Source organism: Peromyscus leucopus, chromosome 7 (genome assembly GCF_004664715.2).
Source record: "Peromyscus leucopus breed LL Stock chromosome 7, UCI_PerLeu_2.1, whole genome shotgun sequence".
NCBI lineage: Eukaryota > Metazoa > Chordata > Mammalia > Rodentia > Cricetidae > Peromyscus > Peromyscus leucopus.
In genome coordinates, this window is record NC_051069.1 from 51,522,998 (window position 1) to 51,595,086 (window position 72,089).

A 72,089-nucleotide genomic window follows, 5' to 3' on the forward strand; every position below is an offset into this window, starting at 1 on the left:
AAGTTGCTCTTTAAAAGTAGGTTCAACAATTCATCCTTTATTCCTATCCCCATTTTTTCTTTTAGAAAGATAATGAATAACCATTTGTAACCAACAACCTAAACAAAAACAAACACCCATAATCCAGTTTTTGGGAATGTGGGTGTAGTTTTCTAGGCTACTTCCTGCTGATAGTGGGTGCTGTATTCTTATGGAGATCCTGAGAAAATGAAGAATTATGGTCAAGTCCTGACTGGAGTAGTCTGTGAGGCTGCATTATCGGAGCCAGTTGCCTCGAAATCATTCTGGATGTTGGATCATCTGGGCTACGGTGTCATTGGAGACCTTTCAGGGGGTCTTAGCTGGTCAAACCTGATGTATCTTAATCTGGAACAAATCCATAGCATCTTGCTTGCTGTGGAAACAAATGCAGAGCCTCCTTTCCAAAGCAACATATACTTAGATCCAAATTTTGAAGTCAAGATACTTTTTAAAAAAACCCATATATATATGGTTTTTTTTTTTTAAAAAAAAATATATATATATATGGCTTAATTTAGCAGCCTTTACACTCAAATGTCTTTCTGCAGTTAAAAATATCAAGGACAACACAATCCAGATTCTCAGTGTAATATCCATCTTTATGTGGCTTATTTTTTTTATAATACCTTTACTGTCTCTTTAAAGACTTTGTTTTTTAAAACTATTTCTTTATATAATTCTGCATCTGCTTCCATAAGTCCCTGGATGTAGGTTCTATGATGACAATTAGGGTAGACACCAATCTGAGTGCAGGGAAGGATAGTTCAAGAACCCTTTCCACCATTGCTATGAGTCTTAGCTTGTAAGTTCCTGGGGATTTCTCTAGCTGCAGATTTCTCCCCATCCCCTTAACAGTACACTCTGTCAAGATATCTCTTTCATTGCTTTCCCTCTCCGTCTCTCCTCCATGTTCCCACCTCCCATTCCATTCCCTCTATCCCCCCCTCTCAGTTTGCCCAGGAGATCTTAACCCTTTTCCCTTCTTGGGGTGATCCATGTGTGTCCCTCTTAGTGTCCTTCTCTTTACCTAGCTTCTCTGGGGTTGTGGATTATAGCCCAGTTATCCTTTGATTTGCTTTTGCTTCTAACATTCACTTATGAGTGAGTACATACCATGACTGTCTTTCTGGGTTTGGGTTACCTCACTCAGGATGATTTTTTCTAGTTCCATCCATTTGCCTACAAAATTCATGATGACATTGTTTTTTTTTTTTACTGCTGCATAATACTCCATTGTGTATATGTACATTTGCTTTATCCATTCTTCTGTTTAAGGGCATCTAGGTTGTTTCCAGGTTCTGGCTATTACAAATAATGCTGCTATGAACATGGTTGAGCAAATGTCCTAGTGGTATGGTTGAGTAACTTTCGTGTATATGCCCAGGAGTGGTATTGCTGGGTCTTGAGGTAGGTGGATTCCTAATTTTCTGAAATACTGCCATACTGAGTTCTAGAGTGGCTATAAAAGATTGCATTTCCACCAGCAGTGGAGGAGTGTTCCCCTTTCTCTACATCCTCTCCAACATAAGCTGTCATCTGTATTTTTTATCTTAGAGATTCTGGTAGGTATAAGATAGAATCTCAGAGTCATTTTGATTTCCATTTCCCTGATGGCTAAGGATGTTAAACATTTCCTTAAATGTCTTTTGACCATTTGAGATTCTTCTGTTGCGAATTCTCTGTTTAGCTCTGTAGCCCATTTTTCAATTGGATTATTTGATATTTTGCTAACTAGTTTCTTGAGTTCTTTATATATTTTAGAGATCAGTCCTCTATCTGATGTGGGGTTGGTAAAGATCTTTTCCCATTCTTAGGCTGCCTTTTTGTGTTATTGACAGTGTCCTTTGCCTTACAGAAGCTTCTCAGTTTCAAGAGGTCCCATTTATTAATTGTTGCTCTCAGTGTCTGTGCTACTGATGTTATATTTAGGAAATTAGCTCCTGTGCCAATGCAGTCAAGGATATTTCCCACTTCCTCTTCTATGAGATTCAGTATAACTGGATTTATGTTGAGGTCTTTGATCCATTTGGTCCGGAGTTTTGTTCATGGCGATAGATATTGATCTATTTGTAATCTTCTACATGTAGATATCCAGTTATGCCAGCACCATTTGTTGAAGATACTTTTTTTTTCCATTGCATAATTTTGGTTTCTTTGCCAAAATCAGCTGTTCATAGGTATGCGGATCAATGTCAGGGTCTTCAATTCTATTTCATTGATCAATGTGTCTGTTTTTATGCCAGTACCAAGCTCTTTTTATTATTATATCTCTATAGTAGACCTTGAAGTCAGGGATGGTGATGCCTCTGAAAGTTCCTTTATTGTGCAGGATTGTTTTGGCTATCCTGTGTTTTTTTGTTTTTCCATATGAAGTTGACTGTTGTTCTTTCAAGATGTGAAGAATTGCATTTGGATTTTGATTGGGATTGCATTGACTCTGTAGACTGCTTTTGGTAAGATTGCCATTTTTACTATGTTGATCCCACTTATCCATGAACATGGGAGATCTTTCCATTTTCTGATCTTTTTCAATTTCTTTCTTCAAAGATTTAAAGTTCTTATCATGCAGGCCTTCACTTGTTTGGCTAGAGTTTCCCCACAGTATTTTATGTTATTTGTAGCTCTCATTCCAGCTTCCTATTGTTAATCCCATGGGCGAGAATAAGACACTGCCACAATTGTTTCATTTTTATGAGGGTGCGACCAAGAGCTGGCCAGCAACTGCCTCCTAAGTCGAGTTAAAGAGATCAGCCCCGAATCCTCCTCTTGGGCCCATTTTAAGGAGAAAAAATCACTAGTATTTTTACCGAAGGGAGACAAAAATCCCTTTAGAAACATCATGTGATCACCCACCGTGTGATTAGGAGGTGTCAGGGAGAGTCAGGGAGGGTCAGGACATTCTCAAAGACACATCAAGGTCATGAGTTGGGAGCATCAGGTTCCAGGACACAGAGCTACTCAACCCTCACAGTAAATAGAAACTTATTTTTAAAAAAATGGCTTCTGCATTTAAAAATGGAGTCAGGCAGGTTCCTTACTATTCTGCCTTAATAGGGTTCTAGGAACACAGGCAGTCACTAGAAGAGTGTTATGACAGGACAGACTGCAAGATGCTACGCTGCAGGGGACCATGGGAATGTACAGCAGTGACAACTAGTGTTTAACAGGTTGACCCATCAGGCCCACCTGATGGGGAGCCCTACCCGGCAAGGCCATGGGGTCACTGGCTGTGGAAACCAGTTGTTTTCTGTCTGTAATTTCTCTCATGTGCCAACACATTTCTTCCCTAAGAACTGCTATAGGTGTTTCCCACTGCTTGTGTGTTTATCTCGAGAATATATTCCATCTTTGGGCACACTTACAGCTGTGGATGTTCAGGAAGATGATTTCTGTTTAAGGTGTATAATTTTGATGTATAGAAATAATACTAGAATATTTTACATTACTCAGACTGACATAGGATTCTCAGGCACAAAGACAACCTTTTACAGACAGCTAATTTTAGGCTGATCAGAACAAATCAAAACAGACAAAGCTGTCCCTACAGAACAGACGCCAACACTAATCCCCGGGTGTTGTTTATTGCTCAATCAAGGCCAGGCTGTTTACACTGAGTTAGGGCTCCCTGCAGCAGCTCTCTGTCCGCACGTACCCTGACTGCTCAAGGTTCAGCCAGTTGTTTACTGTTGGGGACCCCTCACCAACTTAGAGCTACGTGCATGGGTCAATGTGACATCACTAGCCCAAGAGAAACTATATGGCTTATCTTGTTCTGAGAATGGGTATGGCCTTGAAAAATGTAACTTATAATTGTCCAGAGTTTGGCTGTGGGGCAGCAGCTGTGGTGTGGAGAGAGACGGCTGTGTAGAGCTGGGTGAAAGAGCCGCTGCCATGAAGGAAGAGCTATGTGAGGGAACTGTGGAAAGACCTGGGCAGTGAGTGTGTGTGTGTGTGAAGGAGCTGAGGGGAGAATACGAATAGGTAGGCAGGAGAGACAGCAAGAGAGATTTTCAGAGAGAAGAAAAGGCTGTGTAAGTGTGTGTGGAAATTGTAGCTGTATGTAGAGAGATGTAACTGTGTGGAGACAGATATTTTCAGAGAGATATGTGGTGGTATTGTGTTCCCCAAAATATTGTGCACCCTAATAAGCTTATCTGGGGTCAGAGACAGAACAGCCACTAAATACAAAGGCTAGAAAATGGTGACACTCACACCTTTAATCCTAGCACTCCAGAGGTAGAAATCCCTCTGGATCTCTGTGAGTTCAAGGCCACATTGGAAATGGCCAGGCATGGTGACACATGCCTTTAATCCTAGAAAACAAGCCTTTAATCCCAGGGAGTGGTGGTAGAAAGCAGAAAGGTATATAAGGCATGAGGACCAGAAACTAGAAGCATTGGGCTGGTTAAGCATTTGACTGGTTAAGCTTTCAGGCTTCTAGCAGCACAGTTCAGCTGAGAGACATTCGGATATGAGGACACAGAAGCATCCAGTCTGAGGAAACAAGACCAGCTGAGAAATTGGCCAGGTGAGGTTAGCTGTGGCTTGTTCTGTCTCTCTGATCTTCCAGGATTCACCCCAATACCTGGTCTGGGTTTGATCTTATTAATATGAACTTTTTAATATTCATGCTACAGAGATATTTTAAGAGAGAGGATTTTTTCTTTATTAGGAATTTTTTAAAAATTTATTTTACATACCAACCATAGATCCCTCTCTCATCTTTCCTTCAAAAAGGTAAAGCCTCTCATGGGGAGTCAGCAAAGCCTGGTACATTCAGTTGAGTCAGGTCCAAGCCCCTCCCCCTGTATCAAGACTGTGCAAGGTGTCCCACCATAGGTAATGGGCTCCAAAAAGCCTGCTCATGCACCAGGGATGGATCCTGATCCTACTGCCAGGGGCCCCTTAAGCAAATCAAACTATACAACTGTCTCACTTATGCAGAGGGCCTAGTCTAGTCCCATGCAGGGTCTACAGCTGTTGGTCTAAAGTTCATGAGTTCCCACTAGCTTGGTTTGGTTGTTTCTGTAGATTTCCCCATCATGATCTTGACCCCTCTTGCTCATATAATCCCTCTTTCCTCTCTTCAACTGGATTCCTGGAGCTTGGCTGTGGATCTCCACATCTCTGAGAGAGGATTTCTTAAGTTGAAGTAAGAGAAAGTTATCAGAAAGCATGTGTTTCCTTATTATTTACCCCTCAGATAGAAGAAGTCTAGCCCTCAGATATATGAGTTTTCCTAAGCCCTTGCTGCAGGCGTGGGTTTTCTTGCATTACATTGGTGGTAGCTGGGGGCTGCTCCCCCCAAGTTACCAATACTACACCGATATTTTTTGTTGTTGAATATTATTAAGAAATTTTCTACTCATTTTACATGCCAGCCACAGATCTCCCCTCCTTCCTCTTCCCACCCCTCAGCCTTCCCCCCAACCCACCTCCCATTCCCACCTCCTCCAAGGCAAGGTATCCCATGGGGAGTCACACTCAGTTGAGGCAGGTCCAAGCCCCTCCCCCTACACCAAGGCTGCAAAGTGTCACACCTTAGGCACTGGGCTCCAAAAAGCCCGCTCATGCTCTAGGGACAGATCCGGATCCTCGCCCCCCGCCCCCCACCAAACAGTTCAAGCTAAACTACTGTTTCGTGTATCCAGACACACCAATCAATATTAAACTTATCAAAGAAGCCAGTTGGCAGAAAAAGACTTCCTCACTGGGCTTTATATAACAAATGGAGCACGCTCAAGAGAAGCCCTCACATACTTAGGAGAGGCAGGTACTATAATAAATGTCATATTAAAGGTCATAAGGCTCTTGGCCCAGTGCACTTGGAACAGATTCCTCGGGAGTGCTCCCCTCTCCTTTAAATTAGTTTTTCTTTTCTTTTCTTTTCGACCAGCTGGACTCAACTCAGGCAGCTTCTGCCTCCCACAAGCGCTGGAATTAAAGGTGCGGGGCTCTACGCCCCCCCTGTCTTTTAGTTATTATTTTGTATGATGTGTGTGAGAGTGTGAAGGGCAGAGGACTTCTTGCGGGAGTCAGTTCTCCAGGGGCTCAACTCAGGTCGTCAGACTTGAAGGCAAGCGCCTTTACCCTCTGAGCCATCTCATCCGCACTGCTTTCCGTTTTTTAATAAACCGTCTTTACTTCTAACCGCGTGTTCCTCGTCTAATTCTGTGGCTAGAGACACAAGCACCGGAATACTGAAGTGGGTGCACCGGGCCCGGGACTCAAACCGGGAAGAAGAGCAAGGGCGTGTGACATGCGCTGACAGGCCTGTCCTGTGTCCTGGTCCTGTGTCCTGGTCTGCCTGTCGCCTAACAAGGCTAGTGAGCCGGCTCCGGTCAGGTCTGCCCAGACTCTAAAGACTCTTGATCGACTTGGGGCAAGAAACTCATTTCCCTGCCCGAAGGGTCTCCGGGTCAACGGAAGCACCGGAAGCCGGAGGAGACGGGAGCGGAAAGCGGAAGTGACATTAGCCACCCTCCGCGGTCTCTTCGCCCGTCGACCTGGGTGAGACATCGGTGATGCCAAGAAACGAATTTCTGTCCCTGAAGGTCTTCCAAACCGCCTGAGCGGGAGCCGGAAGCCGTCCTGTAGCCTCAAGGCGGAAGCGGAAGCGCTGTCGGCGTTGCCTTCCGTCTCTCCCGGCGGGGGATTTGGAGTCCGGTTGCTCGGCAGAGGCGGCGCCCGGCAGGCGGCCTGGGGGAGGCGGGCTTGGACCTCGGCCTTGCGGACCCGCGAGCGCCCCCAGGATCTCCGCTGCGCGGTTAGTTCTCTGGCGTCCTCAGGAGCTGGCGGGTCCGGCGCCTTCAGGTGAGTGAGTGCGAGCTGACAGCCGCCGAGAGAGCGTTGCCACCCTGTATTCACAGACAAATGTGTCATCAGAATTCGGCGTCCTCATCGTTCCCTGTTTCCAAAACTCAGTAACATTAGGGTAGGAAGCCGCTTTCTTAGTTGTCAGCGTTCATGTAAACGCGTGTGTACTGAATGAGAAACAGGGTTCAGTCATTCTGTCCATCTGAACTTCTTAGGTCCTGCCCACAGGGGTTCAGAGCAGGGCCTGCAGGATGAAACGGTGGAGACTATTAAAGTCTTAGGATTGGTTTGTTTTTGCAATAAATAAATAAATAAATAAATAAACAAACAAATAAATAAAATAAAAAATAGTGTTTGGGTGAGGTGTGTTGATGAAAAAAAAATCGCTCTCACCTCAAAGATAATAAGAGTTTATTCTGAACCAAATAATGACCATGATCCGAGAACATTTGTTGCCCAAGTAACATGTTCCAGTGTGGAAGTGGTTACATGATTTCTTTTTCTTTTTCTTTATTTTTCTGCGAGCCAGGCTACACAGTGAGAGTGACACTGTCTAGCCCTGGCTGGCCTGGAACTCCCAGAGTAGATCAGGTTGGCCTGGAACAGAATTTGGCCTGGCTCTGTCTTCGGAGTGGTAGGATTAAAGGCATAGGTGACTACGCTTGGCAATGTGAACGTTTTATAATTCTAGACCAAAAGTCATATATCAAGGCAACTTCAAAACCTTGGCGGAAACACCAGGTAAAGTTGGGTTACAGCCAGGCCATAACAGGTTGTTACCCATTGGGCTGGTGGAGGCTAGTGTCCTGCTAAGAATACTGAACAAAGTTTTTACCTGTGTATAGGAGGGCTACTGATATTTTTTGAGTTGATCTTGTATCCAGAAACTTTACTGAAGGAGTTTATCAGCTGTAGAAGTTCCCTGGTAGAGTTTTTGGGGTCACTTATATATACTATCATATCATCTGCAAATAGTGAAAGTTTGACTTCTTCCTTTCCAATTTGTATCCCTTTGATCTCCTTTTGTTGTTTTATTGCTCTAGCTAGAACTTCTAGTACTATATTGAATAAATATGGGGAGAGTGGACAGCCTTGTCTTGTTCCTGAATTTAGTGGTATCGCTTTGAGTTTCTCTCCGTTTAATTTGATGTTTGCTGTTGGCTTGCTATAAATTGCCTTTATTATGTTTAGAAATGTTCTTTGTATTCCTGATCTTTCTAAGACCTTTATCATGAAGGGGTGTTGGATTTTGTCAAAGGCTTTTTCAGCATCTAATGAGATAGATAATTGTTTTGATGTATTCTTGGATTTGGTTTGCCATTATTTTGTTGAGTATTTTTGCATCAATGTTCATGAGGGAGATTGGTCTGTAGTTCTCTTTGTTGCATCTTTGTGTGGTTTGGGTATCAGGGTAATTGTAGCATCATAAAAAGAGTTTGGTAGTGTTCCTTCTGTTTCTATTGTGTGGAACACTTTGAAGAGTATTGGTATTAGTTCTTCTTTGAAAGTCTGGTAGAATTCTGCACTGAAACCATCTGGTCCTGGGCTTTTTTTAGTTGGGAGACTTGTGATGACTGTTTCTATTTCTTTAGGGGTTATTGGTCTATTTAAATGGTTTATCTGGTCTTGATTTAATTTTGGTATGTGGTATTTATCGAGAAAATTGTCCATTTCTTCCTCGTTTTCCATTTTTGTGGAGTACAGGTTTTTGAAGTATGATCTGATGATTCTCTGGATTTCCTCGTTGTCTGTTGTTACGTCTCCCTTTTCATTTCTGATTTTGTTAATTTGGGTACTCTCTCTTTGCCTTTTGGTTAATTTGGCTAGGGGTTTGTCTATCTTGTTGATTTTTTCAAAGAACCAACTCTTTGTTTCATTGATTTTTTTGTATTGTTCTCTTGTTTTCTATTTCATTGATTTCAGCCCTCAATTTGATCATTTCCTGGCATCTATTTCTCCTGGGTGAGTTTGTTTCTTTTTGTTCTAGAGCTTTCAGTTGGGCTGTTAATTCATTGGTATGGGATTGCTCCATCTTCTTATTTGTGCATTTAGAGCTATGAATTTTCCTCTTAGCACTGCTTTCATAGTGTCCCATAAGTTTGGGTATGTTGTACTGTCATTTTCATTGAATTCTAGGAAATCTTTAATTTCTTTCTTTATTTCTTCTTGACCCATTGATGTTTCAGGTGGGCATTATTCAGTTTCCATGAGGTTGTGGGTTTTCTATAATTTTTGTTGTTGTTGAGGTCTAACTTTAAGGCATAGTGGTCTGATATGATACAGGAGGTTATTCCAATTTTTTTTTTGTATCTGTTGAGATTTGTTTTGTGGCCAAGCATGTGGTCAATTTTTGAGAAGGTTCCATGGGGTGCTGAGAAGAAGGTATATTCTTTTGTGTTAGGATGGAATGTTCTTTAGATATCTATTAAGTCCATTTGAGTCATAACATCTGTTAGGTCCTTTATTTCTTTGTTAAGTTTCAGTCTGGTAGATCTGTCTTTTAGTGAGAGTGGTGTGTTAAAATCTCCCACTACTAATGTGTGGGGTTTGATGTGTGTTTTCAACTTTAGTAGTGTTTCTTTTATGAATGTGGGTGCTTTTGTATTTGGAGCATAAATGTTTAGAATCAAGACTTCATCTTGGTGGATTTTTCCTGTGATAAATATGTAATGTCCATCCTGATCTCTTTTGATTGATTTTAGTTTGAAGTCTATTTTATTAGATATTAGGATAGCTACACCAGCTTGTTTCTTAGGTCCATTTGCTTGGAAAGCCTTTTCCTAGCCCTTTACTCGGAGGTAGTGTCTGTCTTTGAAGTTAAGGTGTGTTTCTTGTATGCAGCAGATGGATGGGTCCTGTTTTCTTATTCATTCTGTTAGCCTATGTCTTTTTATAGGCGAGATGAGATCATTGATATTGATGGATATTAATGACCAGTGATTGTTAATTCCTGTTATTTTTTGTGGTTGTGTTGTGTTGTCCTTCTTTGGTGTATGTTGGTGTGGGATTATCTATTGCTTGATTTTTCATGGATGTGTTTAGCTTCTTTGGGTTGGATTTTCCCTTCTAGTGCTTTCTGTAGGGCTGGGTTTGTGGACAGGTATTGATTAAATCTGGTTTTATCCTGGAATATTTTATTTACTCCACCTATGGTGATTGAGAGTTTTGCTGGGTATAATAGTGTGGGTTGGCATCTGTGGTCTCTTAGTGTTTGCATAAGATTTGTCAATGACTTTCTAGCTTTCATAGTCTCTATTGAGAAGTCTGTTGTTATTCTGATAGGTTTGCCTTTATATGTTACTTGGTCTTTTTCCTTTGCGGCTCTTGATATTCTTTCTTTGTTCTGTGTGTCTAGTGTTTTGATTATTATGTGGCGAGGGGACTTTTTTTTTTGGATCCAGCCTATTTGGTGTTCTGCAAGCTTCTTGTACCTTCATAGGTATTTCTTTCTTTAGGTTAGGAAAGTTTTCTTCTATGATTTTGTTGAATATATTTTCTGTGCCTTTGGCTTGGTATTCTTCTCCTTTTTCTATCCCTAATATTCTTAGGTTTGGTCTTTTCATGGTGTCCCAAATTTCTTGGATGTTTTGTGTTACGACTTTTTTTGTCTTTAGTGTTTTCTTTGACTGACGAATCTATTTTCTCTATTGTGTCTTCAGTGTCAGAGATTCTCTGTTCCATCTCTTGCAATCGGTTGGTTATGCTTGTTTCTGTAGTTCCTGTTCGTTTAGTCAGGATTTCTATTTCCAGCATTCCCTCAGCATGTGTTTTCTTTATTGTCTCAAATTCATTTTTCAGATCTTGGAATGTTTCTTTCATCTGTTTAATTGCTTTTTCTTGGCTTGATTTGATTTCTTCCCATTTTTTGTTCGTTTTTTCTTCCATTTCTTTAAGGGAGTTTTTTATTTCCTCTTTAATGGAGTTTTTCATTTCCATTTAAGGGAAGTTTTCATTTCCCCTTTAAGGGATCTTTTTATTTCTTCTTTAAGGGCCTCTATCATCTTCTTAAAGTCATATTTAGGGTTAATTTCTTCTGTTTCTTCTGTCTTGGTATGTTCAGGTCTTGCAGGTGTAGAATCACTAGGTTCTGATGTTGCCATATAGGTCTTTATGTTGTTGCCTATAGTTTTGCACTGGCGTCTACTCATCTCTTCCTCTGCTCGGTGCAGGTGGTGTTTGTGTCTGAGAGTGCCTCTTTTATTCTAATTTTTAGTCTTGGTTCACTAGGAGTTCTTGGTTAAATTGGTGCTATTGGGCTGTTTCTTCAGGAGCAGCTGATCTCAGTCGGTGAATTATATACTTATGATTCTGGTGATCTGGTTTGGTGACTGGGTAGCGCCTTCTTCTGTGTTCCCAGGTCACATTTTGTTCATTCATCAACTCCTCAGCAGATCTTGTTTCTTCAGACTTCAGACTGTAGGGATCTGAATCCTCTCCTGGATGGATTTCAGCTGAGCGGGGTAGTCTCACCAACACCTCCAAGTTGTTGGGTTTCACAGGATCAGCAGCTGAGCCCTGGGTCGGCCTCAGACAGAGTGTTCAAATTCGTTCTGGTTCCTTCCCACGGAGATAGCTTCTTCCCCAGGTGTTGGGGTTAAAGGTGTCCCTGTTCCAAGCTCTTGATTAAGAGCTTGTTTTCACTAGCTCTTCAGCGGGTAATAGCTCAGTTTCTGGTCTTTATTGTAACTGCGTTTCGGCCGCCGCCTGCTTGGCCTGCCTGCCTCCACTCCGGGCCTGCCTTCCTCTGCTGGGCCTGTCAACCTTTGCCGGGCCTGTCTACTTTTGTGGGCTGCTGCCGGGCCTGTGTACCTCTGTGTGCCACCGCCGCCGGGCCTACCTGCCTCTGCTGGCCGCTGCTGGGCCTGGCTGTCTCTGCCTGCTGCTGCCGCTGGGCCTGTCTACCTCTGTGGGCCACTGCCGGGCTTGTCTGTTTGTGCTGTTCGCCGCCGCCAGGCCTGTCTGTCTCTGCGGGCCGCTGCCAGGCCTGTATGTTTCTGCCGGCTGCTGCCGGGCCTACCTGCCTCTCCTATTTTAATTCTTAACCAACTGCTCCCTCCACGCCCTCCCCCCACCCATATCTGGAGAGAATGTAGGGCAAAAGGTCAGGTAATTTATTTAAAGCAGCTATCAGCTCCAATACCTCTAGAATATGTATATAGGCTATATAAATAGGCATACGATTTTTCATATTCCTGGGCTCTTCAATACAACTAATTTTATTTATTTTATTACTTATTTATAATACTTATTAACTGATTTTATTCGCTAGTTTTTTTCTCGATACATAGGAATTCTGTATTTTGGTGTATGGTGTAGTATTTTTACTACCATTTGTACAATGTGTAATGACCAGAAGAAGGTAATTGTCTTGTCTACAATCTCAATCATGTTTCTTTGTGTTAGGAACATTGAAAAATCTTGTTTATATTATTTGTCTTGATTTTTAAGGATTTTATTTATTTTTATTTTTGTATGTGAATATTTTGCTGGCATATATGTATGTGAACCATGTATATACAGGTGCCCAAGTCAGAAGAGTAGTCGTGTGCCACCATGTGAATCCTGAGACCCACACCTCAGTCCTCTGCAAGAATAGCAAGCACTTTTAACAGCTGAGTCATTTCTCCAACCCGTTAGTTGTTTTGGAATCTTCAATTAATGGTTCTCAAACAGTTTTCCTGCAGTGTTATAGAACATTAGGATTTATTTTTCCTATTCAACTATACTCTTGTAGCAGTTCATTTTAGAAAGATTTTCCTGTGAGAATAAGAAAAGAAATAGGGCAGGAGTCTTATTATTTTGAGATTAGGGCCATCCCAGGGAGAGACTGCTCAGGGGCACCAGGACTAGCTCCTTCCTTATTTTGCTTTATCAGCCAGAGAAAGAAAGTGAACACTTAGAGGGTGGCTAAAAGCCTAGAACAGAATAAAACCAAACAAAGGTGAGAGAAGAGACTGGACTCCTGCTGACTGAGAATACAAAGGAACTTTAAACACAGTGCACATGACAGATTGAGTGAAGATAACGAGAGCCGTATATCCATTTATCCGTCCGTCCGTCCATCTGTTCTTCCTTTTTTCAGTGCTGGGGATGAAACCTAGGTCCTTGAGCATGCTGGGCAAGTGCCCCACTCTGAGCTGTACTCTAGGCTGTTCTTAGTGTAATATCAGATCCTGAGACACTAGAGTTGAAAATACAGGGTAATCAAATGTATTCTATATAAGAATATTTTCCATATGAAGTTGAGTATTATTCTTTCCAGGTCTGTGAAGAATTGTGTTGGTATTTTGATGGGGATTGCATTGAATCTGTAGATTGCTTTTGGTAAGATTGCCATTTTTACTATGTTAACCCTGCCTATCCATGAGCATGGGAGATCTTTCCATTTTCTGACATCTTCAATTTCTTTTTTCAGGGACTTAAAGTTCTTGTCATATAGGTCCTTCACTTGCTTGGTTAGTGTTACCCCAAGGTATTTTATATCATTTGTGGCTATTGTAAAGGGTAATGTATCTCTAATTGCCTTCTCAGCTTCTTTGTCCATTGTATATAGCAGGGCTACTGATTTTTTTGAGTTGATCTTGTATCCTGCTATGTTGCTGAAGGTGTTTATAAGCTTTATCAGTTCCTGGGTGGAATCTTTGGGGTCACTCAAGTATATCATGTCATCTGCAAATAGGGAAAGCTTGACTTTCCAATTTGTATCCCCTTAATCTCCTTATGTTGTCTTATTGCTCTGGCTAGAACTTCAAGTACTATATTGAATAAGTATGGGGAGAGTGGACAGCCTTGCCTCATTCCTGATTCTAGTGGAATTGCTTTGAGTTTCTCTCCATTTAATTTGATGTTGGCTGTTGGCTTGCTGTAAATTGCCTTTATTATGTTTAGGTATGTTCCCTGTATTCCTCATCACTCCAAGACTTTTATCATGAAGGGATGTTGGATTTTGTCAAATGCCTTTTCTGCATCTAGTGAGGTGATCATGGAATTTTTTCCCAAGCATTTAGAGCTGCTGTACGGCATAGGGATATTGTATGCTCATCATAAGTGGCTTGTACATTCCTGTCAGCAAAACATCCCTCACCAAGTATTTGATCTTGGGAGATCACAAAACCTCTGAGTTTACCTTGTTGTTCTAAATTTTTTGCCTCTTCTCTCAACCAGCTCTCCACTGTAGCTGCTGGCTATATTCTAGAACAGCTGAAATTAACTGATGCCAATCATCTGGGATGATTCTATGTGAGGTAGACCATGAATTTAACATCTGTTTTACGTATGTGGAATGTATCCCATACGTAACTACTGCTTCCTTTATATTTTTAAAGTCCCTTGTTGAAATTGGTTGTAATGTATATGTCATATATGGCTCGGGGTGTGTGTCATCTGCTGGCTTCTCATGGACGATAACAGGATAAGCCATTGTATGAGAGCCGTTTGGAGATGTTACAACCTCTATGGTCTTGACCTTCTGCTTATTAGTTCCCTTGTCATGTTTACTGAAAGTTTCTTCTAGGGCTTGCAAACGAGCACCTAGGGTCTGTTCTAGGGAGTGAACCTCCTCTCTTGCAAGGGACTCCAGATTTCTCATGGAATCATAGACATTTTTATTTTCCTCAGAAGCACATGATTCCATGGACCTTATCTTATCAATTAATGATAATCTTTCTTCCTTATGCAATGTCTGAGTAGCCATAACTTCACTCTGGAGAGTTAGTGTTCTATCCATTAGATATTCATATTTATTATCAATAAAATCAATTTTGGGTACAAGCCTGTTTTGTAAATCCTGATTAGCAGATTCTAGAGAAAGAATCTTTTCCTGTAAGCCTTCATTACTATCTTTTAAAGCAGATTCCAGAAAGAGAATCTTTTTCTGTAAGCCTTCATTGCTATCTTTGAAAGCAGATTCCAGAAAGAGATTCTTTCTCTGTAAGTCTTCATTGCTATCTTTCAAAGCAGATTCCAGAAAGAGAATCTTTTTCTGTAAGCCTTCATTGCTATCTTTGAAAGCAGATTCCAGAAAGCGATTCTTTTTCTGTAAGTCTTCATTGCTATCTTTCAAAGCAGATTCCAGAAAGAGAATCTTTTTCTGTAAGCCCTCATTGCTATCTTTGAATGCAGATTCCAGAAAGAGATTCTTCCTTTGTAAGTCTTCATTGCCATCTCTTAAAGCAGATTCCAGAAAGAGAATCTTTTTCTGTAAGCCCTCACTGCTATCTTTGAAGGCAGATTCCAGAAAGAGACTCTTTTTCTGTAAGTCTTCATTGCTATCTCTTAAAGCAGATTCCAGAAAGAGAATCTCTTTCTGTAAGCCTTCATTGCTATCTTTTAAAGCAGATTCCAGAAAGAGAATCTTTTTCTGTAAGCCTTCATTGCTATCTTTGAAAGCAGATTCCAGAAAGAGATTCTTTTTCTGTAAGTCTTCATTGCTATCTTTCAAAGCAGATTCCAGAAAGAGAATCTTTTTCTGTAAGCCTTCATTGCTATCTTTGAAAGCAGATTCCAGAAAGCGATTCTTTTTCTGTAAGTCTTCATTGCTATCTTTCAAAGCAGATTCCAGAAAGAGAATCTTTTTCTGTAAGCCTTCATTGCTATCTTTGAAAGCAGATTCCAGAAAGCGATTCTTTTTCTGTAAGTCTTCATTGCTATCTTTTAAAGCCTGTATCAGTCCCAATAATGACTCATCTTTGTTCTTATTATTAAAGCAGTGTTTGAACACTGTGTGAATTATTACGATGAATGCCAAAATGGTACAGGCCAAATATGCCTGAGGAAGGTCATATATTTCCAGGAGAATGTCATTCATCATACAGGCAAAAAGGTTTTTAAATTCTTGTGAGGTAATGTTGTCGGCCATATTACAAGAATTACTCAAAATTTGTTAGTCAATTTTAAGATGTAAAATTATCAAGTACTTTTACTTGAAATAAAATGCTGGTTTGCTTATCTTACCTTTCTGTGGTAAGGGGGGTGTAGTAGCGCTTTTCAACCAGCAGGCGGCGCTGGTACAGCTCCAAAGCAGGGCCTGCTGGTGACCTTGGCTGGCGGCAGCTGGAGGCAGATGGCGGCAGATGGCGGGATGGCCCGGAGCAGGGAGCCGGATACCTCACTCGCAGCGGTTTTTCACTGGTCTCGGGGCTAAGCTAGGGAGCCGAGATTGGACTAGCTGCTCCCCTTTTCGGGAATGGACTGGTTATATGGAACTTTGCAGGCGGGTTTAGGTACCCGCCAGCCTGGGAGGAAGCTGAGGGCAGGAGCCGCCCAGGCCTTTGGAATTTGCCCCACGTTGGGCGCCAGATATTGGGGAAAATTATAAAGGCCACTCCACATAGTTAAAAGGAAGATTTATTTAGTGGATGACTTACAAATGAAGGAATGGATAGGTTGCGGGGGTCTGGGGAAGGTGTATCGCAATCCAGTGGTGTTCTCTGGAGCTCTGCACAGTCAATCTCCACCGTCCAGGGTCTAGGCGCAGAGAGCGCGCCCAGAGAGAGAGAGCGCTCGCCCATCCAGCTCTCCGTTTTCCAGCACCTCCCCTCGCCCCGCCTCGTAGGCGTGACAGTTGCCAGAGTCTCAATGGGGGTTGGAACTTCCAGATCCAAGCTGGAATGGCTACCCACTACAATCTCTTATGTTGTCTTATTGCTCTGGCTAGAACTTCAAGTACTATATTGAATAAGTATGGGGAGAGTGGACAGCCTTGCCTCGTTCCTGATTTTAGTGGAATTGCTTTGAGTTTCTCTCCATTTAATTTGATGTTGGCTGTTGGCTTGCTGTAAATTGCCTTTATTATGTTTAGGCATGTTCCCTGTATTCCTGATCGCTCCAAGACTTTTATCATGAAGGGGTGTTGGATTTTGTCAAATGCCTTTTCTGCATCTAGTGAGATGATCATGTGGTCTTTTTTTCCTTTGAGTTTGTTTATATGGTGTATTACATTGATGGACTTTCGTATGTTGAACCACCCTTGCATCCCTGGGATGAAGCCTACTTGATCATGGTGGATAATTGTTCTGATGTGTTCTTGGAGTCTGTTTGCCAGTATTTTATTGAGTATTTTCGCATCAATGTTCATGAGGGAGATCGGTCTGTAGTTCTCTTTCTTTGTTGCTTCCTTGTTTGGTTTAGGAATCAGGGTAATTGTAGCCTCATAGAAGGAGTTTGATAGCCAACAGAATCCTGTACAATAAAACAACCTCTGGAGGCATCACGATCCCTGACTTCAAGCTCTACTATAGAGCTACAGTAATAAAAACAGCTTGGTATTGGCAGAAAAACCGACATGTGGACCAATGGAATCGAATTGAAGACCCTGACATTAACCCACACACCTATGAACATACAATTTTTGACAAAGAAGCCAAAAGGGTACCATGGAAAAAAGAAAGCATCTTCAACAAATGGTGCTGGCATAACTGGATGTCAACGTGTAGAAGGCTGCAAATAGATCCTTATCTGTCACCGTGCACAAAACTTAAGTCCAAGTGGATGAAGGACCTCAACATAAATCCAGCTACTCTGAACCTGCTAGAAGAGAAAGTAGGAATGCTTGAATGCATTGGCATAGGAGATCACTTCCTAAATATAACACCAGTAGCACAGACACTGAGAGAAACAATCAATCAATGGGACCTCTTGAAACTGAGAAGCTTTTGTAGAGCAAAGGATACGGTCAACAAGGCAAAGCGACAGCCTACAGAATGGGAAAAGGTCTTCACCAACCCCACATCTGACAGAGGACTGATATCCAGAATATATAAGGAACTCAAGAAATTAGACATCAAAACGACCAACAGTCCAATTGAGAAATGGGCTTTAGAACTAAACAGAGAATTCTCAACAGAGGAAACTCAAATGGCTGAAAGACATTTAAGGAATTGCTCAACATCCCTAATCATCAGGGAAATGCAAATCAAAAGGACTCTGAGATACCACCTTACGCCTGTCAGAATGGCTAAGATCAAAAACACTGAAGACACTTTATGCTGGGGAGGATGAGGAACTAGGGGAACTCTCCTCCACTGCTGGTAGGAATGCAAGCTTGTACAACCACTTTGGAAATCAATATGGTGCTTTCTTAGAAAATTGGGAATCAATCTCCCCCAAGATCCAGCTATACCACTCTTGGGCATATACCCAAGAAATGCTCAATCATACCACAAGAGCACTTGCTCAGCTATGTTCATATCAGCATTTTTTGTAATAGCCAAAACCTGGAAACAACCTAGATGCCCTTCAACTGAAGAATGGATAAATAAAATGTGCTACATATACACAATGGAATACTACTCAGCAGAGAAAAACAATGACATCATGCAGTTTGCAGGCAAATGGATGGATCTAGAAAAAATCATCCTGAGTGAGGTAACCCAGACTCAGAAAGACAAATATGGTATGTACTCACTCATAGGAGGATGCTAGATGTGGATCAAGGATGACTGGACTGCTACTCACATCACCAGTGAGGCTACCTGCAAAACGGGACCCCAAGAAAGACACAGAGAAATGGATGAGATCTACATGAACAGCCTGGACATGAGTGGGAGCAATGAAGAGCGAGGGTCGAGGGAAAGAGAGTGGGAGATCCTAGCTGGATCAAGAAAAGAGAGGGAGAACATGGAATAGGAGACCATGGTAAATGAAGACCACATGAGAAAAGGAAGAAACAAAGAGCTAAAGAGGCCCACAGAAATCCACAAAGATACCGCCACAAAAGACTGCTGGCAATGGTCGAGAGACAGCCGGGACTGACGGCCAAACACCCTAATAGTTGGGCCAGAAACCCCATCCAAGGACTGAGGAATCTGGGTGCAGACATCCACGGCTAGGCCCCGGGTGGAGCGCTGGGAGTCTAATTAGTGAGAAAGAGGAGGGTTTATATGAGCGAGAATTGTTGAAACCAAGGTTGGATAAAGCACAGGGATAAATAACCAAATGAATGGAAACACATGAACTATGAACCAAAGGCTGAGGGGCCCCCAACTGGATCAGGCCCTCTGAATAGTTGAGACAGTCGATTGGCTTGATCTGTTTGGGAGGCATCTAGGCAGTGGTACCAGGTCCTGGACTCGCTGCATGAGTTGGCTGTTTGAAACCTGGGACTTATGCAGGGACGCTTGGCTCAATCTGGGAGGAGGGGACTGGACCTGCCTGGACTGAGTCTATCAGGTCGATCCCAGTCCTTGGGGGAGACCTTGATCTGGAGGAGGTGGGAATGGGGGGTGGGCTGGGTGGAAGGGGAGGGGGGCAGGAAGGGAGAGAACAAGGGAATCTGTGGCTATTATGTAGAACTGAATAGTATTGTAAAATAAAAAAATAAAAAATAATAAAAAGATTATTTTATTATAAATGATATGACATATATATGATTAATTGCACATATGAAAAATAAAAGTTCCAATACTTAATCTCATTCTAAATAGAAAACTTACGTATTAAATTTGTGTGTAATAAAAGAAATTCAGAAGGCTGAGGCAAGGGATCACCTCTTTTGCTTGGGCAACATAATACTGAAACCCCTCTCCCTCAAAAGAAGGAAAAAAAAAAGATCAAAGGGCACTGATTCGGTTTAGGGCCTTTACTCACATGTGCTAAAAGTAGCCAACTGACAAAATTCATGAAATTCATTAATTCTAGGACTCAAATTATATTTATACCATAGGATATTATTATTATTATTATTATTATTATTATTATTATTATTATTATTTTCTTTTTTGAGACATGGTCTCTCTATATAGCACTAGCTCTCCTGGAGCTCACTCTGTAGACCAAGATGATTTCAAAGTCACAGAGATCCACCTGCCTCTGCCTCCCAAGAGCTGGGATTAAAGGCGTGTGCCACCATGCCTGGCTCATCCTGTCAGATTAAAACATGTGTTTCTATAGCCTTAAGAATTAAAATGGAGCAATTGGTATGTTTCACTCTTAACTGTGGACTTGCTTGAATTTTATAATAGTCACAGTACCCATTGCCCTAAAATGCTTCAAATACATGCACAACAGAATAAGAAATGTTAAGAATCAAATTGGTCCCTTTTTTTCTGAATATATGGAAGATAGAGTTTTTATGTTTTGCCCCTGCTGGCCTTGAACTCACTCTCAATTCTTACACCAATGTTATTTATTAAGTGGTACTGTTCACCGTGAGAGAAAAGTCACGAGGTACAACAAAACCCACTATTAGAGTTTGTTAAGGGAAGGGAATAGGAAAGATATGCATAGGCCTATGGAACATGATTGCAGGAAGAGGGGGGATGAATAAGCGGAACCCGGTTTTATAAGTTCCCCCAGCACATGTGCATATGGCTTACATAGCTACACCACACATGCACATATATTACATGTTCACGCTGTGCACAAATTATGTGATCATGCAGTGCTTAGATTATGTAGGACATATGGCCCTGGGATGACTAAGCATCTTGCCAGCGCATGCTCAGTCATGTAGCTGGTTAGGAATTCTGACATTCCAGACTCTTTTTTTTTTTTTATAAAAAATGGCGGATGAATGGGAATGGGGGCGCTGTGTCTCCTGAACCTGCTTCTAGGTGACTCAGTGGGTGTGGGTTAACTTTTGGGGGTAAGGAAGGGGGCTATGGGGGTAGCCAGATGTCCTGAGGTAGTGAATTGTCCTCCTCTGCTTTGGGAATCATCCATCGTCTTCTGCTGTTTTGGGCTCTGTGACTGTTTGAGTCTGACAAGGTGCTGGTGAGGCAGAAGAGGAAGTTTAGAAAAAAAATTTACCTTGGGGGAGGTCCCTGAGGGATCACAGGGTAAAGGAGGGGGTCCCAGACCAAAAAAGTTTGAATTATACTTATCTGAAGTGGATCTGACCTGTCCAGGTGGATTCAAGCTGGCTCTGGAGCTCAGAAGAATTTTTAAACATATTAAGAAGCAGCACAAGGAATTTAAAATCTTGAGCTGGTAACCATTATAATGTTTAGTATTCTGCTATCAGAATTTTATTGGTTAGTGTTGGCAACAGAGGGAGAAAAACCTGGAGCATGCTTTTTTTCTGAGAAGTCAGAAATGATAGGCTTAAGTCCTCTAAGACTCTGGAGTGATAAAAATAAATGGTGTTTTGTTGTCTGGTCTGATAGACACAGGTGCGGATGTTACCATAATTGCACCAGAATTTTGGCATCCAACTTGGCCTCTTCAGGAGGTAAACGTTCAACTGTTAGGAATTGGGACATTATCTCAGGTGAAACAGAGTGCAAGATGGCTGGAATGTATAGGATGGCCTCTCATAGTTATTGATTTAAAAGACTGTTTCTTTTCAATACCCTTACAAGAAAAAGACAAAGAAAGATTTGCTTTCACAGTGCCTACTTAAAATAATTCTCAACCGGTTAAAAGATTTCAATGGAGGGTCCTCCCACAGGGAATGTTGAATAGCCCAACTCTGTGCCAGTAGAAGAGGAGGAGGAGAAGAGGAGCTGCTGATGACTCTGTAGTAAGGCAGTTGCGGGGAGCAAATGAAATAAAAGCTCCTGCCTTAGCTAGAAAATCTTGTCCCATTAGGGGCACAGGGCAGGTTGGCACAACTGAAAATGTGTGGGTGAGAGGGATACCCCTGAAAATATAATTAAGTGGTGGGATCTGGTGAGATAGGTAAGGCTGTCCCCCTTCCCCAACAATAGGGAGATGAGAAGGAGAGGTGTGACCCCAAAACTCCCTCAGGACTGAGAAGTGGCTCCTTTGTCCAAAAGGAAGGAAATGGATTGCCCTGATACTGCAATGGCTACACTGGGTTCCCTATGTGAGACGGCACCTTCAATTGTCTATCACCAAGCCTAGGAGATCCTCTAGAGGGTGGTCTTAGTTTGATGTTCCCATGCCATGAGGTGCATGGGGGCAGTCAACTGACCAGTGTCCCACTTGGTGGCACTTTGGACAAGGCCCAGATGGTGACTCAAGTGGGGCAGGGCAGGCACGAGCCCAGTGGCCTTCTCTACCACACTTAAAATAGGGACCTGGAGGCCTTTGGGCTGCTGGTCGGATAGCATGTGTCAGCATTCTGTTTATGGGCTTTCTCATCTCTCCCATGGTACACCTTAAATACCACAACTAAGACTTCTGCCTATGGAGCAAGAGACCCTCTCTCCAGATGCTTAAGTTTAGCCCTGATGTCGGGGAAGCTCTGTGAGACAAATACAGAGCTGTCTGCCCTCTGGGCCCTCAGGATCTAGGCTAGTATACTGTAAGAGAACCTTTGTAAGCCATTCTGAAAAACGAGACTGATTTTCTTCCTTATCTTGAATTACGTTTTTTAGCTTTTCATAATTTACTGATTTGAGGGCAGCCCTACGAAGATCTGCCAGGAGGCAGGTTATAAATCGATCCTTAGCTAGAGAACCACCCGGGATATTGTAATCCCAATGTGGGTCCTGATAGGAAACTGCCTCGGCCCCTGATGGATGGGCAGCATTAGTCTGATGAACCTCGTCTCCATGAATCCTGGCCTGATCCCAAACTCGTCTGTGCTCCTCAGGGCAGCTTGAGAACAAGTGTCAGGAGGAGTGAAAGTGGGAGCCAGAGTTGGGCGGTTGGAGCGGCCTGATATCGGAGAGGTAGAGGGGGCTAGAGGAAGAGCTGAAGGGGCAGATGCCTGAGGAGCGGGAGCAGGAGGTCGAATAGGTGGGGGTTCAGAGCAGAAGTTAGAGACCCTTAGGTTCAGGTTGCATGGCTAGGAGCATAAGGGCAGGAGAGAAAGAATCAAGAAGGCAGGGTTTAGAACTTAGGTTAAAAAAAAATCCTGGATATAAGGTAAATCTTTTCATTTGCTTGTTCACTGGCAGAAGTTACATAATTCCCATAAAATTTGGGGTTCAAGGAGCCATTAATTGGCCATTTTTTATTGTTATCTAAGGGATTTTTAGACCATTTCTTTCCTTTTTTTTAATCATTAGGAAATTTTCTATTCATTTTACATACCAACTACAGATCCCCCCTCCTCTGACCCCAGCCTCCCCTCTTAACCCTCCCCCCATTCCCACCTCCTCCAAGTCAAGGTCTCTCATGAGGAGTCAGCAGAGCCTGGTACATTCAGTTGAGGCAGGTCTAAGACCATCCTCCCTGCACCAATGCTGCACAAGGTGTCCCACCATAGCACTGGACTCCAAAAAGCCTGTTAATGCACCAGGGACAGATCCTAATCGCCCTACCTGGGGGCCCCCGAAACAGTTCAAGCTAAACAACTGTCTTGTGTATACAGAGGGCCTGGTCCAGTCCCATGGGGGCTCCACAGCTATTGGTCCACAGTTCGTGGGTTTTCACTGTTTTGGCTGGCTGTCTCTGTACATTTTCCCATCATGATCTTGATGTCCCTTGCTTATAGAATCCCTTCCTCTCTCTCATCTATTGGACTCCTGGAGCTCAAGCTGGTGCTTGGCCGTGGATCTCTGCATCTGCTTCCATCAGTGACTGGATGAAGGCTCCATGATGACAGTTAGGGTATTCACTAATCTGGTTACTGGAGTAGACCAGTTCAGGCATCCTCTTGAGTGTTGCTAGTAGTCTAAGGTGTGGTAATCCTTGTGGATTCTTGGGAACTTCCCTAGCACCCTGTTTCTTCCTATTCCCATGATGTTTTCGTTATCATGATATCTTTTTCCTTGCTCTCTCACTCTGTCCCTGTTTCAGCTCAGACCTCCCATCATTTCCTTATGTTCTCATCCTCCATTCCTTGCCCTCCATTACCTAACCCCCTCACCCCCCGTTTGCTCATGTAGATTTCATCTATTTCTCCTTTGCTGGGCTATCTATGTGTTCCTCTTAGGGTCATCCTTGTTAGCTAGCTTCTCTGGACCTGTGGGTTGTAGTCTGGTTATCCTTTGCTTTACAACTAGTATCCACTTATGAGTGAGTACATACCATGTTTGTCCTTCTGAGTCTGAGTTACCTCACTCATGATGATATTGTCTAGTTCCATCCATTTGCCTGCAAATTTCATGATGTTATTGTTTTTTACTGCTGAGTAGTAATCCATTGTGTATATGTGCCACATATACTTTATCCATTCTTTGGTTGAGGGGCATCTAGGTTGTTCCACGTTCTGGCTATTAGGAATAATGCTGCTATGAATATAGTTGAGTATGTGTTGTTGTGGTAAGATTGAGCATTCCCTGGGTATATGCCCAAGAGTGGTATAGCTGGGTCTTGAGGTAGGTTGACTCCCAATTTTCTGAGGAACTGCCATACTGATTTCCAAAGTGGCTGTACAAGTTTGCACTCCCACCAACAGTGGAGAATTGTTCCACTTACTCCACCTCCTCTCCAACATAAGGTATCTTCAGTGTTTTTGATCTTAGCCATTCTGACAGGTGTAAGATGATATCTCAGAGTTGTTTTGATTTGCATTTCCCTGATGACAAAGGATGTTGACCAATTCCTTAAATGCCTTTCTGCCATTTGAGATTCTTCTGTTGAGAATTCTCTGTTTAGCTCTGTAGCCCATTTTTTTTTTTTTTTTTTTTTGGTTTTTCGAGACAGGGTTTCTCTATGTAGCTTTGCGCCTTTCCTGGAACTCACTTGGTAGCCCAGGCTGGCCTCGAACTCACAGAGATCCGCCTGGCTCTGCCTCCCGAGTGCTGGGATTAAAGGCGTGCGCCACCACCGCCCGGCAGCCCATTTTTTAATTGGATTGTTTGGTATTTTGATGTCTAGTTTCTTCACTTCTTTATGTATTTAGGAAATCAGTCATCTGTCAGATGTGGGGTTGATAAAGATATTTTCCCATTCTGTAGGATGTCTTTTTGTCTTATTGACAATGTCTTTTGCACTATAAAAATCTGTTTCAGGAGCTCCCATTTTTTAATTGTTGCTCTCAGTGTCTGTGCTACTGGTGTTATATTTAGGAAGTGGTCTCCTGTGCCAGTGCATTCAAGACTACTTCCTACTTTCTCTTCTATCAAGTTGAGTGTAACTGGATTTATGTTGAGGTCTTTGATCCACTTGGACTTGAGTTTTGTGCATGGTGACAGATATGGATCTATTTGCAATCTTCTACATGTTGACATCCAGTTATGCCAGCACCATTTGTTAGAGATGCTTTCTTTTTTCCATTGTACAGTTTTGGCTTCATTGTCAAAAATTAGGTGTTCATAGGTGTGTAGATTAATGTCAGAGTCTTCAGTTCGATTCTGTTGGTCCACATGTTGGTTTTTATGTCAGTATGCAAGCTGTTTTTATTACTATAGCTCTATAGTGGAGCTTGAGGTCAGGGATCAGGATGCCTCCAGAGGTTGTTTTATTGTACAGGATTCTATTAGCTATCCTGTTTTTTTGTTTTTCCATATGAAGTTGAGTATTGTTCTTTCCAAATCTGTGAAGAATTGTATTGGGATTTTGATGGTGATTGCATTGAATTTGTATACTGCTTTTGGTAAGATTGCCATTTTTACTATGTTAACCCTACTTATCCATGAGCAGGGAGATCTTTCCATTTTCTGATATCTTCTTCAATTTCTTTCTTCAAAGATTTAAAGTTCTTGTCATACAGGTCTTTCACTTGCTTAGTTAGAGTTTCCTCACAGTATTTCATATTATTTGTGGCTATTGTAAAGGGTGATGTTTCTCTGATTTCTTTCTTAGCCAATTTATCACTTGTATATAGGAGGGCTACTGATTTTTTTTTTTTTTAGTTAATCTTGTATCCTGCCACATTACTGAAGGAGTTTATCAGCTGTAGGAGTTCCCTGGTAGAATTTTTGGGGTCACTTATATATACTATCATATCGTCTGCAAATAGTGAAAGCTTGACTTCTTTTCCAATTTGTATCCCTTTGATCTCCTTTTGTTGTCTTATTGCTCTAGCTAGAACTTCAAGTACTATTTTCAATAAATATGGGGAGAGTGGACAGCCGTGTCTTGTTCCTGATTTTAGTGGAATTGCTTTGAGTTTCTCTTCGTTTAATTTGATGGTGACTGTTGGTTTGCTGTAAATTGCCTTTATTATGTTTAGGTATGTTCCTTGTATTCCTGATTTCTCTAGAACCTTTATTATGAAGGGGTGTTGGATTTTGTCAAAGGCCTTTTCAGCATCTAATGAGATGACCATGTGATTTTTTTCTTTCAGTTTGTTTATATGGTGTATTACATTGACAGATTTTTGTATGTTGAACCAACCTTGCATCCCTGGGATGAAGCCTGCGTGGTCATGGTGGATAATTGTTTTGATGTGTTCTTGGATTTGGTTTGCCAATATTTTATTGAGTATTTTTACATCAGTGTTCATGAGGGTAATTGGTCTGTAATTCTTTTTCTTTGTTGCATCTTTATGTGCTTTGTGTATCAGGGTAACTGTAGCCTCATAAAAAGAGTTTGGTAATGTTCCTTCTGTTTCTATTGTGTGGAACAATTTGAAGAGTATTGGTATTAGCGCCTCTTTGAAAATCTGGTAGAATTCTGTGCTGAAACTGTCTGGTCCTGGGCTTTTATTTGTTGGGAGACTTTTAATGGCTGTTTCTGTTTCCTTAGGGGTGGGGTTATTGGTCTGTTTAAGTAGTTTATCTGGTCATGATTTAACTTTGGTATGTGGTACCTATCCAGAAAATTGTCCATTTCTTTCAGATTTTCCAATTTTGTGGAGTACAGGTTTTTGAAGTATGACCTGATGTTCTTAGAATTTCCTTATTGTCTGTTGTTATGTCTCCCTTTTCATTTCTGATTTTGTTAATTTGGATGCTCTCTCTCTACCTTTTGGTTAATTTGGGTAAGGGCTTGTCTATCTTGTTGATTTTCTCAAAGCATCAACTCTTTGTTTCATTGATTCTTTGTATTGTTCTTTTTGTTTCTATTTTATTGATTTCAACCCTCAATTTGATTATTTCCTGGCTTCTGCTCCTCCTGGGTGAGTTTGCTTCTTTTTGTTCTAGAGCTTTCAGGTGTGTTGTTAAGTCATTAGTGTGAGTGCTATGAATTTTCCTCTTAGTACTGCTTTTATAGTATTTCCTAAGTTTGGTATGTTGTACATTCATTTTCATTGAATTCTGGGAAATCTTTAATTTCTTCCTTGATCCATTGGTGATTCAGTTGAGCATTATTCACTTTTCATGAGATTGTAGGCTTTCTATAATTTTTGTTGTTGTTGAAATCTAACTTTAAGCCATGGTGGCTGATAAAATACAGGAGGTTATTCCAATTTTTTTTGTATCTGTTGAGATTTGCTTTGTGACCAAGCATGTGTTCAGTTTTAGAGAAGGTTCCATGGGGTGTTGAGAAGAAGGTATATTTATTCTTTTGTGTTAGGGTGGAATATTCTGTAGATATCTATTAAGTCCATTTGAGTTAATGTCAGTTAGTTCCCTTATTTCTCTGTTAAGTTTCTGTCTGGCAGACCTGTTTATTGGTGAGAGTTGGGTGTTGAAGTCTCCCACTACTATTTAAGCTTTAGTAATGTTTCTTTTACAAATGTGGGTGCCCTTGTATTTGGGTCATAAATATTCAGAATTTAGACTTCGTCTTGGTGGATTTTCCTTGTGATAAATATGTAATGTTCTTCCTGATCTCTTTTGATTGATTTTAGTTTGAAGTCTGTTTTATTAGATGTTAGGATAGCTACATCAGCTTGCTTCCATTTGATTGGAAAGTCTTTCCCCAGCCTTTTACTCTGAGGTAGGGTCTGTCTTTGAAGTTGAGGTGTGTTTCTTGTATGCAGCAGAAGGATGGATCCTGTTTTCGTATCCATTCTGTTAGCCTGTGTCTTTTTATAGGTGGGTTTAGACCATTGATATTGATGGATATTAATGACCAGTGATTGTTAATTCTTGTATTTTTTGGTGGTAGTGTTGTGTTTCCCTTTTTGGTATTTGTTGGTGTGGGATATTCTATTTCCTGAGTTTTCATGGGTGTGTCTAATTTCCTTAGGTTGCATTTTTCCTGCTAGTGCTTTCTGTAGGGCTAGATTTGTGGACAGGTATTGTTTAAATCTGGTTTTTATCATGGAATATTTTGTTTACTACATGTATGTTGATTGAGAGTGTTGCTGGGTATAATAGTCTGGGTTGGCATCCATGGTCTCTTAGTGTCTGTGTAACATCTGTCCAGGACCTTCTTGCTTTTAGAGTCTCCATTGATAAATCAGGTGTTCTTTTGATGTGTCTGCCTTTATATGTTATTTGGCCCTTTTCCTTTGCAGCTCTTAATATTTTTCTTTATTCTATATGTTTAGTGATTTGATTATTATGTGGTGAGTGGACTATTTTTTTTGGATCCAGTCTATTTGTTGTTTTGTAAGATTTTTGTATCTTTATAGGCATTTTCTTCTTTAGCTTGGGAAAATTTTCTTCTATGATTTTGTTGAATATATTTTCTGTGCTTTTGAGCTGGCATTATTCTTCTTCTTCTTCTTCTTCTTCTTCTTCTTCTTCTTCTTCTTCTTCTTCTTCTATCCCTATTATTCTTAGGTTTGGTCTTTTTATCGTGTCCCAAATTTCCTGGACATTTTGTGTTATGACGGTGGCCATGCTGACGGAGGAGAGTGCTGGTTGGCGGAAAAATCATGAGCCATAGTTACCTTTTTAGAGCTTTATTGGGAGAGAGAGGGAGAGAGGGAGAGAGGGAAAGGTGGGAGAGAGAGAGAGAGAGAGAGAGAGAAGAGAGAGAGAGAGAGAGAGAGAGAGAGAGGACAGAACAGATGGAAGGAGAGAGAACGGAAAAGGGAATGCATAGCGGGCATGCCCGCTTTTTAGGCTGGGACACCATCGCAGGCTGGTGATGTAATTAAGGACATAATCCTTATACCTGTAGCTGGGGGAGTGGCTAGGAATTCTAATATTAACTGTCCTCTCCTACCTCAGCTTCTAGGGTTGTAAAGTCATTTTTTGTCATTTACAAATTGGCTTGATAGGTGCTAGAAAGATGACTCAGTGGTTAAGTACTCACTGGTGCTCTTCCAGAGGACCTGGGTTTGATTCTTAGTATCACATGATGGTCTTTGTATCAGGAACACCCCTGTTCCACCCCCATCTCACCACCAGAATTTACTTTACACATAGAAAAGATGAGAAAGCTCTTTAATGATAGTGTGAGTCTTGCTCTGGCTAATGTCTGAAGAGGAGCTGGCCATGAATAGACGATCTTTATAACTTACATATACTTTAGGCTTATGCATTTCACATAAGTGTTCATCCTTAAATCTCTTTCAGATCCTAGCCCCAAGTTACACTTTGAACAATGTAACAGAGACAGGAGACTAAAATTTAGGCAGATGGGAGATTTACACAGTAAAGATATTGCATATAGCCAGAATTATTTTAAGTGCACCAGTGTTGTTGTTTTTCAGATAATTGTGACCCAGGCTCATCTTGACCACCTTGCAGAATTATGCTTTTCTTAAGGAAAGAACAGGGTTTTATGGCAGTCTTTCTTCAGTTATTCCACCACATACCTCTTTTAATATAAAACCTTTTTACCTGTTGGAATATGGACTCTTGTACTTTTATGCCTGTAAGAGGAAGGGGTTCTGTTGTAGTCTTTAAGTTTTCCATGTTGAACTTCCTCAACAGAGGGGCCCACCATCTGCCTCCTATGAGATAACGTTTTCTACCATAAATCACTTTAGTTGGGATTCCTAAAGGATTCCTAGTAGGTGAGTGTTCATTCCCTAGAAGTGCCTGAACTATTATACTTTCTTTATCTAGCGGCTTGGGGTCTTTAAAAAATAGCTCATTCTGTTATATCTGATTAATATCCATGTCCAGCTTCCCCTTTCCTCCATAGTTCACAACCCAAGCATTCCTTAATTTTGGTTGTGTTTCATAGATTAATTAGAACATTATCAGAAAAGCAGTTATACAGAACCCATAGCCCAGGGAGCTCATGATCTGTGAAGTAGATTATGGTGATATTTTATTTTGTACTAAAATGTTATTTGTATGTTAATAAATAAAGTTGCCCAGGGGTCAGAGCTGTTAGCAAGCCATAGGAAAGCTGGGAAGTGGTGGTGCATGCCTTTAATCCCAGCACTTGGTAGGCAGAGCTAGGTAGATCTGTGTGTGTTCAGGGATACAGCCAGTATTGGAGACACACGCCTTTAATCTCAATACCAACCATAGAAGACCTGGAGGTCTGTACAGACAGGCAGTGACGAGGCAGTCATGTAGATGGGTTTACAACCAATGAGAAGGCAGAACGAAAGACTTTAACACAGGAAGTAGCTTTCTTTCGGAGAGGTAGGACCACCGCAGGAGGAAGGGTAAGGTTTTAGCTCTTAGCTCTGACCTCTTCTTGGATTTCTTCTTTGCATTGGTTCTGTGTTTCTTATTTAATAAGACAGTTGGTTACATCTACAGTACATCTTCTTTGAGAAGGAAGCATAATACGGGCACTCTGCCAGGGACCTCCAGGGAGCTTAGTCCCATGGGACACATATCTCCCGTCCACTATTATTGACATAATTGTTCATGTCACATGGACGACACTGGAGTTGGTGTGGCAAACTTGGCATAAGCTAAAGTCATCTGAGAGGGAGGGAACCTCAATTAAGAAAATGCTTTTATAAGATGGGGCTGTAAGCAAGCCTGTAAAGAATTTTCTTAATTAGTGATTGATGGGGGAGGGCCCAGCCCATGGTGGGTGGTTTCATCTCTGGGCTGGTGACCCTGGGTTCTAGAAGAAAGCAGGCTGAGCAAGCCATGAGGAGCAAGCCAGTAAGCAGCACCAGTCCATGGCCTCTGCACTAGCTCTTGCCTCCAGATTCCTGCCTTGTTTGAGTGCCTGTCCTGACTTCCTTCAGTGATGATCAGTGATTGGTAAGTCTAAGCCGAATAAACCCTTTCCTTCCCAAGTTGCTTTAGTCATGGTGTTTCATCACAGCAATAGTAACCCTAACTAAGACACCATGATATGTGGAACCTAATTACAATAGTTAGTTTGAGCTGGGCTTGGTGGCATGTAATAGCTTGTTACTTCAGCATTTGGGAACTAAGGCAGAAGGATGGCAAATTTGAGGTCATCTTGGGCTTCATAATGAGACTACCATCTCCTGTTGGGAAAAAAAAAGTAATTTGGCCAAAGAAAATTTATATAGGACCTCTTCAACCTAAAAGTTAAATATGGTTATATAAAACTTAAAAATAGTGTTGGAAAGATGACTCAGCAGATCAGGGCACCTGTTGCTAGGATCGATGACTCAGCAGTTCAATCCAGTGGACTCATAGTATAAGGAAATAACTGATTTGTCCTCTTACTTCTACATGAGCACTGTGGTGTGCATGCCCCTGCCTCCACAAAATAGTAAGTTAGAAACAAATGAACAACAAACAAATGAACAGATGTGGTGGCGCACACCTTTAATCCCAGCATTTAGGAGGTAGAGGCAGGTGGATTTCTGTGAGTTCAAGGCCAGCCGGGTCTGCAGAGTTCCAGGACAGCCAGGGCTACATAGAGAAACTCCATTTCTGACCCCTCCCCTCAATTATCTCACACACATAAATCACAAAAAAGTAGTTTGAGTGGTTATTCCTATGGCTTTTCCATGTTACAGGTCATTACAGCCTGTTGTTAAGTCTGAAGGTAAATAAATGGTACCTTATAGTATTTGACTCCAGCCTTCTCAGGGTCTGCTGAAATAGAGTTACTAGGTTCTGGTGTTGACATATTTTCTTGGCTGTTGACGTGTGTGTGTGTGTGTGTGTGTGTGTGTGTGTGTGTGTGTGTGTGTGTGTGTGTGTTGGTATCTAGCCACCTATAGTTAGGATGATTGAGGAGGTTCTGATTCTAGGTGTTGATATCTGGTCTTATCTTTGTTTGGTGGATGTTCTGTTCCTTCCTTGTTTTTTTTTTTATTTTATTTATCCTTTTTGTATCTTAGGAGAGTGTGGTAATTGTGGGTTGCCTGGTAAAGAGTGCTTCTGCAGGTCTGTGGGTGGGAGGGAGGAATAGATACTGGCTAGGAGAAAAGGCTGAGAGGAGCTGTGGGAAAGAGCTAAGGGGATTCTGTCTTCACCAAAAGCCAGAGTCTGTAGGGAGTAGAAAATGTGGGAGGAGGAGCTCCTGCAGGTAGGTTACAGTGAGATAGAGAACAGTCTTGAGAGACGGGTGAGATGAGGTTACAGTGAGACAGAACAGTCTTGAGAGACGGGGGTGAGATGAGGTTACAGTGAGACAGAACAGCTTGAGAGATGGGGGTGAGATGAGGTTAAGTGAGACAGAACAGTCTTGAGAGATGGGGGTGAGATGAGGTTACAGTGAGACAGAACAGTCTTGAGAGACGGGGGTGAGATGAGGTTACAGTGAGACAGAGAACAGTCTTGAGAGACGGGGGTGAGATGAGGTTACAGTGAGACAGAACAGTCTTGAGAGATGGGGGTGAGATGAGGTTACAGTGAGACAGAGAACAGTCTTGAGAGGCGGGTGAGATGAGGTTACAGTGAGACAGAACAGTCTTGAGAGACGGGGGTGAGATGAGGTTACAGTGAGACAGAGAACAGTCTTGAGAGGCAGGTGAGATGAGGTTACAGTGAGACAGAGAACAGTCTTGAGAGACGGGTGAGATGAGGTTAGAGTGAGACAGAGAACAGTCTTGAGAGGCAGGGGTGAGATAACTAGGGGCTCCCTGGCTCTGTACCAAGAGTTGGAGTCTCCAGTGATTGGCATTGAGGTGCCTGCAAGCAGACTGCCACAGGGCTTGGGGTGAAACTGGAGAGACTATAATGGAGGACAAGAAGGAGAGTGAAAATTGCCTGAGTACCGGACTGGTGTAACCACTTGGGGTTTCAGGTTGGGAACTTCTTAGATATTGGTTATTGACGTAAAGTGATGAGAATGGGCTAGAAGGGAGGGCTAAGAGGATCCATGTGAAGGAGCAAAATTAGACTAGGTTTGGTGGAGTCCTTAGAGAATAGAAACTGTTTCATTTTTTTGTTTCACTAATATGAAAGTTAAATTTGAAGGACTAAATAAAAATGTAAGTAATTTCAATGTATGAGACAAGTTACCAATAATAAGCAGATGTATTTGAAAACAGCACCAAATAGCCACATGTTGGGCAAAAGATAAGTTGGTGTTCATCCTCTGTCTTAGTTAGGGTTTCTCATGCTGTGATGAAACACTGATTACCAAAAGCAATTTGTAGAAGAAAGGGCTTATTTCACTTACATTTCTATATCACAGTTTATCATTGAAGACTATGGGGCAGGAACCTGGAGACAGGAGCTGATGCAGAGGCCATGGAGTTCAGCTTACTGGTTTGCTCTTCATGGCTTACTCAGTTTCTTAAAACACACACGATTACAAGCCCTGGAATGGTACTACCCACAGTAGGCTGGGCCTTCTCACATCAATCACTCAATTAAAAAAAAAAAAAACCAAAACACCCTACATGCCTGTGGTTGTTTTTTAAGAAAATGGCCCCCAAAGGGAGTGGCATTATTAAGGGAAGTGGCCTTGTTGGAGTGGATGTGGTCTGGTTAGAGATAGTGTGTCATGTGGGGGTGGGCTTTGAGGTCTCCTATGCTCAAGCTACACCCAGTGAGACAGTTCACTTCCTGTTGCCTTTGGATCAAGAGGTAGGCTCTCAGCTTCTTCTTCAGCATCATGTCTAACTGCATGCTGTAATGTCTTGCCATGATGATAATGGACTAAACTTTTGAAACTGTAAGCCACCCAATTAAATGTTTTCCTTTATTAGAGTTGCTATGATCATGGTATTTCTTCACAGCAGTAGAAATCCTAACTAAGACAGAAGTTGATACCAGGGACTGGGGTATTGTAATAGGCCTGACCATATTTTTGTTTGGAGTAATATGGACTTTGGGAGTTTGGGTTAGGAAAGAAGTGGAATACTTGGAAGACAATGGTGCTAAGAGTTATTTGAACTGTGGGAGTCTGTCTCAAGAGGTTTCAGAGGAGAGGAATATTAATATATTAATGATCATTCTTGTGATATTTTGGTGAAGAATGTGGCTGCTTTTTGCTCTTGTCCACAAAGTTTGCCTGAGTCTAAAGTGAAGAGTTTTGGATTAATTCTGTTGGCAGAAGAAATCTCAAAACAGCCTAGTATCTGTTGTGTGATTGTTAGTGGTCACTCTTATACAGATTTATAATGAAAAGGAACAAGCTGAGCAAAGAAAATTACAAAATGTACAATTTGAGGATAAAAGGAGCACCAGAAAGTGGAATGGAGCTAAGTCCTATATTCAAGGAGATAAACAGATTAAGAAATGGAATAGAGGAAGTGGTGACCTTAGGGCAAGATCCCACCCAGCTAAGTTTCCAACTTGTGTAAAGGAATTAAAGAAAAGCTTAGGGCTGGGTGTGGTGGTGCACACCTTTAAATCTCAGCACTTGGAAGGCAGAGGCAGGCAGATCTCTGAGTTTGAGGCCAGTCTGGTCTACAGATCCAGTTTCAGCACAGCCAAGCTTAGGCAGTGAAGGTATCTATTGAAAACAAAAAGCTAGTGAAGATGTAATTGAACAACAGGGCCATGTTCCAGCCCCAGCAAGCAGCAGAACTTGGCAACTTCAGCCATGTGGTTCTAGCTTTAGACTCAAGGAGAGACTAAGGAAAGCCACTGAGGCTAGAAATGTGTTGGGGTGACTCTGAATGGAGGCCCAGAGAGGCCAATGCATGAGCTGTGAAGTTGAAGCCTGGATTGCCTTGGAGACCCCAAGATGTTGGAGATGCCAGAGCTGTGGGATTCCTGCCAAGGAAAGCTTCAGACAGGATGTGGAGCCAGCCAAAGAGAGAGAAGTGTGCTGCAGTCAGCAAGTTTGGAAGGGAAGAGCCATCTAAGTCCTTTGACATCAGATATAGAGCTTCAGAGTTTTCCCTGCTGAGTTTCAGACTTGCTTTGGTCCAGTATTTCTTCACTATGCCTACTTTCCTCCATTTTGGAATGGTAACACGAATCTTAAAAGGTCTTATAATAAAAAACCCAGAGCCAGATATCAGAGTGAAAGCTGAAAGATCTGAGAAATAGAACAGCCAGCCACTAGTTCTTACCTCTACAAAACCCTCAGTCTAAAGAAAGTGAGTTCCTGTTTCTTCACGCCTTATATGCCTTTCTCTGCTCAGACATCACTTCCTGGAATTAGAGGCATTTGTGCTTCCCAGTACTGGGATTAAAGGTGTGTGTCACCACTGCCTGGCTCTGTTTCCAGTGTGGCCTTGAACTCACAGAGATCCAGAGTGATAGGATTAAGGGTGTGTGCCACCACTGCCTGACCTCTATGTCTAATCTAGTGGCTGTCTTCTGATCCACCTGCAAATTTATTAGGGTACACAATATATCACCACATGGAATAGTAATGTATATTCTGTGCCATTATATATTGCAAATATGTGATCTGCTTTAAATAATTTTTTTTTATTAAGAAAATTTTTTCATTCATTTTACACACCAATCAAAGATACCCCTCTTCCCTCTTCCTAACCCCCCTCCCCCGCCTCCCCCTCCCAACCCACCCCATTCTCCCTTCCACAAGAAGACAAGGCCTCCCATGGGGAGGTACATCCAGTAGAGGTAAGTCCAAACCCTTCCCCCTGCCTCAAGGCTGCATGAGGTGTCCCATCCTAGGTAGTAGGCTTCAGAAAGCCCTCTCATGCACCAGGGATGGATTCTGGTGTCCGCTTTTTGACTGGAATTTTACAGGTGGTTACAGTTAAGAGATTACATGAATTTCAGAAGAGACTTTGAACTTTAGTCTTTTATATAAGTTTGAGACTGTGATAGACTATAGTTTGAAGTTGGACTGAATGCAGTTTTGCATTGTAATATGGCTACAAGTCTTTAGAGGCCAGGGACTAAAATGTGGTTTGAAAGAAAATGGCCCCCAAAGGGAGTGGCATTATTAGGAGGTTTGACCTTATTGGAATAGGTATGACCTTGTTGGAGGAAGTGTGTGACTGTAGGGATGGGCTTTGAGGTCTCCTGTGTTCAAGCTACACCCAGTGAGACAGTTCACTTCCTGTTGCCTTTGGATCAAGATGTAAACTCTCAGCTTCTTGAGCACCATTTCCAATGGCATGCTGCCATGTCTTGCCATGATGAAACTGTAAGCCACTGAATTAAATGTTTTCATTTATAAGAGTTGCTGTGCTCATGGTGTCTCTTCACAGTAATAGAAACCCTAAGACAAGGCCTGCCTACAACCCTATCTTATGGGGACTTCTTAATTGAGGTTCCCTCCTTGTCAAGTTGACACAAAATGAGCCAGCATACCCTCTGGGTGGTTTCTGCCCTCTGCTAGGAGCAAAACTATAGAGCTCAAAACATGCATCTCAGTGTTTATAGATGGGGACTGTGTTTGGCTTTATTAGTGCTTCAGATATAGTCTGATGTTTCTTTTGAATTTTTGCTTTCAATTTTGTGTATGCATGTGTGTCTTCATGGTGGTTTGTGCATGTGAGGGCAGGTCCTGAGAAGAGAGTGTTGGATATTTTGGAACTGGAGTTAAAGGTGGCTGTGGTCCTCTTGACATGGTTCTGGGAACCAAACTTGGGTCTCTTATAAGAACAATATGTCTCTTAATTGTTGAACCAGTTTTCTAGCTCTTAAGTGTCTTTTTCCAAACAATGTATTCATCAATTTTTATTGTTTGTATGGTGTGTGTGTGTGTGTGTGTGTGTGTGTGTGTGTGTGTGTGTGTGTGAGAGAGAGAGAGAGAGAGAGAGAGAGAGAGAGAGAGAGAGAGAGAGAGAGATGGTGTAAGCATGGAGAGGATAGAGGAAAACTTTGTAGTTGTTTCTCTCCTTCTACCTTCATGTACAATGTAGGAATCAAGTTCAGATTGCCAGGTTGTGCAGCAAGCATTTTACTCACTGAGCTGTCTTGGTAGCTCCATAGTCAGGTGGTTTTTTTTTTGGTAAATTTATGCTGAAGTTGGCCACGATGGTGGTAGATGTATGTATTCCAGTACTTGGGAAGTACTAGCAGGATGCTTAGGGCTTCAGGGTCAGTCTCAACTGCATATTTAGTATGAAGCCAGCCTGGATTGTAGGAGACTTGGTTCAAACTAACAAAACAAACAACCAACCCCATTTAATGTTCTGGTTTTAATCTTTTGCAGCAAAAGTAAGTGAGCCGGGTGTTAATTTTTATTGTCTTCTATATTGTGATCCCATTGAGGAGTGCCATTTACCACATCAGAATTTAGGGTCAAAGGGCCTAAAGCTTTAGTTCATTACTTAAGTAGATGATTGGAACAATTCTGTGTTTTTTTTCTTTCTGAGTCTTGTTTGTTTTATGACACATTTATACATTTATTGATTTAGTATGTGTTACTGGATGGGGGAAGGACTCATGTCACAGTATGAGTGTGGAGGTAAGAGGACAACTTTCAAGAGTTGACTTTTCTCTGTCTCCCATATGGGTCCCAGAGATTGCACTCAGGCTGCCATGTCTAGCTGTAAGCACTTTTACCTGCTGAGTCATCTTATTGGTCCTAAATCTAGATTCTTTTGTTTCTTTTTAATTTGTTTATTTATTTTATGTGTAGGAGTGTTTTGCTTGTGTATTTGTGTTCCATTTGTGGTGCCTGTGGAGGTCCAAAGAGGATAACTTAGAGTTATGGATGGTTGTATGCCACTATGTGGTTGCTGGGAACTGAACCCAGGTCCTCTGCAAGAGCAACAGCACTCTAACCATTGAACCATCTCCCCAGCCCTCTGAATCTAGGTTTTTGAACATAAATGCAGCTGAAAGTTTTCCTGTGTTCTGCCTGGTCTGCAGCTGCTCAGACCCGAATAAACACACAGAGGCTTATATTATTTTTAAACTATATGGCCTAATGGTTTAGGCTTCTCGTTAACTAGCTCTTACATCTTAAATTAACCCATTTCTATAAATCTATATTTTGCCACATGGTTTGTGGTTTACTGGTACTTTACATCTTGCTTTTTCTGGTGGCAGCCAGCAGCATCTCCTCAGGTCTCTTTCTCCTTCTTCTCTCTCTAGTTAGAATGTCCCTCCTAACCTTATTCTGCCTCACCATTGGCCAAACAGCTTTTTTTTTATCAACCAATCAGAGCAACACATATTCACATCATACAGAACGACAATCACATTAATGTTGCTAATGATAGGAGCGCTTGAAGCCTTAGGATAGTTAATTTAAAATTTTTTATTTTTATTTTTGTCTCTGAATGTCTGTGTGAATGTATCCCATGTATATGAAGGTATCCACAGAGGCAGAAGAGAGTGCCTGATCACCTGGAGCTGAAATTACAGGTGTTTGTGATCAGCCCAACATGGGTGCTGAAAACTCTACTCAGATCCTCTAGAAGAGCAGCAAGTGCTTTTAACTGTTCAGCCATCTCTCCAGCCGATGTGTTATCATTTTTAGTGGCTTTCACTCATATCACCGTCAGAAAGAGAGAGAGCTAATTATGCTGCTTTATTATTGATAGATAAGATTTGCTGATGATCCATGTCTTCAAGAATGCAAGTAATGATGTAGGAAGAGGAAAGATCACCACTGGGCCACTTATATATGTAAACTGCCTACACGTGTCCTTCAAAATTCTAGAAGAAAGTGTTCCAGTGTATTTCACCACCATCCTTTCAGGATGGAAGCCATCAATGTGTCTCATGGTAAGTCTTGCTCATGTGTGTGCTCCATGTACAGATGGAATAGGTGTTGCTGCTCTGGACTTGGAATAGTCATGCTGCATCTCAGGGGTGCTTCTGTGGTTTGAATATGAAATTACCCCAATGATTTACAGGAACCCTTGCTTCCCAGCATGTAGTGTTGTTTGGAAAGGTTGTAGAACTTTCAGGAGGTGGAGCTCTGCTGGAGGAAGTGGCTCAGTGTTGGATGGGCCTGGAGGTTTTGTAGCCCAGCCCTACTTCCTGTTCGTTCTCTCTTTGTCGACTGCTGATGTAATGGAACCAGCCAGCCTCCCACTCCTGCCGCCACACGCTCCCCCATAGAGAGAGGAGATCACCACTGGCCACTTGTGTGTATAAACTACCTAGACGTGTCCTTCAAAGTCTGGAAGATAGTGTTCCAGTATATTTCAAGGATTATATCCTCTTGAACTATAAGCCAAAATAAACTCTCCGTTGAGTTGCTTCTTTTTTATTTTTTAAAAAGATTTATTCATTTTATTTTTTTATGTGTTTGCCTCCATGTGTGTCTGTGGACCCCATTTATGACCTGTGGAGGTCATAAAAGTATTATTAGATCTTCTGGAACCGGAATTATAGATGGCTGTGAATTACTATGTAGGTGCTAGGAACTGAACATAGGTCCTCTATAATAGCAACAAGTGCTCTTAATAATTGAGCCATCTCTCCAGCCTCCAAAGTTGTTTCTCTTGGGTATTTTTATCATAGCAACAAGAAAAATAGCTAATATAGATGGATGAAATTGGCAAGAGTTGCTGAAGTCTGTTTTATAAGCCAGCTTGCTGATATGTGTCCTTTGGTTATGGGTGCTACTTGATTTCATTCATGAGTTCCTTTACCATGTACAGTTAATAGGTCCTGTTTCTAGGGCTTATTGTTCTTTATCTGTAAAAAGGTTGATATACTTGTCCTCATGGGCAGTGTGGCTCACCATTCCTTTTTCTGAGGTTGACTGCTCTGGCACTGTGTGGTAGTTCTGTATGCATGTGAGATGAGAAGCAATAAGATGAGATGAGATGAGTTGTGTGTGTGTGTGTGTGTGTGTGTGTGTGTGTGTGTGTGTGTGTGTGTGAGAGAGAGAGAGAGAGAGAGAGAGAGAGAGAGAGAGAGATTGAGAGATTGAGAGATTGATTTCCTGTGTTGGATTATATGGGGATTTTGAACTAGGATAGGATGACATCCATGTTTGTAAGTGTGAGAATTATGGATAACTCTGGTTTCTTTTTTCCCCACTAGGTTCATTTTCTAGGGACCCATGCTACTTTTATAATGAAAGGACAGAGATGGACAGGATCGTGTCTGACTGCCTGACAAGTAGTTACCAGGTGTGACTAAAGCGTATCCTGCCATTACACCCATAAGGCTGACACATTTCCATGTAGGCAGACATTTTTCTCCAGAGTTTCTGGAACAAAATAAAACTTTATTCGAGGACTGAGTGATTAGTTGTATTTCTTCATTACTATATCCCCTCAAACTGTAAGCCAGAATAAATCCTTTCTCCCTGAAGTTGCTTCTTGTCATATATTTTATCATATCAATGAGAAAAGTAAACTTTTATATTGGTTTAGGATTACTGTGAAATCATTCCAGTATTTCAGTAATTTGTAATTAATCTTCACCTTCATGACCCTGATCGTGTGTATTTCTGATTTTATTGTGTTCTGATAGTTGATAAAGAGGATGAATGTTCCCCTTTCTGAAAGACGTTATTCACCTGTCACCATTTATCAAGTGTGTGCAGAGTGTTTAGCATGTTTAAATAGAAGGAAATAAATGAGAAAGAGTATCTGGTCTGGTTGTGGGTGAGATAATGGGATGTTTCAAGAAAGATGTAAGGATGGAGTCTAGGCACTAGATTAGTGGTGTATGTCTTTAATCCCAGCACTGGGTAGGTAAAGGTGAGAAAATAGTTTAGGGTCAGGCAACCTGGCCAACCCTGTCTTTAAAAGTAAGATGTGAAAGTGAAAATTAATAGTAGTGAGATGGATATTAAGAGTGCCTAGGTCTATCCACTGAACTCTGGCATAGACTGCTGGAGAACTCCCAGCTCTTTGTAACATTGAGTTTCCATCCTCAATCTCCCGTGACCTTGGATGGAGATGTTAGTTGGCTCAAATCCAAGTGTGTGTGATTGTAGGAGTCAGTGACCTTTGAGGATGTGGCTATAGACTTCACCCAGGAGGAGTGGACTTTATTGGACACAAAACAAAGGAACCTTTACAGAGAGGTGATGCTGGAGAACTACCAGAACCTGGCCACAGTAGGTGAGGTTCCCTCATTCCCTGTAGACGCTCACAGAACAAAAAATATTTGTGTATTTTTCTAATTATATTTTTTTTAACTTTATGGTGTGTGTGTGTGTGTGTGTGTGTGTGTGTGTGTGTGTGTGTGTGTGTATCATAGTCCACAAGTGGAGTTCAGAGGACAGCTTTTGGGAGTCATCTCCTCCTATCACGTGAGTTGTAGAGCTGGAACCTAGGTTGTCAGGCTTGGCATCAAGCATCTTTACCTGCTGAGCCATCTCACCTATGAGGTTTCTGTGTTTGAGGATTGGTGATGGCTGTTCTAAGGACTGAAAATAACAGAGGGCTAGACAATAACAAAAGACCAGGCATGGTGGCACATGCTTTAATCCCAGTGTTAGGGAGGCAGAGGCAACTCTGTATTTGAGTTCAGCCTGGTTTACATAGTGAGCTCCAGAACAGCCGGGACTACATACAGAGACTCTCTCAAAAGACAAAACAAAGCAAAAAACAGGAGAGAGAGAGAGAGAGAGAGAGAGAGAGAGAGAGAGAGAGAGAGAGAGAGAGAGAGAAAGAAGAAGAAGAAGAAGAAGAAGAAGAAGAAGAAGAAGAAGAAGAAGAAGAAGAAGAAGAAGAAGAAGAAGAAGAAGAGAAACAGAGGTCTCAAACTCTGCCCTACTGTGTTTTAATCAGTTGTGGTGCTTTTTAAGACACAGTCCTAAAATCACCAGTGTTGCTCTTCTGCTCTACTAAAAAGTACATTTTCAGACTACCTTTGACCAACTGAATCAGAAACATTTAGTTTGGTAACTTGATCATCTCTGTTTTAACAGTTCCTCCATATGATTCTGATGCACTGAAATATTTAATACTAGTGTAATTTTTTCCATAATAACAAAGATCTTGTGGATGTGGTGACACATGCCGTTCATCCTAGCATTCCAGGTAGTAGAGACAGGTATATCTCTGTGAGTTTAAAGCCAGTCTGTGTCTACAAAGTTTTAGACCAGCTAGAGACACACAGTGGAGAAACCTGTCTCAAAATTTTTTTCTTTCACTTTCTTTTCTATTTGATTAATATTTATGCTTAAAAAGTTCTGTTTATATTTATTTTTTTGTTTGTCACAGCACACATCTAAAAGTCAGTAGTCAATTTGTGGGGAGTTAGTTCTTTTCTTCCACCATGTCCCAGACAGGTAAATCAGGTGGTCATGCTTAGTGTCAAGCGTTTTTACTTGGTGAGCTGTCTCAGTGTTAGTGTTTTGTCTTGTCCTTGTAACCATCACTTTAGGCTTTAAGGGAAAGAAACCAGTACCTATTGACTATAAAAGGGGTATTTACATGTTGGAGTCTTCAGCAGTATTTCATTGCTGTTTCTGAAACCATAGTTTGTAAGTCATGGAAAGGTATACCCTTTCTTGCTTGATCTGCTTTCATGAATGCATCTTTCTTCATGTATAGGATGTCAGCTCATCAAACCCAGCTCAAACTCTTGTTTGGAGGCAGAAAAGTTTAGAGTAGTTGAGAGAGGAGTTCACCAAGGTAAATGTTTGGGAGTTCAGTTTATTTGGAGTACAGTAGGGACATCCCCACCCCAACCCAATTCTGTGGATGGCATGGCAAGCTAAGCTAGTGCTCTGCCACTAAAGTGTATTACCAAGAAGTGAAAACTTGAGTCAGGAGGCTGAGGCCATTGGACTTGAAAGTTTTAGGAGATGCTTCCAAACTCCATTACTTTACTTAGAATTTTTTATAATCTCAATAGTCCAAATCTTTCTTTCCTCCCTTAATAATACTGTCTCTGTTTACCAGTGCATTTAAATTTCAGAGTAAATCATTCATTTCTAAATTTTGACTGCCTATTCTCTTTGTAATTATATTTTATGTTTATGTTTCTATTGTTATCATTATTATTGACTATTGGATCCAGGGCCTCTTAAAAATATTATTGTTTTAAGTTTTATGTGACGCATATGGGACTGTGTGAGTTCATGTGTGCCTTGTGCCTACAGGTGCCTGTGGTAGTCAGAAGGGGGTGTCAGGTCCCCTGGAATGAAGTCAGAAGTAGTTGTGAGCTGTCTGATGTGGGTCCTGGGGACTGAATCTGGGTGTTTTATTTATTTATTTTTAAGCAAGAACAGCAAGTGGTCTTAGCCTCTGAACCATCTCTCTAGCTCCTAGGGCCTCTTTTATTTTGACATAGACGTATATCCCAGCCTGTAAAATCCTAGACCTAGCCAAGTTGCTAACATAATATAGCTTTGTTTTTAACTTGTTTAATATGAGTACAAATTCAAATTAGATGTGTAATTATTAATGCTTATTTCTCTGTGGAAGCACTTACATGGTTCTTGTTGTTTAACTTCAGAATGGGCTATGCGACTTAACACCAGAGGGACAATGTTTCAGCAGGATATTTTTCAGTTAAAAATATCAAATGAGATACAACTGGTAAGAGTCACAAGATATTTCATATTTTCTTCATTAAAATAGACTAGGTATTTCATGTAAATTTCATTAAAATCCTTCCAAATAAAGAGGTATTAGAAAGATGTTCTAATTCTAGTTTGAAACTTGAGTTCCCATAAGCTCGTATTCCTACCTATAGTTATAGATATTGGGCTTTTAAAACAATTTCATGAAAGCACAGGGAGCCTTTCAGAATTAGAGCAGAAGGCATAAGATTCTTGCAATAGGATTTTTTCATTCACATTGAGTGAAATACATGTAATTAAAATTGGAAAAACTTTCATCCTCATCATGTTCATGTCTTTAGATGAGTGAAGTATACTAATAAATTTGAAAAAATTTTAATATATTATTATTTTCTTTTAATCAACAGTCAAATAGCCACAATGGAAAGGAGCTGTGTGACTTTAAGCCACGTGAAGACAACTTCAAAGAACCTTCATGTAGTCTGACACACAAAGATATTCAGAACAGAGGAAACATTTATGATTGTGTTCAGTATGGACAAGCCATTCCTATTCGGCCTGAGGAAACCTCTTCTGCAGACAAAGGTCCTGAATTAAGCCAGTATGAAAAAGACATCAGTCTGGCTGCAAGTGCTGCTTACCAGACAACATGCGTACAAGCCAAATTCCTCAAATCTGATGAATTTCAGCAAGCCTTGGATAGTCAGTCATACCTTCAGGCATCTGGGAGAACTCACAGTGAAGACAAACTCTTTAAATGGGTACAGTGTGGTGATGCTTTTAACCCAGCTGTGGGTCAAACATGCACTGGAAAAAAATCCTATGAATGTAATGAATGTGGGAAAAGTTTTAAATATTCTGCCAACCTTAATATTCATATGCGTACCCACACTGGGGAGAAACCTTATCAATGTAAGGAATGTGGGAAAGCTTTTTCTAGGTGTTACCCGCTAACTCAGCACTTAAAAACTCACACTGAAGAGAAGCCCTTTGAATGTAAGGTTTGTGGAAAATGCTTTAGAAATTCCTCATGCCTTAATGATCACTTTCGAGTTCACACTGGAATAAAGCCCTATAAATGTAAGGACTGTGGCAAAGCCTTCACAGGGCGCTCTGGCCTTAGTAAACATTTACCAACACATACTGGAGAGAAGCCTTATAAATGTAAGGAATGTGGGAAAGCCTTTACTTCAACCTCAGGCCTTATAAAACATATGAAAAGTCACATGGGAGAGAGACCCTTTGAATGTGATCATTGTGGAAAAGCTTTTGCTTCTTCCTCAACTCTTATTACACATTTGAGAACACACACTGGAGAGAAGCCCTTTGAGTGTAAAGTATGTGGGAAAGCATTTACATGTTCCTCCTACCTTCGCATTCACATGCGGACTCACACTGGAGAGAAGCCCTATGTATGTAAGGAATGTGGCAGAGCCTTCACTGAGCGCACAAGTCTTACTAAACATTTACGAACACACACTGGAGAAAATCCCTTTGAATGCAGTGTGTGTGGAAAAGCATTTGCATGTTCTTCCTACCTTCATAATCACATACGGACTCACACTGGAGAGAAACCTTATATATGTAAGGAATGTGGAAAAGCCTTTACTGTTTCTTCACATCTAAGTAAACATGTAAGAATTCACACAGGAGAGAAACCCCATAAGTGTGAGGAATGTGGGAAAGCGTTCACTGTGCGTTCTGGTCTCACAAAACATACACGAACTCACACAGGGGAGAAGCCCTATACTTGTAAAGAATGTGGGAAAGCCTTTACTACATCTTCAGGCCTCCTTGAACATATAAGAAGTCACACAGGAGAGAAACCATATGAATGTGACCAGTGTGGAAAGGCCTTTGCTTCTTCTTCATATCTTATTGCACATCTGAGAATTCATACTGGAGAAAAACCCTTTGAGTGTAACGTGTGTGGGAAGGCATTTACATGTTCCTCCTACCTCCACATTCACATGCGAACTCACACTGGAGAGAAGCCCTATGAATGTAAGGAGTGTGGGAAAGCTTTTGCTGTTTACTCACATCTAAGTAAACATGTAAGAATTCACAGTGGGGAGAAAGCCTATAAATGTAAAAGTTATGGAATACCTTTCAGTAGTTCTCATCTTTCAGGACACATAAAAACCCTTGAGATAAATTCTTTGGTTGGAAGGAATGAAGAGACTGCTTTAGGAAGTTCTATTGCTTTAACAATGAATTCAAATTCACAGTGGCAAGAAAGCTTATCAGTGTAAGCTATTTGTAAAGTGATTATTTATATACTAGTTGGCTTTAAAGATGTGAAAGAACTCATGTTGCAAAGATGCTTCATGAACTTAAAGGGTATGGGAAGTCATCAGAATGTTCAAAATCAAGTTCACATGAACCCATTTTGAAGCTTCACAGTGTCAGGAACTGGAAAGCCTTCACTGTTTCATGGGCTTTTGAGAAGTATGTGAGAGAAATTATTGATACACATTGTGGAAAATTGTATTTTTGCTCAGTGCTTTGATTACCTACAGTGGAGGATTTTGTGAAAGTAAGAAATGTTGGAAAGTAATTATTTACATTAGTTATCAACATTCAATAAACATGAAGTGGTTCACACTTGGGAAAATGTGTGTATAGAATATGGAGGTTGTTTCTTTGTCTTAAGATCTTGTATACTAACAGAAACTTGGCTTTCTTGATAGTTTTATAAATTTGTTTTAACCATTTTTTTTGCATTTTCAGTATTTGAGATATTTTTAATATTTGCACTTAATGACTTTCCAGTCTTAAAATCTATTTAAGATGTATAAGATTCTGTAGAGTATATACACCACAAAACAATTATCAGTTTAATTAAAATGTAATACAGTAATTTGGTTTTGGTGTTATGAAGCAATTTTTACTATCTTAGAAAATTCAGGTAAAGTACATTGTTAACTATATTCATCAACTGAACTCTTAAGTTATCTTGTAACTGAGAGTTTATAACCTTTAACAATAACTCATAAACATTAACTCTTAGCTCTTGATAACCACAATTACATTTTTTTCTTCTGTTTGACTGTATCACCCTCTTTTGAAGACAGGGTCTCACTATGTATTCTGACTATCTTGTAACTTACTATGTAGACCAGCCTGGCTTGAACTCACAGAGATCTTCTGCCTCCCAAGTGCTGGGATTAAATGCACACATAACCTCATCCATTTACACTCCATATTTAAATATGATAATGTATTTTTAGTTTTTGTTTTGGTTTATTTTGACATAACAAAATGTCTTCTAGTTTCATGCCTGTTGTCTTGCATGACAGAATTTCCTTTAAGAAACAAAAAGTGTAGACATTCTACTCTTTACGAACAGACTCAAAACCTTTGTATGTATGTGTTCATGTGATGTGAGTGTGCATGCATCTCTGTATGAGTGTGGGCTCTACAGTGTGCATATAGAGGTCAAGGGAGAACCTTGGGTTTCATCCTTGCCTTCCACCTTAAAACAATCAATTTCTCATCTTGCCAGTTCCTATGGAAGTTTCTTTACACAAATGAACACTTAGGTTGTTTCCATACTCTGTTGTTGGAAATAAATTGAACTGCTACATTGAACATAGATTGCAAATATCTCAGTAAGCATTCCTTTTATGCCCATAATCAGTTTGTTGGATTATTTAGTTGGTGTATTTATAGTTTTATGAGGAGCTTTGACACTGTTTTTCAGATAGCTCTACCAATTTTACTTCCATTCAGAATGACAGTATATGCAAACATTTTTGTCTTTCTTATTTAGATACTTTTTATTTCTTTTTCTTAATTGGCTACTTTACTTAGTTGGCTACAATCTACTTAATTGGCTCAAAGTTGCAGTATCATGATGAATATAAGGGATGCTGTTGTTCTTGATCTTAAAGGAAATGTTTTTGAGTTTTTACCGATTATGATGATAGTCACTGGCTTGTCATACATATATAGTCATTAACAAATTAAGGTGCAATCATTTCTATATTAAATATATTAAATATTTGTTGAGAGTATCTTGAAAGAATGTTGACTTTTTAAGTACCTTTTATTTTTGTAACTTTTTCTATGGTGATTTACTTATTCTGTTATATGATGTGTGACAGACACGTGGTTATTGCATATGTTGAATAAACATTGCATTATAGATGTGGATCAAAATCATAGTGCATGATCCTTTTATAAAATAGGTGCTTCAAATGTGATGATTAAATTCATCTATCAAAAGACAGACATGGACTGACAAGATGGCTCACTAGTTAAAGGCACTTGGCATCAAGCCTGACAACTTGAGTATGATTCTCATAACATTCATGATAGAAGGAAAGAACTGACTCTTGAAGGTTATCCTCTGGCCTCCATATTCATGACACATCGTGACATGAGCACACACATCCACAAAACAAATAAATGTGAAAATAAAAGACACAAGGAGCCCATAGGCTACTCTGGCAAGGAAAGCAGGTAGGCTAACTGCAGATCTTCGTCTTTCCCTCTGCTTCTCCAAATCCAGTTCCTCAATCTATCCCCAGCTCTTCAGCAGACCATCTTCTGTGGCCTGTCTTCCTTCCAACCTCCTTCTCCAGTAGATCACACTGTTTTTTCCCCTCCTACCTTCCTTTTTACAACTCATTGGTTTGTCCCTACCCTCAACTCCAGGAGGCACTGTTCCAGCCAGGGAAACAGGCAGGCTCACTGCAGATCTTCACCTCTCCCTCCATTTCTCCAAATCCAATCCCCCAGTCTCACCCCCAGCTCTGAAGCAGACCACCTATTACTGCCTCTTATTCTTAAAATATATATATATATATATATATTATTTTACTATACCATTCAGTTCTACATATCAGCCATGGGTTCCCCTATTCTCCCCTCTCCCACCCCCTCCCCTTACCCCCAGCCTACCCCCCATTCCCACCTCCTCCAGGACAAGTCCTCTCCCGAGGACTGCGATCAACCTGGTAGACTGAGTCCAGGCAGGTCCAGAAAATAGGAAGCACTCTTGAACGCATTGGCACTGGAGACCATTTCCTAAATAAAACACCAGCAGCACAGACCCTGAGCACAACAATTAATAAATGGGACCTCTCGAAACTGAGAAGCTTTTGCAGGGCAAAAGACACAGTCAATAAGACAAAAAGACAGCCAACAGAATGGGAAAAGATCTTCACCAACCCCACATCTGACAGAGGACTGATCTCCACAATATATAAAGAACTCAAGAAACTAGACATCAAAGTACTGAACAGTCCAATTAAAAAAGGGGCTAAAGAGCTAAACAGAGAATTCACCAAACAAGAAGTACTGCCTTTATTCTTAACTAAGCAGATCTTGGTGGAACACCCTGCTTTCCTCCCTCCTATGAACCCCTTTAGTCCCCCTTCCTAGCCAATCCCCATTCCTAAGTGTCAGCTTCCAATACCTAGAAATACATTTTACCTGGAGCCCCTGTGGCCACACATATTAGGATACCAGAAGAATTTCCCACTTGGCAACATAGGACCACCACCACACTCTCCTAAAAAACCAGGGAAGGAAACAGAAACGGAGGAACAAAACACCCATTCAATAAACACAAGGCCAGATATCAGCACCTAGAATTGGAACCTTCCTAAACCCATGCCTAGATACCATCTTAGAAACATACTAACAGCTAGGACAGTATGACACCATGAGAGCCTGGCAACTCAACCACAGTAGGTCCTAAGTATTGCACCATAACTGAAGCACAAGAATAAGACCTTAAAATAGAAGAAATGAGTCACCTAAAGGAATTTATGAAGACACAACTATTTGACAGATAAGAATAAAACAGTTTAAGAACTGAAAGTAGAAATGGAACCAATAAAACCCAAACTGAGGAAATCAGGAAATGAAAAGTTTAGGAACTTGAACAAGAACCTCAGTGTGAGTGCCCACAGAACCTCAGCTTGTGACTTGTTTTTATCTTGACTCAGGGTAAGAGAGTCTGAGCTTGTTTTTCTTCCCCACCCCTACAAGACTGCATAATAGGATGTTTTGGCCAAAGGCATGCTTAGCAAGTGTCTTACACTTCAATGACTTAATCACAGGATGCTTTGCCATAAGGTGTGGTAACTAGATGCCTTGAGTACTAAGGAGGTGTTTATACTTGACTGTACTTTGTATCTTCAACCGTGATGTCCTTGAAAGGGGGAGGTCTTTTTGCCCCCTTGCTTTGGGTGTATAAAGTTTGTGAGTAATAAACTCAGTTGTCTGTGGTATTGACCCAGAGCCCTCCCAAAGGTATCCTTTGCTTCTGTTTTTTTTTTCTTCATCTACATCTATATTTCAAAGCTATCATTTCTCCAATTCTACCCTCCCCTTTCAGAACCATTTGACAGGTTGGGCAAGTCTTGACACCTCAGAGGCAAGCATTACCAGTAGAATACAAGAGATGAAAGAGAATATCATGTTGTAGGATAATTGTTTTGTATACTGGGAAGATGTGTTTTTGATAAGGTACCTTCTGATTGGTTTAATAAAGAGCTGAATGTCCAAAAGATAAGCAGGAGAGGATAGACAAGATATCCAGGGAGAGAGAGAACTAGGAGGCTTATGGATAAAACCAGCAATACACCAGGGAGATATTGAAGAGGTTGGACATGTGGTACAGAGTAGAGGTAACTGAGCCACATGGCAGAACACATTAATAAAAGCAGATTAAGTTATAAGAGCTAGTGGGACAAGCCTAAGCTAATGGCCAAGCTTTCATAATTAATAAGTCTCTGTTTTGATATTTGGGGGCTGGTGATCCAAAGAAAGTCTGACAAGAAAGCTTGCTACATATGGAGCCCAATATCTGGCCATGTATATTCACATAAGGCTTGAGAAGCTAAAACAAAAGTTCTGAACAAGCAGCTTCCTGATGACTGTGGTTGCTTGGTGACATACAGAGGCATGGCTCTTTTAAGAGGCCCTACTATTCAGCTGAGTACTTGAGCAGCTAGCACTGGGTACAAATGTCTGCCACAGGTGGACATAGCAAATTTCCAGATCTAGAGTAGGTAAATGTGGCTACAGGGCTGGTATCGATAGGCATGAGGCTAGGCACTTATGGAACCAAGTGGGGGCAGAGCCAGCCATCAGTGCACCATATGTTAAGCAGAGCCAAACTTGGCAGTAGTTTAGCAGTTTAAGATTTGGCACACATAGTCAGAGGAGGCTGCAGATGTGCAGAAAGTCAGGTCCCAATTAAGAAAATCTCTGAATAGATATAATATGCTTTAAAATTCTTAAATGCTGAAGAAAGAAAAGAAAATGGATATAGACAATCATAGAAAAATAAATAGTTGCTGGGTGGTGGTGGCAGAGGCACATGCCTTTAATCCCAGCATTTGGGAGGCAGAGGCAAGTGAATCTCTGTGAGTTTGAGGCCTGCTTGGTCTGCAAAGCAAATTCCAGGATAGCCAGAGCTACATGGAGAAACCCTGTCTTGAAAAACCAAAAAGAGTTTAATAATCTTTTAAGAAAGTGCAAAGTAATAGTAGAAAAAAAGGCCATATAAAGATGGGAAATACACAATGTGTCTGGATCATGTATGGTATTTTGTTGACTTCAAATTTTTCTAAATACTAATGTACAAAAAAACAATAGCTGTTGAAGATATTGGATTATGGAACTGCTAAATTAAACCAATCTATATATTTTAAGGATGTCTTAACTTCAGAATGGAAGTAAAAATATATGTTGTATTGGGGGAGAGGATTTGCTTTTGTTTCCACAGGAAACAAAGAGCTATGGAGTTCTTCAAAATTAATAAAGACCAGATTTGATCAGGGGAGACCTGAAAATCTTGGCTACAGACATGAAGAAAAAAACCAAGAAAAACTACAAAACAGGTGATGTATATGCTGATACCTCTACATGGGAACATCTCTGAGACTGGATGAGACATGATAAATCTTGTTGGCTACAGAGTCCTCATGACAGTTTGGTTATACAGTCCAAACAGACTTAAAAAGTTGACAGATGTTTTTTTACCTTCTCATAGAACAAAAAAATCTTTAGTTGACTTGTGCACACCACACATCCCATACTTGTGTTAATGAGGATACATATGTTACCTTTAAAAGTTTGTGTGTTTTTAGAAAAAGGGACCAGACACCAATGAGGATAAGACAAGTGGCTCAAGTCATCCAGCCTCTCAGAATGCCTCAGTTGCAGTATCCTCAAAAATCTATATCCAGAACACCTTTAAAGTTGCTAGCTGAGATGGTCCAACCTCACAGACTACTCCAGCCAAACTTCAGATAAACTTACCACTTTCCCATTACACATAGACTGGACAACAGATGATTCAGCTAGCTCTCCCAGGACTTGATCATTATTTTCTTGGGGTCCCCTAAAGATGTCGTCACCCCTCATCAATAGGAATCAGTCTGGAAGATACAACATTCAGATTTCTACAAGGTAGGGTGGGTGATTTTGGTCATTCAGTGGGTTATGGATGTTTGTCATCATTTAGGGGATTTGGTTTCAAATTGTTACTGGTCATGATAAGGGAGGAAACTAAATGAGAGAGGTTGGATTCAGGAATCTCTTTCTGAAGGGAAAAATGGGGAATATAGTATAGAAATGATAGGAAAAAGTAGATTATTGAATCTACTACTAGTAGAACTACTAGTCTCAAGTATTTTTACATTGATATGGAATTTTGTAATTGATACAATTTTAAGAATTTTTTTATACTGTATATATGTCTCTACTCTTGTTTAAGATATTATACCTATGTAGCTCATTCAATAGTGTAGTGTAAATTTCTAGTCCTTGAAAGTTATTATAAACTATTTAAGATAATTAAGAAATACAGGCTAGTAGTTAGTCATCTATAACAATCAAACTTGTAGTCATGTTAGTTATGTTTTCAAGGTTAAACAGAGATATATCTTAGTGCTGCAAGCCATAGGAAAATGTAGTGGAATTCAGCTACTATCACAAAAGCTACTACTTGGAAAAGTCAAGAAAGGAGCCAGGCATGAGAGCAGAATAGAAGCTATGTAGAGAATTGTGTTGGTATTTTGATGGGGATTGCATTGAATCTGTAGATTGCTTTTAGTAAGATTGCCATTTTTGTTATGTTAATCCTACCTATCCATGAGCATGAGAAATCTTTCCATTTTCTGATATCTTCTTCAATTTCTTTCTTCAGAGACTTAAAGTTCTTATCACACAGGTCTTTCACTTGCTTATATGTTACCCCAAGGTATTTTATGTTATTTATGGCTATTGTAAAGGGTGATGTTTCTCATCCCATTTATCATTTGTATATGGGAGGGCTACTGATTTTTTTGAGTATCTTGTATCCTGCCACCTTACTGAAGGAGTTTATCAACTGTAGTAGTTCCCTGATAGAATTTTTGGGGTCACATATGTATACTATCATATCATCTGCAAAGAATTAAAGTTTGGCTTCTTCCTTTCCAATTTGTATCCCCTTGATCTCCTTTTGTTGTCTTACTGCTCTAGAACTTCAAGTACTATGTTGAATAAGTATGGGGAGAATGGACAGCCTTGTCTTGTTCCTGATTTTAGTGGAATCGCTTTGAGTTTCTCTCCATTTAATTTGATGTTGGCTGTCAGCTTTCTGTAAATTGTTTTTATTATGTTTAGGTATGTTCCTTGTATTCCTGATCCCTCTAGAACCTTTATTATGAAGGGGTGTTGGATTTTTTCAAAGGCTTTTTCAGCATCTAATGAGATGACCATGTGATTTTTTTCTTTCAGTTTGTTTATATGGTGTATTACATTGACAGACTTTCATATGTTGAATCATCTTTGCATCCCTGGGATGAAGCCTACTTGGTCATGGTGTATAATTTTTTTGATGTGTTCCTGGATTCAGTTAGCCAGTATTTTATTGAGTATTTTTGCAACAATGTTCATGAGGGAGATTGGTCTGTAATTCTTTTTCTTTGTTGCATCTTTGTGTGGTTTGGGTATCAGGGTAACTGTAGCCTCATAAAAAGAATTTGGTAATGTTCCTTCTGTTTCTATTGTGTGGAACAATTTGAATAGTATTGGTATTAGTTCTTCTTTGAAAATCTGGTAGAATTCTGTGCAGAAACCATCTGGTCCTGGGCTTTCTTTTTCTTTTTCTTTTTTTTTTTTTTGGTTGGGAGACTTTTAATGACTATTTCTATTTCCTTAGGCATTATTGGTCTATTTAAATAGTTTATCTGGTCTTGATTTAACTTTGGTATGGGGTACCTGTCCAGAAAATTGTCCATTTCTTTCAGATTTTCCAATTTTGTGGGGTACAGGTTTTTGCAGTATGACCTGATGATTCTCTGGATTTCCTCATTGTTTGTTGTTATGTCTCCCTTTTCATTTCTGATTTTGTTATTTTGGATGCTCTCTCTCTGCTTTTTGGTTAATTTGGATAAGGGCTTGTCTATGTTGTTGATTTTCTCAAAGAACCAGTTCTTTGTTTCATTGATTCTTTGTATTGTTCTCTTTGTTTCTATTTTATTGATTTTAGTTCTCAGTTTGATTATTTCCTGGCATCTGTTTCTCCTGGTGAATTTGCTTCCTCTTGTTCTTGAGCTTTCAGGTGTGCTGTTAAGTCACTAGTGTGAGATTTCTCCAACTTCTTTATGTGGACATTTAGGGCTATGAATTTTCCTCTTAGCATTGCTTTCGTGGTGTCCCATGAGTTTGGGTATGTTGTACATTCATTTTCATTGAATTTCTTTCTTAATTTTTTTCCTTGACCTATTGGTGATTCAGTTGGGCATTTTTTTATTCGGTTTCCATGAGATTGTAGGCTTTCCGTAATTTTTGTTGTTGTTGAGATCTAACTTTAAGCCATGGTGGTCTGATAAGATAACAGGAGATTATTTCAATTTTTTTGTATCTGTTGAGATTTGCTTTGTGACTAAGCATGTGGTCAATTTTGGAGAAGGTTCCATAGGGTGCTGAAAAGAAGGTATATTATTTTGTTATGGTGGAATGTTATGTAAATATCTATTAAGTCCATTTGAGTCATAACTTCTCTTAGTTCCCTTATTTCTCTGTTAAGTTTCTGTCTGACAGACCTGTCCAATGGTGAGACTGGGTGTTGAAGTCTCCCACTACTAGTGTGTGGGGTTTGATGTGTGATTTAAGGTTTAGTAATGCTTCTTTCACAAATGTGGGTACCCTTGTATTTGGGGCATAAATGTTCAGAATTGAGACTTCATCTTGATGGATTTTCCCTATGTTAAATATGTAATGTCTTTCCCAATCTCTTTTGATTGATTTTAGTTTGAAGTCTATTTAATTAGCTATTAGAATAGCTACACCAGCTTACTTCTTAAGTTCATCTTATTGGAAAGTCTTTCCCAGCCTTTTACTCTGAGGTAGTGTCTGTCTTTGAAGTTGAGGTATGTTTCTTGTATGCAGTAGAAGGATGGATACTGTTTTCATCTCCATTTTGTTAGCCTGTGTCTTTTTATAGGTGAATTTAGGCCATTGATATTAGTGGATATTAATGATATTAATGACCAGTGATTGTTAATTCCTGTTATTTTTTTGGTGGTAGTATTGTGTGTTTCCCTTCTTTGGTGTTTGTTGGTGTGGGGTTATCTATTGCTTGTTTTCATGGGTGTATCTAGCTTCCTTAGGTTCAATTTTTCCTTCTAGTGTTTCTCTAGTGCTGGATTTGTGGATAGGTATTGTTTAAATCCGATTTTATTATGGAATACTGTAGCATGAATCTTAAAAGTTCTTATTAATAAAATCAAACCCAAGGCGAGTTATTGGGGTCCATGCTGGTAGATCAGAAAGACAGAACAAGCCACAGCTATCTCACCTTGCCGGATCCTCGGCTGGTCTTGTTTCCTCAGACTGGAGGCTTCTGAGTCCTCATCCCAATTGCTCTCAGCTGAATTGCTGTTCAAAAGCCTGAATGCTTAACCAGCCAAAATCTTAACCAGCCAAATGCTTCTAGTTTCTCGTCCTCATGCCTTATATATCTTCCTGCTTTCTACCACCACTCCCTGGGATTAAAGGCTGGCTTTCTGGGATTAAAGGCGTGTCACCATGCTTGGCTGTTTCCAATGTGGCCTTGAACTCACAGAGATCCAGAGGGATTTCTGTCTCTGGAATGCCAGGATTAAAGGTGTGTGCCATCACCGCCTACCTAGTGGCTTTTCTGTTCTCTGACCCCAGATAAGTTTATTAAGGTACACAATATTTTGGGGAACACAATACCACCACAGAATACTTTTTTTCTTTACTCTGTGTATGGTGATTGAGAGTTTTGCTGGATATAATAGTCTGGGTTCGCATACATGGTCTCTTAGAGTCTGCATAACATCTGTTCTGGACCTTCTGGCTTTCAAAGTCTCCATTGATAAGTCATATGTTCTGATGGGTCTGCCTTTACATGTTACTTGACCTTTTTTCTTTGCAGCTCTTAATATTTTTTCTTTATTCTCTATGTTTAGTAGTTTGTTTATTATGTGGTGAACAGACTTTTTTTTTCTTTTGGATCCAGTCTATTTGGTGTTCTGTAAGTTTCTTGTATCTTCATAGGCATTTTCTTCTTTAGCTTGGGAAAGTTTTCTTCTCTAATTTTGTTTAATATATTTTTTTTGTGCCTTTGAGTTGGTATTTTTCTCCTTCTTTTTCTATTATTCTTAGGTTTGGTGTTTTTATCTTATCCCAAATTTCCTGAACATTTTGTGTTATGATTTTGTTGGCTTTAGTGTTTTCTTTGACTGATGAATCTATTTCCTCTATCATATCTTCAATGCCAGAGGTTTTCTCTTCCATCTCTTAAATTTTGTTGGCTATGCTTTCTTCTGTAGTTCCTGTTTGTTTGCTCAAATTTTCCCTTTCAAGCATTCCCTCAGTTTGTCTCTTCTTTATTCTCTCTATTTCAGTTTTCAAATCTTGAACTGTTTCCTTCACCTGTTTAATTGCTTTTTCTTGGTTTTCTGTAAAGGATTTATTGATTTCTTTCAATTTTTTTTGGTGTGTTTTCCTCCATTTCTTTAAGGGAATATTCATTTCCTCTTTAAAGGTCTCTATCATCTTCTTAAAGTCATTTTAAGGTCTATTTCGTCTTCTTCTGTGTTGGGATGTTCAGGTCTTACTGATATAGAACTACTGCGTTCTGATGGTGCTGTATTGGTCTTTATGTTGTTGACTGTATTTTTGCACTGGCGTCTACCCAACTCTTCCTCTACTTGTTGCAAGCAGTGTCTGTGTTTGAGGGAGCCTCTCTTGGTCCAGTTGATACTCTTGTTCCAATGGGAGCTCTTGGTCCAGTTGGTGCTGATGGACTCAGTGTCTCAGGGAGAAGCTCTTAGTCCAATAGGCAGTGCCAGTGGGCTCTATCTCAGGGAACAGTTGCAGTCTCGGAGTGTGGGTAGGTGAGTTTGGGAGGGGTGGGGCTTGGGTTTACAGGGTCTGGTCGAAGATGGTGGTAATCTGACCTGTCTCCAGGAGACCTGCCTGCTGACCTGAAACTGGTACTGCAATGTGTGGTGGTGTGGGGGTACAGGTTTGTATTTCTGGGCCCAAAGCCTAGAGGCTGAGGTGTTTGGCTATGAGAACAAGACTCACCTCTTAGTCCAATTGGCACTGGTGGGCTCTCTGTACAATATATTTTTATCACAGTTTCCCCTCCCACATCTTCTCCCAGGCCCTTCCTACCTCCCCATTCATCCAACTACATGCATTCTTTCTCTCTTTCTTAGAAAACAAACAGGCAAATAAAAAACAAATATATTAGAATAAAACAAACACAAAAATCACAAGAAATACATGCACACCATAAAAGCACAAAATCAGAAACCATAATATACCAGTAATTTAAAAAAGTGCCCAAATATTTATTAGACAAAAAATCTACAAAACACTTGAGTTTATTTTGTGTTGGTTTTCTCTGCTGGGCATGGAGCCTGTCCTTAAGTGTGGTTTGTGTACTCAGTGAGACTCCACTAAAGAAAACTGACTCTTCTTTTGCAGGTGGTTGTCAATTGGAGTTTGCTTGTTGTTTAAGGATGTGAGGTCATGTTCTTGTCTCCTGCTTAGCCCTGGAACTCTGTCTGACTTAAACTTCTTGAGGCCCAGTGCACGCTGCCATAGTCTCTGTGAATTCATATGTGCATCAGCCCTTTTGTGCATGGAAGATAATTTTTTGATATCATCTATCTTCTCTGGATCTTACATTCTGTCTGCCTCCTCTTCTGCATAGCTTCTAGTGCCCTGAGGTGGCAGATTGATGAAGACATCCTATCTAAGACTGATTGTTCCAAGGTTATCATTCTGTGCATTGTCCAGTGTGCATTTCTGTATTTGTTCTAATCCACTGCAGGAGGGAGAATCTCTGATGATGACAGAGGGAGATACTGATTTATTTGTATAGCAGAACATCACAATGGGTCATTTCATTGCTATATTTCATTGTTTGGTTTTCTCCTGGGTACATGGCCTGACTAGTCTTATGATCTTGCCCATGGCAGCAGTGTCAGACATAGTCAATTCCATCTTGTGGATTGGGTCTTGAATCTAAAACCAGATGATGGTTTATTACTTCAACAATATTTGTGCCACTATTGTACTAGTGTATCATGCAAGCAGGTCACCATTTTAGATTGCAGATTTTGTAGCTGTGTGGGTGTTTACCTTTCTCCTCTGGTAGCCTGCAGAGTACCTTCCAGTACTATGAACACTAGTCATGGGTGGGTAAAGGATATAGTTAGGCAGGAGCTTGACTTCTCGATGTTCAATGAGATATATGTGATCTTCAGCAATATGGACTTACCATCCATTTGTGAAGAGTAACCAATAGCCTTGGTAATAGCTTGAGTTGTTTGGGGGTTCCTATGGGACCCCTTTGGCCAACCACTCAGATATAATCCATTCCTTGCACTGGAGGTTTCACTTAGTGCCCAAAGATATCTAGTTGGGGCTTTATCTCCCCCATTTTTTGATGACCCCGTTTATATTTCCTTATTATATGTGTTTATTTTAAGAAGCTTCTACTGTAGTATGTTTCCTTATGACCCCTCAAATGGTCCTTATTGTTAGTCATCCCTCCCCATATTTCCTTCCTTCACTTCCTCTTCTCTCCCTTTCCCATTTAACCTTTTGTTTTGGTCTGCTACCTGTCTCTCCATAACTATACATTCTATTTCCCTTCCCCAGGGAGATTCCCCCCACCCCCAGTATCTTATTCTATACCTTACCTCTGGTTATATGGATTGTAGCATGCCTACCAAAGGCTTTAAAGCTAACATCCACATATAAAAGAATATACAACATATTTGTCATTTTGGGTCTGGTTTCCTTCACTTGGAATTTTTTTTCTAGCTCTATCTATTTACTTGTAAATTTCATGTTTTTGTTTTTTTTATGAGCAGAATAGTATTCCATTGTGTACATGTAATTTTCTTCATTAATCTATTAATGGACATCCAGACTGTTTCCAATTACTGGCTATTATGAGTAGATCAGCCTAATAATATATGTATGAATGTTTTGCCTGCCTGTGTGTCTATGTTTCATCACCATGTGCGTGGTGCCTGCAGAGGCCAGAAGAGGGCTTTGAATGACCTGCAACTGGAGTTATAGACAATTTTTAGCTATTATGTAGAGTCTGGGAATTGAACTTAGGTCCTCTGGAAGAGTAGGCAGTGCTCCTAACTATTGAGCCTTCTTTCTAGCCCAGAAATAAATTTATTATAAAAGAATTATGTGGTATGCATATAATTTTACCCCTTGAAAAAGATGAAAGTGAATTTTTATATTAATAGAATGGAGGTATTTGTTCATTTTTACATAATGAATGGAATCTTGAGGAGTATCTTGAATGTTTTTCTGTGTTAATCAATGTAAGTAAATTTGTTGCAACTCTGTGGCTTTGGTCCCAGGTTTGGGCACCAAAATGTGAGTTTTGCGACTCTGGGAAGAGGTGTTCTGACTACCTGGGAGTCAGGCAACACCTTGAGCTGCTTAGGACAGCTCTGGTGGCTGGAGCTGCAAAGAGAGAGCCCAACCCCGGAGGGCAAGGTATCCCAGACACCTCAAACTGCTCAGAACAGTTCTGCCCTGGAGGTGTACAAGACACCTGGAACTGTTTAGCACAGCTCTGACAGCTGGAGCTGCAAAGAAGTGCCCAACCCTGGAATGGAATTTTTTTTCTGACTTCTTGAAAAAGTCAGGCCTGAAAGTGCTTCAGCAGGGAAGGGTATCCTGACTGTTCAGGAAAGTCAGGCTATATCTGGTGTGATGGGAGATGGTCTCCCTGCAGGATATAGCAATCCTGCTCTCTCCTGGAGATCTGCTACAGCTGAGCTTTGCTCAGCCCCCACTTAAGAGGGCTTCCTAGTAGAGCTCTGCTTCTCTAGCCCAAGAAGTTGCTTCTTTTACTCCACTCTGCAAAAGGGGAAACCCCTGCAGAAATGTAGCAATCTCCTCTGGAGAAAAGTGTTACTTTTTCAGCTCTCTCATTCTGTCCACCAAGGGGTGTCTCAGCAAAGATCTTCTGTTCAGCTCCTCTTTGCTCTGCTCTTTCAGCTCTCCCTTGCTTTGTTCACTGAGGGATGTCTCAGCAAGGATCTTCTCTATGCCAGTGAATGAAGATCTTCACACCCAAAACTCTTGAGAAAGAGATGTATTTGGGAAGGAGGAGTCCAGGAGAGTAGCTGCCTCTACCAGGTTGGAGAGAACAGCTCACAACTGACCAGGCAGGGCAGTTTATATAGGATATCCTGGGGGCAGAGTCAACCAGTGGTTGGTTAGTTTTTTTCTGTCTAGGGGTTGGCCAGTTTTGTGGGCTAGGAAGAGAGATGGCCCTGATTTCAGGGCCAAACTGTGTTTCTTTCACTGGCCTTTCTCGGCTTTTTGACACTACCTCTAAGGCCAGGGCACATTTCTTTCACTGACTCTGATTTTGGGACCAAGAGTGTTATTTTGGCACTAGTTTCAGAGTCAGGGCATATTTCCTTAGTTCTGGGTTTGGGGATAAAGTGTTCATTTCTCTGGCTCAGGTCCAAAACACAGGCTGTGTTTCTTTCCCTGGTCCTGTGCCCCATGGCCAGGATTCTACTGTCCTGCTTTGTGATTGGTTGGTTTCACAAGTCAATTGGCCAAGGGCAGAGATGGCTCTGATTTGAGCCAAACTATGTCCCCCACCCACTGGCCTTATCTGAGCAATCTTTCCCTAGTTCTGGGCTCCAGGGTCTGGGTGGGTTTCTTTAGCCAGCCCCTTTCCCCTACAAATTTTATAAACCTTCAGTGACCATGCTTGGAATTGCTTTAACTTTATAGAATAACCTGTCTGCCCACCCTATAACCAGTCCCCTGCCCTTCTGATTGCCAAAGGCCAGACCCCACTGGGACAGAGAATCCCTGTTCTACCAGTGACCACACCTGACCACCAGAAGTCCAAGTAGACTGCTGCTGGCCATTGAACTCCTCCACTCACTTTCTTGGTGCCTGTCCACCCCATCCTCAATACCCTGCCCTCCATCAACTGAGATGGAGACTCCCTGCTCTATCTGAGGCAATGCCTGCTGCCAGAAGTCCAGGCAGGCTGCCAATCCATGGACCTCCCCCATTCTCTTATTGCCCTCAAATGCTATCCCCAATTCCAACACCACCTGTATCACCATGTCTCAGCCCTCAACTTTGGTGGAGATCCCCTGCTGTATGGGAGGTCATGCTGGCCTACAAGTAGTCCAGCACTCAACTAGAATGGACACCTCATGTTCAACCACAAGCCACATAAACCAGAAGAACAGAGAGGAAACAGAAGCCAAGGAGCCATTCAATACTCATTCAATAAAGAAAAACTCATAAATTGGCACCTAGACCTATAATCACCCCAAACTCAAATGCCTAGAGGCTAACTTAAGAACATAATCAACAATGGCTAAGGCAATCTATCTCCACTAGATCCAAGCTATCCTACTACATCAAGCCCTGAATAATTCTAGTACAGCTGAAGAACAAGAAAAAGACCTTAAAACCAACTTTATGAAGATGATTCAAGTTCTTAAAGAAGAAATGAATAAGTTCTTTAAAGAAATCCAGGGAAACACAAACAATTGGAGAAAATGAATAAATCCCTTAAAGAAAACTGAGAAACCCAAGGGAAAAGAATAAACAATAGAAGTAAAAGAAAAAAAAAAACCGTTCAAGACCTGAAAATGGAAATAGAAGCAATAAAGAAAACAAACAGGGAATTCTGGAAATGGATCTAGGTAAGTAAACAGAACTACACATGTAAACATTACCAACAGAATATAAGATATGGGAGAGAAAATCTTAGGTGTTGAAGGAACAATAGAAGTAATAGAGATAGATACATCTGTCAAAGAAAATGTTAAATCTAAAAAAATTCCTGGCACAAAACATCCAGGAAATCTGGCACACGATTAAAAGACCAAACCTGAGACTAATAGGAATAGAAGAAGGAGAAGAATCTTAGCTCAAAGGTCTGGAAAATACTTTCAACAAAATCATAGAAGAAAATTTTTATAACCTAAAGAAAGAGATTGCTATAAAAGTACAAGAAACTTACAGGACATTAAATAAATTGACCCAGAAAAGAAAGTCCTCTAGTCTCATAATAGTCAAAAGGCTAAACACACAGAACAAAGAAAGAATATTAAAAGCTACAAGGAAAAAAGAGCAAGTAACATATAAAGCAGACCTTTTAGAATTATACCTAACTTCTCAATGGAGACTCTAAAAACCAGAAGGGCCTGGACAGATATTCCGTGGACTTTAAGAGATCACATATGGTAGCCCAGACTGCTATACCCAGCAAAGTTTCAATCACCATAGAAGAAAACAAGATATTCCTTGAGGTTAAGTTTAAACAATATCTATCTACAAATCCAGCACTACAGAAGGTACTAGAAAGAAAACTCCAATGCAGTGAGGTTAACTATACCTTTGAAAATACAAGAAATAATTTTTCATCAGCAAAACCATAAGAATGGAAACGCACGCGCGCGCACACACACACACACACACACACAATCACCACCACCACGACCATGACCATCATTAACCACAAAATAGGAGTTAGCAATCAATGGTCATTGATATCTGTCAATATCAGTGGACTCAATTTCCCAATAAAAAAGACACAGACTAACAGAATGGATACAAACCTGGGTTCTTCCATCTTGCTGCATACAAGAAATACACCTCAACATCAAAGATAGATATTACCTCAGTGTAAAGGGCTGGACAAAGATTTTCCAAGCAAATGGAACTAAGAAACAAACTGGTGTAGCCATTCTAATATCTAACAAAATAGACTTCCAAATAAAATTAATCAAAAGAGATGGTGAAGGAAATTTCATACTTAATCAAAGGAAAAACTCACCAAATGATGTTTCAATTCTTTTTTTTTTTTTTGGTGTTTTGAGACAGGGTTTCCCTGTGTAGCTTTGTGCCTTTCCTGGAACTTGCTTTGGAGACCAGGCTGGCCTCAAACTCACAAAGATCCGCCTGCCTCTGCCTCCCGAGTGCTGGAATTAAAGGCGTGCACCACCACCGTCCGGCTGATGTTTCAGTTCTTAATATCTATGCCCCAAACACAAGGGCACACACATTTGTAAAAGAAACATTACTAAAGCTTAAATCACACATAGACCCTCACACATTAATAATGGAATACTTCAATACCCTACTCTCATCATTGGACAGGTCACCCCCACAAAAACTAAACAGAAATACTGAAGCTAAAAGATGTTATGAATCAAATAGACCCAACATATATCTACAGAAAATTTCACCCAAACACAAAATAATATACCTTCTCAGTACCCCAGGGAACTTTCTCGAAAGTTGACCACATACTCAGTCACAAAGCAAGTCTTAATAGATACAAGAAAACTGAGATGACACCCTGCATCCTATCAAACCAGGGATTAAAGCTGAATTTCAACAACAGAAACAACAGAGAGCTTACAAACTCGTGGAAACTGAAAATCTCTCTACTGAATGACTACTGAGTCAAGACAGAAATAAAGAAACCAATGACTTGTTAGAATTTAATGAATATGAATACACAACATACCCAAACTTATGGGACACAATGGAAGTACTGCTAAGAGGAAAGTTCATTGCACTAAGTGCTTATATAAAAAATTGGAAAGATCTTATACTAACAACCTAAGAACACACCTGAAAGCTCTAGAATAAAAAGAAGCAAGCACAACCAAGAGGAGTAGATAGCAGGAAATAAACTGAGAACTGAAATCAATAAAATAGAAACAAAGAGAACAATACCAAGAATCAATGAAACAAAGAGTTGGTTCTTTGAGCACATCAGCAAGATAGACAAATCCTTAAAGAAATGAATAATTTTCTCAATAGATACCACTAAACAAAGTTAAATCAAGATGACAAACATTTTAAATAGATCTATAACCCCTAAGGAAATAGAAGCTGTCATTAAAAGTCCCCAACAGTAAAAGGAGCCCAGGGCCAGAAGGTTTTAGTGCAGAATTTTACCAGACTTTCAAAGAAGAGCTAACACCAATACTCCTTAAAGTTTTCCACAAAACATGAAAACTGAAAAGCTTCTGTAAGGCAAAGGACACTGTTAATAGGTTAAACAACAACCTACAGAATGGGAAAACATTTTTATCAAGTTCACATATGATAGAGGGCTAATATCCAAAATATATAAAGAACTCAAGAAACTAGGTATCAACAACCAAACAACCCATTTAAAAATTGGGTAAGAACTAAGCAAAGAATTTCTCAATAGAGGAAACTCAAATGACTTAGAAACACTTGAAGAAGTGTTCAGATTCCTTAGCCATCAGGGAGATGCAAATCAAAACAACTCTTAGATTCCATCTTATGCTTGTCAGAATAACTAAACTCAAAAACACAAGTGACAGCTGATGTTGGTGAAGATGTAGAGCAAGGGGGACACTCCTCCATTGCTGGTGGAAGTACAAATTTGCACAGATACTTTGGAAATCAATATGGCAGTTCCTAAGAAAATTGGGAATCAATCTACCTTAAAACCCAGCTGTACCACTCCTGGTCATATATCCAAAGGATGCACTATCCTACCACAAGGTCAGTTGCTCAGCTATGTTCATATCAGCTTTATTCATAAAATCCAGAAACTGAAAACAACCTAGATCTCTCTCAACTGAAGAATAGATAAAGAAAATGTGGTACATTTATACAATGGTGTATAATATAGCTGCTAAAAAATACCATCATGAAATTTTTTAGGCAAATGTATGGAACTAGAAAAAGTATCATCCTAAGTGAAGTAACCCAGACCCAGAAAGACAAACATGGTATGTACCTACTTGTAAGTGGACATTATCTGTTTAGTAAAGAATAATCATGCTACAATCCATGGTCAGAGAGAGGCTAAGTAACAAGGGTGATCCATTCATCCTTAGGGATGGGAAATAGAATAGATTTTGTGGGTAGACTGGAGATAGATGGGGAATAGGAGGGATCTGGCTGTGAGGGGTTGGAGGGAAAGATCATGGGGAGAGAGGACTAGAATTGGGGCATTTTGAGAGTGATGCAATTGAACCTCCCTAGACTCTATGAAGTTGACCCTAGCAAAGAATCCTAGTAGTGGTGGATATGGACCCTGAACTGGATATCTTCTGAGACCAGGCAAGGGTTCCAGTGGTAGGACTGGGACATCAACCCAGCCACAAAACTTTTGACCTATAATTTGTCCTGCCTGCAAGATGTGCTGGGGCAATGGAGGCACAGAACTTGTGGGAATAGCCAACCAATGACTGGACCAATTTGAGGCCCATGTCATGAGAGGGAGCTCTCACCTGACACTGCCTGAATGGCCAGGAACCAGAGGCTAGATATCCCCGAGACCTATGATAGAACTAATCATGGCTGGCAGAATGTCAATAAAACAATTCCTAATGATATTCTTTTATATTCATAGATCAGTGCCTAGCCCAATCATCATCAGAGAAGCTTCATCCACTAAAGGCCATATGTATGTCTGTGGACTATGTTGCCACCTGAAGCCATGTTGATATCCATGGGCCATGCTGCCACTGGACACTCACACCAATCGGAGTGACCTGCACTTCCACAAGGCCATGGTGATGTCCAGCTCCATGCTGTTAATGAGGGTTATGTCTGGGTTCATGACCTTATTTCAACTGAGGTCTGTGTTGATGTTCATGACCCCTTTTGCCCTGAAGGCCATGTGGATTTCCAAGTCTGTGCTGCTGTCTGAAGCCATGTTGATGTCCATGGGCTATGCTGCCACCTGGAGCAATATTGATTTGGATGGCCTGTACTGCCATCCAAAGCCATGGTGCAGCCCTGCTGTTGCCAATGGCCATGCCTTGGTTGTGGTCCTACTGCAGCTGGGAGCCATGTTCACAGTCTATGCTTTTACCGGAAACGATGCAGAAGACCAGGATCTGTGCTCCCATTGATTATAAAGAGCAAGGAAGCTACTTTTGCAGACATTGAGAGCTGCAGATGCACAGTTGAGAAAGAGGGACATGGAAGGCTTACGGGGCATCCCCCCAAAAAGTAACAGCCTAAACAGTAAGCCATTGAAAAGAACTCTTAAAAGTGTGATAAGGATGCTAAAGAGTAACTCTCCATAAGTGATGGCCTCTGGTGGGGATCCAGGAGGGGTCAGACTCAGTTCTATTTAAGGAGAAGGCTACTGAAAGTTTTACCATGCTCCAGTGAGTATCAGACTCTTTTTTGTTCAGAAATGGGGGAAGTCACAAGCAGGGGAGTGGACATGGAAGGGCTGGGAAGTGAGTGAGATCAGGGTATATGATGTGAAATTCCCAAAGAATCAATTAAAATATATAAAAAAGATTAGCTCATTAGAGGTATAGAAGTCAATTTTGGAAGGCTTTATTCTTATTTGAAATAAAAATGCACTTCTTTTTGATCTAAAAGATATAACATCATGAAATTTGCAGGCAAATGGATGGAACTAGAAAAAAAAATCATCTTGAGTGAGGTAACCCAGACCCAGAAAGACAAACATGGTATGTACTCACTTGTACTCAGATGGGAAGAAATAACCAAAATAAGAATAGAAATTAATAAAATAGAAACAACCAAAAAAAAAAAAATAGAAGTAAAGAACTGATTCTTTGAAAAGGAAACAAACAAACAAACAAACAAAAGACTGTGGTGATATTTTGTTTGTTCTCTGACAAATAAAGCTTGCCTGGAGATTAAGAGTGTGGAGCTAGAGACTAGTTAACCATAGAGGCCAGGCAGTGGTGGCACAAACTAATCCCAGTGCTAGGGAGAAGGAAACAGGAAGTGACATGGCTGGGCAGAGAGAGGAATATAAGGCAGGTGGAGACAGGAGCTCAGCCCCTTTTTTGGCTGAGGAGTTGGTGAGGTAAAAGATGGCTGTGGCTTGCTCCTCGGTCTCTGATCTTTCAGCATTTACTCCTATATCTAACTTGGGGTTTTTATTATTAAGACCAATTAGAATTCATGCTACAAAAGACAAACCTGCATTGTATATTGGATGTGAGTATAGGTTCATGTGGGTCTGTGAAATCAAGACACACAGGCACCTCAAAGATGATTTTAGCTTTTCCCAGCTGCAGGGGGATCCATCTCTATGGACTAGTCCACTGTAGCTGAGCCACAGGCCCTTTCATTGTTTTCTAATTTATACCCTTTAGCAAGTTAATCTCTGCACCAAAAAACCTCTTATCTAAGCTCCCCAAAGGGACAATGCCAAATGCAAATTCTCAGCCAAAGAATACCTTCACTGTTCTGGATTTTTCCTCAACCAAATTTGCATAGGGTTTGTACCTTCAGGAAACAGACAAGATTCACATAGAGGGTACTGGGAAACAAAAGGTAGCAATCACAAAAGGCAGATTAAGACTAGGTTCTAACACTCAGAATTAAACCAGGTGTAGCTCTGTGGAAATTCTCCCAACAAACCTGTAACCAAATTAATAAAAAGAGAGAAAAACACAAGTTAATAAAAATAAAGATTAAAAGGGGGAGATATTACAACAGTTACTAATAAAATTTGGAAAATCATGAGGACATAGCTTAAAAACCTATACTTCATTGAATTGGAAAACTTGAAAGACATGTATGAATTTCTAGATGCATGTGCCATTTCTTAATTAAGCCAAGATGAAATAATCTATATAGAGCTATAACCAGCAATGAGATTGAAGGATTAATAAAATGCCCCAACTAGAAAACTTCCAAACCCACATGTATACAATGTAGAATTCTACTAGAACTGCAAAGAATGACTCATACAAACAATTTTCAAGTTATTCCATAAAATAGAAAAAAAAAAACCCTCCCAAACTTGTTATGAACCCGTGGTACCAAAACCATATAAAGACATTAAAAAAAAAACTTCCTGATGAACATAGATGCAAAAATCTTCAACAAAATACTCACAAACTGGACTCCATATTGAAAGACCCCCACCAAAGGCCCAGACATGGTTCCCTCAGAAACCCAAAAGAGCTGAGAGAAGAGATATCTTAAAATAAACAGAACTGAGTCAGTTCCCCCTTCCTGAAGACTGTGAAGTCAGGTGTTTTCAAAAGAATAAAGTCAGGATGTCTGGTGGTGACTGATTAACCATGAGATGCCCCTCTCTGGCAATAACATGACCAGACCCCAGAGATGGGTTTTAAAACTCCTGACAAGGCAAACAGATAAGCTGAAATAAGACAAAGTCCAGGCCCTGGAAAAACTGGACCAATCAAGGATGGACCTGTACTAACCCCCTCCCCTCTAAGAAATTTTGTGGTTTTTGACTATAAAAACTAACTTCCCCAAGAAAGAGTAACTCTCATCCCTGCCTTGAGGTGTTGGGTGTGGTGGGTTCCCTGCTAGCTTAAACTAAGCACACATGTGCGCTGGGTCAAATAAACCTTGCTATTGCATTCTGGACATCTTGGGTCTCCAGTGGTCTCTTTGGGGGTCCTGATCTGGGCAGGATACATATCACATCAAAAAGATCATTAATTATGTCCAAGCTGGCTTAATTCCAGAGAGGCAGGCATAGTTCAACAGATATAATAAATGTAATTCATCACATAAATGAATTAAGAGATAGAAATCATTTTATCATTTTAATAGACTCAAAGAAAGTCTGACAAAATCCAACATCCTTCCATGAGAAAAGTCACAGGCTAGGGATGGAGGGAGCATACCTAAATATAATATAATGAATATACTATATTTTATAGCCATATATAAGGAAATATTATATATGATAAATATATAGCCAATATATTAAGTCAAGAAAAACCTCAAAGCATTCCATTAAGATTAGGAACAAACAAGAATGTCTACTCTCTTCACTTCTGTTCAATGTAGTGCTTAAAGCCTTAGCTAGAACAGCACAAGAGAAGGAAATAACAGGGATACAAAGAAGTAAAAGCATTTCTTTTTGCAGATAATATTCTATAATAAGACCCTAAAGATGCCACTGAAAAACTCTTAGTGCTGTGGAATAATTCTTCTGTACACTGTGACTATATATTATTCTCATTTGTTAATAAAATGCTGACTGGACAATAGCTGGGCAGGAAGAGTTTGGGTGAGACAGCCTGATGCAGACAGAATTCTGGGATGAGAAAGGACAGAATCAGAGTTGTGAGATGTGGAGAAGCAAGATGGATATGCCATACTAAGAAAAAGTACCAAGCCACATGGCAAAGCATAGATAAGAAATATAGGTTAATTTAAAAGTAATAACTAATAACAAGCCCGAGCTATTGGTCAAGCATTTATAATTAATATGATCCTCAGTGTGTTTATTTGAATATGGTTGTGGGGCAGGAAAACTTCACCTATATATGGTACCCAATGTCCAATGTGGCAGGATACAAAAATCAATATACAAAGAATGTATGCCTTCCAATATGCCAGTGGCAGACTGAAAATGAAATCAAGAAGACAAACCTATTTAATACAGTCACAAACAATTTGCTAGTCAGCTTTGCTGGGTAAGTCACTTATTCCATTTGCCATCCTTCCTCATATCCCTGCCTGCCACCTGTAGACCCACAAGCCTAGCTCTAGACATGCAGTCATGAGTCCTCTTTGCTCAAGAGCCACCTTTGTTAGGTAAGTCACTTCTTCCTTATCCATTTTCTCACTCTGTCTGTCACCATCTCCACACCCACAAAGCCTAGCTCTAGCTTTGTGACATGGGAATCCACTTTATTCATGAGCCACCTTTGACTAGTGAGATGTTGCTTTTCTCTTCCATTCTTCCCTCTAACTGCTGAAATCTCTATACCCATAGGCCTTGCTTCACACCCATGGTTTGGGGACCATCTTTCCTAGCTCTAATTAAACAGCTCATCTACCAGTATTGCTTACCCAGCTCCAGTTATGATCATGCTGATCATATACTGGCTTAATATAAGGCATACCAGATTTTCACATTAAACATAAAACTAAAGAAAGAAATCTACATGCCAAGGTCAAATCACAAAAAAAGCAAAATGAATTGTTCAGACAGGATGTCTCCCATCAAACCCAGTAGTCCTATAGAAGTGTTTACTATTGAAAATAACATAGGTAAACCCAAGGTCACAAAATTTAAAAGAATAAATCATGAATTTTATCAAAGAATTTAAAAATTTTAAAGAAGATATAATTGAAGTTCAAGAGGATAATAATAAATACCCAAGTAATATACAAAAATGTACAAATACAACAGGTTAATGAAACAATGAAGATAATTCAGGATTTAGAAACTTAATTCAAAAAAGTGCTAGAAACATTGAAGAGAACACAAACTAAAATGAAGATGGGATTGAAAAACTCCATACCCCAATTAAAAAACTCACATGAAAGCCTTACAAGTATAATTAATCAAGGAGAAGATCAAATATTAGGACTTGAAGATAAAGTAGAAGACCTAGACAAAAACAAACAAACAACAAAACAAAACTAACCAACCAATGAACCAACCAAACAAAAAATTAAAAAAAAAATTTAAAGCACACAAAGGAATAATCAGGAAATTTTGGAAACCATCAAAGTATTTGAATTAGAGGCCTAGATGAAGACGAATAATCCCAGGCCAATGGCATAGACCATAAATCCTAGAAGAAAACCTCCCTAAACTATGGTAAGACATAACCCATACAGACACTAGAAACACACAGAACACTCATGAACATGACTAGAAAATAAACTTCTCAAAGTATACCATAGTCACAATATTACATATACAAAGCAAATAAAATTACTGAAAGCTGCAAGAGAAAAACAGTTCATATATAGAGGAAAACCCATCAGAACAACAGCTGATTTCTCAATGGAAACTTTGAGATATGAGAGAACTTAAAGCAATGCACTCCAAGTTCTAAAATGCTATGCATGCCAACCCAGACTATTGTGCAAAACTATAGTCCATTGTTGAAGGAGAAAGAAAAACTTTCCGTTATTCAACCCACCTAAAAAAAATGAATCTGTAGTAGCAGTAACAGCAGCAGCAACAGCAGCAGCAGCGGCAACCCTAAAGAGGATACTGGCAGCAATACTTTGAACCTAAGAGAGGAATTTGCCCAGCTAAGAGATTCTATAAGGAAAACAAATGAAACTATAAGTAATGAAACACTAAACAGGACTAAGAATGCAAACCAGAAAAAAACCAAACAAATCCCAACAACAACAACAAAACTAATTGAATGACTGCTATCTACATATACCATTCAGCAAAAACTTTAAATATTAATGACCAACTCTCTAATTAAAACAAGTAGGCTAGATGATTTACGCAACAAAATCCATCTTTCTGTTGTCTGCAATAATCCATCTTAGCTTTAAAAGAAGCTTGACCTTAAAGTGAAAGGATGGAAACCAAGTATTCTAAACAAATGGTATTAGGAAGCAATCAGGAATGGCTATCCTAGTATCTGACAAAATAGACTTCAAATTAAAATTAACCAGAAGAGACAAAGAAGGGTACTTCAGTCTAATCAAGGGATAAGTTAATCAAGAAAACTAAACATAGATGCACTAAACTCTGGTGAACCTGATTTCATAAAAAGCATAGCAATTAAATTAAAGACACAGATGAACAAACTCAACAATAGTAGATTATTTCAACACCCTACTTTCTCCAGTAGATAAATCATCTAGATAAAAAATATATGGGAACCTCAGAATTAAATGACATCATACATCAAATGGGCCCAACATAAACAGATATCTACAGAATATTCCACCAAAACACCAAAGAAAATACATTCTACTAAGCAGCACATGGTGTTAAACTTGTCCAAAATAAATCACATGCTGTGGCACACACACACACACACACACACACACACACACACACACACACACACATATACACACACACTTAAAAATACGAAGAAATTGAAATAATTACATGTAGCTTAATTAGCAAATATACAAGCTCACAGAAAATTAAATAGCTCATTACTGAATGATGGATGGATCAAAGAAGAAATCAAGAAAGAAGAATATTCCTGGTACTAAATGAAAATGAAAACAACACATCAAAACCATTGGGACACATTAAAACAGTTCTAAGGGAACCGATATAGCTCTAAATTCCTAGATTAAAAAATTAGATTACAAGTAAGTGGCTTTATGATACAACTCATGAATTTGGAAAAATGAGAACAAACCAAACCCAAACCTAGTAGACAGCAAGAAATAATAAAAATCGCCGGGCGGTGGTGGCGCACGCCTTTAATCCCAGTACTCGGGAGGCAGAGGCAGGCAGATCTCTGTGAGTTCGAGGCCAGCCTGGTCTACAGAGTGAGTTCCAGGAAAGGCAAAAAGCTACACAGAGAAACCCTGTCTCAAAAAACCAAAAAAACAAACAACAATAAGAAATAATAAAAATCAAAGTAGAAATTAATGAAGAAGAAACAAAGAAAGCAATACAAAAAATTAATGAATTCAAGTGCTCTTTGAGAAGGTAAAGAAAATTGACAGATGTTTGGTTTAACTAACCAAAAGAAAAAGATGATTCAACAAAATTAGAA

At 40.3% G+C, this 72,089-nt stretch overlaps 1 protein-coding gene across 4 annotated transcripts; it reads left to right on the forward strand.

Annotated features, from left to right (window-relative positions):
• The first annotated feature begins 6,521 nt into the window (after nucleotides 1–6,521).
• On the forward strand, nucleotides 6,522–45,706 carry LOC114695184 (zinc finger protein 883-like). Of its 4 annotated transcripts, XM_028872391.2 has the most exons (6): nucleotides 6,522–6,834; nucleotides 38,192–38,375; nucleotides 39,648–39,736; nucleotides 40,552–40,678; nucleotides 43,026–43,108; nucleotides 43,500–45,706. In XM_028872391.2, the coding sequence occupies exons 2-6, from the start codon at nucleotides 38,351–38,353 to the stop codon at nucleotides 45,342–45,344; spliced, it is 2,169 nt and encodes a 722-aa protein (XP_028728224.1). In that variant the 5' UTR covers nucleotides 6,522–6,834; nucleotides 38,192–38,350; the 3' UTR covers nucleotides 45,345–45,706. The 4 variants fall into 4 exon arrangements, with proteins under 4 accessions (XP_028728224.1, XP_037063629.1, XP_037063630.1 ...); XM_037207734.1 differs by lacking the exons at nucleotides 39,648–39,736; nucleotides 40,552–40,678; XM_037207735.1 differs by lacking the exons at nucleotides 38,192–38,375; nucleotides 39,648–39,736; nucleotides 40,552–40,678 and having other exon boundaries at nucleotides 6,758–6,834.
• Nucleotides 45,707–72,089: the final 26,383 nt, after the last annotated feature.

What these genes read in the sequence shown, in the direction of transcription:
- LOC114695184 (XM_028872391.2), top strand. Translation starts at nt 38,351, where the DNA reads ATGGAAGCCATCAATGTGTCTCATG. An exon ending in CCAGAACCTGGCCACAGTAG is followed by an intron (nt 40,679 to 43,025) that starts GTGAGGTTCCCT and finishes GTTTAACTTCAG; the next exon opens with AATGGGCTATGCGACTTAAC. An exon ending in TATCAAATGAGATACAACTG is followed by an intron (nt 43,109 to 43,499) that starts GTAAGAGTCACA and finishes TTTAATCAACAG; the next exon opens with TCAAATAGCCACAATGGAAA.